At 41.4% G+C, this 71,041-nt stretch overlaps 6 protein-coding genes across 9 annotated transcripts; 4 read left to right on the forward strand and 2 right to left on the reverse strand.

Moving 5' to 3' along the window:
* Positions 1-7,588: 7,588 nt before the first annotated feature.
* Positions 7,589-14,752, forward strand: BZO2H3 (bZIP transcription factor family protein). Its single transcript, XM_011093646.3, has 6 exons — positions 7,589-8,066; positions 8,381-8,465; positions 11,030-11,240; positions 12,955-13,030; positions 13,111-13,236; positions 14,182-14,752. Exons 1-6 carry the CDS (start codon positions 7,674-7,676, stop codon positions 14,560-14,562), a joined length of 1,272 nt encoding a protein of 423 aa, XP_011091948.1. The 5' UTR covers positions 7,589-7,673; the 3' UTR covers positions 14,563-14,752.
* Positions 14,753-15,549: 797 nt separating this feature from the next.
* On the forward strand, positions 15,550-27,678 carry LOC105155297 (17.8 kDa class I heat shock protein-like). 4 transcript variants are annotated; one of them, XM_088885631.1, is made up of 5 exons: positions 15,550-15,895; positions 16,051-16,132; positions 24,311-24,501; positions 24,577-25,351; positions 25,419-27,678. In XM_088885631.1, the coding sequence occupies exon 5, from the start codon at positions 25,446-25,448 to the stop codon at positions 26,028-26,030; it is 585 nt and encodes a 194-aa protein (XP_088741757.1). In that variant the 5' UTR covers positions 15,550-15,895; positions 16,051-16,132; positions 24,311-24,501; positions 24,577-25,351; positions 25,419-25,445; the 3' UTR covers positions 26,031-27,678. The 4 variants fall into 4 exon arrangements, with proteins under 4 accessions (XP_088741757.1, XP_088741755.1, XP_088741756.1 ...); XM_088885629.1 differs by having other exon boundaries at positions 15,550-15,790; XM_088885630.1 differs by having other exon boundaries at positions 15,550-15,790; positions 24,577-27,678.
* A 6,558-nt stretch (positions 27,679-34,236) lies between these two features.
* On the forward strand, positions 34,237-36,432 carry LOC148786585 (uncharacterized). The gene is made up of 3 exons (XM_088886181.1): positions 34,237-34,561; positions 34,654-36,285; positions 36,419-36,432. The coding sequence occupies exons 1-3, from the start codon at positions 34,237-34,239 to the stop codon at positions 36,430-36,432; spliced, it is 1,971 nt and encodes a 656-aa protein (XP_088742307.1).
* Positions 36,433-38,977: 2,545 nt separating this feature from the next.
* On the forward strand, positions 38,978-39,770 carry LOC105172271 (17.8 kDa class I heat shock protein-like). Its single transcript, XM_011093648.3, has one exon. The coding sequence runs from the start codon at positions 39,140-39,142 to the stop codon at positions 39,599-39,601; it is 462 nt and encodes a 153-aa protein (XP_011091950.1). The 5' UTR covers positions 38,978-39,139; the 3' UTR covers positions 39,602-39,770.
* An 8,437-nt stretch (positions 39,771-48,207) lies between these two features.
* On the reverse strand, positions 48,208-49,539 carry LOC105172309 (uncharacterized). Its single transcript, XM_011093693.2, has one exon. The coding sequence runs from the start codon at positions 49,537-49,539 to the stop codon at positions 48,208-48,210; it is 1,332 nt and encodes a 443-aa protein (XP_011091995.2).
* A 12,862-nt stretch (positions 49,540-62,401) lies between these two features.
* LOC110012711 (uncharacterized) lies at positions 62,402-64,012 on the reverse strand. The gene is made up of 3 exons (XM_020697405.2): positions 63,788-64,012; positions 63,184-63,656; positions 62,402-62,954 (listed from the first exon to the last, which is right to left on the reverse strand). Exons 1-3 carry the CDS (start codon positions 64,010-64,012, stop codon positions 62,402-62,404), a joined length of 1,251 nt encoding a protein of 416 aa, XP_020553064.2.
* Positions 64,013-71,041: the final 7,029 nt, after the last annotated feature.

Genomic DNA, 71,041 nt, shown 5'->3' on the forward strand with positions numbered 1-71,041 from the left:
CTTGAGCGCTTGATCGATATGACTTGGATCCCCAACTCCGATAGTACGGGAGTAGCCCTCGAACTTGAGGAATCACAGCAGTCACGTGCATATGATGGTTGTATCTTGGATGTGCGTGAGATGTAATTATGTCACAAATATAATCGTCATAAGCCTCGTCTAGTGCAGTCGGAGTATGTAGTAAGGACGGTGAGTCCAAGAAGCGGATCCATCCCTTATCCGCATATGATGGAGGTATCTCCTATGCATTATGAGACGCAGACATGTTTTATAAACTTGTGACCATAGTAGTTGATCAAATAGGAAAAGAGGTTCCTATGTCGATTAATTGAGCGTAACATGTCTCAAGTATTAAAGCATAGATACCTAATCCAGGATGGGAACAGACACCAAATTCCATGTCCTACACTATGGCCAGGAGGCGATAGACGAAAGCACTGTACCCGTATGCACTCAAGAGCCTAAATGCTCAAATGGTCATTCACGTAGTCTTTAGTGCCACGGACGTTGCTAAACGGCCACCCATGGTAACGGATTTTCTTGATTAAGAGTTTATCAAGAATTATTAATTAAATTAGACTTAATCAAAGTATTAGACACTAGCCCAAATCTAGCTGAAAGGTGAATGTAAAGAGTCACACATAAATCACCGGGAAAAAACAAAGAATTAATTTGGAATTATTTCCACAAGTAATTAGACTGCTTGCAAATGAGAGATCAATTGGATGGAAGGCCCAAGGATAAATTAATGGGATTAATTTATGTTGGGCTTGTCCTCATCATTTAATAAGTTGGACCTTATTAATTAATAAGGACAATGTGGGATTATGTATTTAATTAGATTAAATACATATTGGGCTCAATTGAGTGGATTTTTATTAAATTGAATTTAAGAAAAATTCATTGGGCCTTGCATTTTAACCCATAAAATCAGCCAACACACGTGCATACGATGACTGTATCTTGGATCCGCGCGAGAGGTGATTGCGTTACAAACATGATTATCTTAAGTCTTGACTAGTGTAGTCGGAGTATGTAGTGAGGACGGTGAGTTCCAGGAAGAGGATATGTCCCCTATCAGCATGTGATAAAGGTATCTCCTATGCACTTTGAGATATGTCCACGCTCTATGACCTTACGGTCACAGTCATTGATCGAATAGGAAAAGGAGGTTCCTATGTCGATAAACTTGGCGTAACGCGATATCAAGTATTCAGCATAGACGTCTAATCCAGGATGGAAACTGACAAATAATTTCTTGCTCTAGACTAAGACCAGGAGATGGTAGATAGAAGGACCGTACTTGTATGGACTCGAGAACCTAAATGTTCACACAAAAATTCGCCTAGTCTCTAATGCTATGGACTATTGCTAGACGACCACCCATGGTGACGACTTTCTTGATTAAGGGTTATTAATTAAATTAAATTAAATTAATAATAATGTTAGACACTAGCTCAAGTCTAGCTGAAAGGTGAACCTAAAGAGTCACACACAAATTATCGAAAAGAAACAAGGAATTAATTTGGAATTAATTCCATAAGTAATTAGATTACTTACGAAAGAGAGATCCATTGGATGGTAAAGACCCAAGAACAAATTAAAGGCATTAGTTTATATTGACCTTGTCCTTATTATTTAATAAGTTGGATCTTATTAATTAATAAAAATAATTTGGGCTTATGTATTTAATTACATTAAATACAAGTTGCGCTCAATTAAATGGATTTTTATTAAAATTGAATTTAAATAAAAATTCATTCGGCCTTGTATTTTTTTTAAATAAAAATCGACCAAGCCCCATTTTTGAGCCTATAGAAAATTCTATGGAAGAAAATAAATGACTAGCAAATTGCAATTTCGAAAAGTGCAATTTTAGCCATTGTTGGGGATCTCTTTATTTAGAATAAAAAGAAATATACCTTGTAGATAAAAGAATGTATCTAGACACATTCTTATTTATCAATACAAGATATATATATATAATTATTTGGGAAATAATTATCACAATTATTACACAACAACAAAAAAAATCCCCTCCTTCCTCCAAGCACCTCTCTACCGCCCCCCCCCCCTCTTTCTCTCTTGTTCTTGGAGCATCTTTTCTCTTGACCTCTTCTAGCAAACAAAACATTGAGATTCCGATTCCTGTGTGGTGTAGACAAATTGGAGGGTTCCTGCATTGGAGTCTCAAGTGAACAACATTTCAACCGGACGTTAGAAAACAAGGTATCGTATTTCTACCTCTCTTATTTTTTCGGTCTATGATTTTCACCTCAGCCCTGTTTATGCTTATTTTATTTTTTTTATACATCGAAAGCACCGGAACTTCAAGGGTATACCCCTTGAATTCGTTATTTTTACGCTTTAATTTATATTAGTATGCGTTTTTGCTTACCGTTTTCGCTAGCGCGTTCCCAGGCTATACGATGCGTTCCTTCACAAACAATTTTCCGAAAGTTGGAATACGCATTCCGATGAAGTTATATAAGGGTATGATTTGATCAAAAATGAATTTGATACTTGTATATACAAGAAGATCAGTGAGAGCTTAGTTGCATACCTTGTGCTTTATGTCGACGATATCTTGCTCATTGAAAATAATGTCAAGATGTTGGGAGATATAAAAGCATGGTTGTCCTCTCAATTTTTCATGAAGTATATGGGTGAAGCTTTCTACATCCTTGGTATCAAGATCTATAAGGATAAATAAAAAAGAATGTTAGGATTGACCTAATCCTCTTATATTGAGAAAGTTTTGAAAAGATTCGAGATGGAAAAGTTAAAACGAGAATTTCTTCTGATGAGGCATGGAATTAAGTTGTCCAAGAAGCAGTCTCCCAAGACTGATGAAGAACTTAAAAGGATGTCGGACATCCCCTATGCTTCGGCTGTAGGCAGCATTTAGTATGTTGTTCAGTGCACTAGGCCCAATGTCGCGTACGGTTTGAGCGTAATGAGCAAATACCAAGTGTGTGCCGGGGAGGCACACTGGAGTGCAGTCAAGACCATACTTAAGTACTTGAAAAGGACTAAAGATATGCTCTTGATCTACGATGGTGGGGAATTGATACTGAAAGGCTACAGCGACACTAGCTTCCATCGGACGATGATGATGCCAAGTCTCAATCGGATTTTATATTCAAACTGAATGGTGGTATGGTTACTTGGAAGAGTTCCAAGCAGACTACTACAGTGGACTATATAGTGTTGGAATGGGTGAACCATTCAAGCAATCTTTATTTAAACAATGTTGTCCTGATGAATATGGCAAGTATTTCTATTTGACACAAATATCTATTGTGTTTACCAAATTATGTCGAGCTTTGCTTTGACGTCACGACAGATACCCACTGACCACTTTAACAACTGTGCAACAGTTGGACTGTGCATTGGATGGCGGTTATGAAATCAACTGCCAAGAGTTGGGTCTTAAATATTCCAAGTCGAGGACGTCTAGGATACGCATCGAGTATCCTATGGAGACTTGCATTAAGAGTCGTATTTATTTGATAAGTGTCGTATTTCATCGGCGACAGATGTGGGACGTCTATATGATCTTAGTGGGTCAATTGACTAGGTGTCGAATCGACTGAATTGACTCGCGTGAATCATCATATGGAAGCTTGTTCGGTATGACTCGAATCTCCGGCTCTGGTAGTATGGGAGTAGTCCTCAGACTTGAGGAATCACGACAGTCATGTGCATGTAATGACTACATCTTGAATTTGTGCGAGAGGTGATCGTGTCTCTGACATGGTCATCATAAGCCTTGTCTAGTGCGGTTAAAGCATGTAGCGAGGACGGTGAGTTCCAAGAAGAAGATCCATCCCCTGTCAAAATGTGATAGAGGTATTTCCTATGCACTTGGAGATACGTTTACGCTCTATAAAACTGTGACCACAGTTATTGATCAAATAGGTAAAAGAGGTTCCTATGTCGAGAAACTTGACGTAACGCGATCTCAAGTATTAAGCATAGACATCTAGTCCAGGATGGGAACCGACTCACATTCCAGGCCCCTAGACTAAGACCAGGAGACGGTAGATGAGAAGGACCGTACCCGTATGGACTCGGGAGCCTAAAAGTTCACATGAAAATTCGCCTAGTCTCTAGTGTCATGGACCATTGCTAGACGGCCACCCATGGTGACGGGCTTTCTTGGTCAAAGGTTGATTAAGAATTATTAATTAAATTAGATTTAATTAATAATACTGTTAGACACTAGCCCAAGTCTAGCTGAAATGTGAACCTAAAAAGTCACACACAAATCATCGAGAAGGGACGAGGAATTAATTGAGAATTAATTCCATAAATAATTGGATTACTTATATATGAGAGGGATCCATTGGATGGATAAGCCCAAAGATAAATTAATTGGATTAATTTATATTGAGTTTGCCCTTATTATTTAAAAAGTTGGACTAATTTTCTCTAACAAAGAGAATTGAGGGATCCTGATTTCGGTGTGGTGTGGACGCAACTTTAAAGGGTTTCTACGTTGAAGCTTTGGGTGAACGAATCAAATGAAAGCGTTGCGAAATAAATCACAGAGGTAATTTTGATTTCCAATTTTTGAACCTCTCGTTTTCATTCAACTAATAGCCCCGTTAATTTTATTATTGTCGGTTATTATTATTAACTACATCGAACGTCCGGGAACTCCTAGGGTACACCCTTTGGAATTATTATTTTACTGTGTTTCCATTTTAATTTATGCAATTTATTGTCGCTGCTTTTGCTTGCGCATTCTCGGGCGGATCCATTCGCACGTCGCGGTGCATTTCAAGAATTTCCTACCCCTAATTCTCCAATTCAGCCGCCCCTCTCCAATAAACACTTGGTCTGTTCTTTCTCCCTAATTTTCTTCTAACATAGAGGATTGAGGGATCCCAATTCCAGTGTGGTATGGACGCAACTTTTAAAGGCTTATACGTTGAAGTCTTGAGTGAACGGATCAAACAAAAAAGGTTCGAAGTAAATCAAAGAAAGAGGTAATTCTTGTTACGATTTATGTACCTCTCGTTTTTTATTCAACCATTAGCCCCGTTTATTTTATTATTGTTATGTTTAACTACATCGAACGCTCGGGAACTCCAAGGGCACACCCCTTAAAATTATAACTTTATTACGTTTCATTTTCAATTTATGTATTTTTATATTACCGCTTCCGCTTACGCATTCCCGGACCATCCATTTAGCATTTTTATCCAAGTTGGTAGTAGATAAGCAACAAATTTTCAGTGTGTTGGGGGTTCAGGATGGCTCATTACCAGTTAAATATTTGCGTGTACACTGTCTGCATCAAGGTTCATGCTTGTAGATTGTGCACCCTTGTTGCAAAAGATTGACAATCCAATAGTAGGATGGAGTCATCTTACTCTTTCTCTTGCTGCTCGAACTCAGTTGACAAAGTCGGTTTTTGAGTTCTCTCCATATGTTTTGGGCATCAGTGTTTATTGTTCCGAATGGAGTTAGAAAGGCCATTGAAATGAAGCTTCGGGAACTTCTATGGAAGGTTCTTTGGGTAAAGGCTATTATAAAGTGGCGCCGGAACAAATCTGTCTACCGAAAGCTCAAAAGGGACATGGAATTAAGAGAGTACGTCTTGTCAATCAAGAGCTTATGGTGAAACATCTTCGGCAGATTATTCAAGGAAAAGAGGAGTCTGTATGAGTAGCTTGGATACTAGAATACAGATTAAAACACCATACCATATGGTCTTATCATCGGTCAAACGGTTCTTGGAGTTTAATAACCCTCATGATCACCTCGTCACTGGCCTGCCAATAGACACGATGCTAGATGTTGTCATCAATCAGGCCCTCACAACGTACATTTGATGCTAATCAAATCATGGTTCGTTTGCATATAATCCATGCTGGTACTACTGATCCTATTTTTCGGAGGAACTCTGTTGGAAATTTCACAATATCTCATGCTTTACAACTTTTTCAACCTCAGTCTGCTCATGTGGGATGGGATGCTCTCTATCACACTCCTACACATTGTTTCATATTATGGATTGTTATTCATCAAAGGTTGTCCACTTTGGACAAACCATGGTGTACATATAAGAGGACAAGAGGTGCATTTTATGTGACGATCAGCTTGAAGAAAATCACACCCATCTTTTTTTCAATTGTACTTACACGAGGAGATGCTTGACAATTCTTTGTCGAAAAGTTAGATTCTCATGGCCGTATTCAGATTTGCAGGAGGGGATAGAATGGGGAACTAAAAGGTGGAGAAATTCTCACTTGTTAAATTCTGCTTCACGATCACTTTTAGCTGCTTTGGTTTACTTCATATGAAATGACGAAGCAACAGACACTATAAGGGACTTCAATGAGTGCTGAAGGATTGTCTAGATTCATCATAGAGCATGTTAGGATGCATATACTTAGTGCTGAAAAGCCTAATCTCCAAGCGTTTGTGTTGTATAGAGTTTGGCAAATAGCTTGGTTAATTAAATTAACTTGTGGAGCTCGTATAAGAGCTGGATAGCAACATTGTACACACAATTTATTTATTTATGGGGTGACCCCTATGATATCTAAAATGAGCACATTACTCCCCTATGTTTAAAATTTTAAAAAACATAGGGAGGTAAATTGTTGTATTTTAGAAAATACAGAGAGATAAATCACTATTTATTTTTTCATACGGGATAATTTGCTCATTTGTGATATCATAAGGGGCTTGCATTTTTTCCTTTATTTTTACCCAAAAAATAACTTTTATCGAAATTATAATTTAATCCCCTAATTTCTACATATATAATTTAACTTCAAATAATTTGTAAAGCTCCAATTTAATTTCTCCAAACATTAATATATTCAAATTTAACCTATAATTTATTTACGATTAAAATTATTTTTTTTTAATAATTATAGATAAATCTCTCAGCAATATATAGAATTTTATAAACATCATCACAATGAATGCATACATCTCACCACAATAATATATACACCTTATTATACACTAAAAAGTCTAACTCCATAATAATAATTATTATTTCTAAAATCCAAATTACTATTAATTAATTTGACAATACCCATCTAATATTTAATTCTCTCTATACATAAAATAAAAAATACTTGAAAAGCATGCGCGTGGATGGTGGGTTAATTATTTTTTATTTAAAAAATAAATAAATTATATTAATATAATTTTTTTAAATAGTATAATATTATTTACGAGTCGCAATTTCTAACGACGATTCGAGTAAAAAAATATTTTCTTTTAAAAAAAATCGCCAAGTTCGGATTTTGAATTGCGATTTGGTGATTTTTTTTTTAAAAAAAAACTTTTACTCGAGTCACGGTTAGAAATCACGACTCATAATAATAATATTATACTATTTAAAAAAATTATATTAATATAATTTATTTATTTTTTTTTGTAATAAAAAAGTAATTAACTCTGGGTAATTTTGTGTTTCGTGCTCGAATTACAACCGCACCACAGTGATACAGGTAATGATAATTAACTTTTTTTTTTTTTTTTTTAAATAAGCCATGGGATTCAACAATTGGTCCGAAAAAGAAAAAGGAACAGACGTGCAATTTTTCTTGTCTTTTTCTCCGGCGTCGCTTATAAGGTAAAACAAAACAACAGCGAGCCAACGAGACAGAGAGAGAGAGAGAGAGAGACGGAGACGGAGAGAGATGGATAGAGTGTTTTCAGTGGATGAGATGGCTGACCAATTCTGGTCAGCCCATCAGCCTCCAGTTCGCCTCCATGAGGATGCTGACGTGGAGCAGCCGTCTTCCTTCGCCGCCGCGGAGTCCTCATCGAAGGTGATGCGGATGAATCGCAGCTCATCGGAATGGGCATTTCAGCGGTTCCTGCAGGAGGCCGGCGCCCCCGATCGCAACAGCCTGCAAAGCGACGACGTTGCTGAGACCAAAGGCAACCATCATCATTACAATGATAATGAGAAGCGTGAGACGACGGCGGGGGGAGGCCTGCCGCCGAATATTCCGACAGATTCCGAGGAGTATCAGGCCTTCCTTAAAAGCCGCCTCGAGTTGGCCTGCGCTGCCGTCGCGTTAACCTGGGTAGTTGTTCCTCTGTTTATCACGTTATTTCTTATTTTCTATCTTCTTTTTGGGAAAATAGGGATTTCTTTTTTTTTAAAATTCTCTATGTTGAATTGATTCTGAGCTGATCTTTCACGGATGATAGTTTTTACGCGTTGCTTTACCTGTTGTACTCTTGGCCTTTTCACAAGTATCCCTCTTAGATTGATTTTTATTAGGTTTTAGTTTCTTTTTACTTAGCTTATGCTATGATTAGGAGATTTAAGCCATTAAGAGTTGTCCGAATATGTTGCTGTTTGCTTGTTAATACTAAGAAATGAACTTCAATCTAGGCAACTGATGGCAAGGCTCATGAGTCTGCAGCAGCAGCTACGTCAGACATCGGCTCTCAGGCATCCAATTCATCACAATATAAAGGTTACTGAAAGTTATGATACTACTTCTAATGAATTTGTGTTTTATGCCCGTGAACATGAATGCTCTTTATCAATCATATTTCCAGTAGCATAGTTCACTTTGTATCACTGAATCTCATAGTTGGCTAGTACCAGAAAAGGCCAAATAGATTGGAAAAGGGGGAGGGGATGAAAAGAAAACACATTGCACCCTGCTCTGCAAGCTCTTCAAGAATTTATTCTGAGTATGGTGCATATGTTCTACACTTGAGTACAAAAGCAGAAGGCGCTCTATATTTCATGCCGTTGTGCTTTTCAAGGACTTGTAAACCCCTTCGTTGACCCCTCATGCATTATCAACATAAGTTAAATGCTATTGCTTGATCTTTTAGCATGTCAAAATTTTGTCCATTTTTTAACCTAAGTAGTTAAGCATAAAATTCAAGTATAATGTTCAAGGACTAGAGGGAGAATTACAAAAGGAAAGGGCATCAACATATCCAAATTGGCTAATGGACATAGGTTCAAGCTCCTATTGCTTATGAAGCATATTTAGTCATTTATGTAATTTCTTGTTAAGATGAGTATTCTGAGATCCAACATCAAAATTTCGTATGGCAATTGCTTATATTTGTATTAGTTGGTTGAACAAATTTCTTATTGATTGCGGGGTTCTTGTTTTTAGCTTGGCCCACGATCTTTAAATAAGTAATGGTAAATCATGCAACCTCATAGTTCTTAATGGCGAGCCATGGAAGTGAATGGTGCGAGGCCTGCACCATTCTTCAAGAAATGCTGTGGCCAGGCATGCCTTTCTCTGGGGCACACAAGCCTTTTCAAGGGAGCCCAATCAGTTGTGTTTTCCGGAAACTGGGGCGGTGGGGGGTGGGGAGCAAGAAATCCTAATCTCTCTTAACAGCTACTCTGGTGTTTCTCTTTTAACACATATGCCTTTCTCTTCCTCCTTTCTCTTTTCACGCTCCGGTTTGTTTCTTTTCTTTTATTTTCTTCGTTGTTGGTTAGGTCTGTCCTTCTTTCTTCTTTATCTTTTCTTTTCTTTGCAAGGCTTTCCGTGGTTATTTCTGTTTTTTCCCCTATGTTGTTGGCCAAAATAATAATTGTAATTATTGCCTTTGTGTTAAAATTTCTACATTTGCTTAAATTATTGAAATTTTGGTGAAATATGTGAAGTTATTGCTGAAATATTGCTATTCACTGCATAAAAAAAATCTTACGTTAAAAGAAATAATGCGAATTTGCTGAGATAAATTTTAAAATCAGTAAGTTCTTAGAGTATTGCTCCATTATAGAAATAAGTTGTAATTAAGTAATTGCTGAAATTTGTGTTAACCAAGTTCTCTTCTTTGCTGTCTTTATATTCATTTATTTGTTCATTATTTTTTTCTTTTATTTTAAAATATTTCAGTTTCGTAATTACGTCACGTCTACTTGTGATAAGTAGAAAGGATTTAGTTAATTCTCATGTTTTACCTCTCAATAATTCTTTGGAAATTATTTCCTATCCGGTTACCACCCCTCATTACGTAAAAAATGTTCTCATGAGGTGGTCAATGTTTTGTCTGAATGAAATAATTTATACAGATATAATCAATTTATCAAATTTTTTTATTAGTATTCTCTTTAAAGTATAAAAGTACTACTTTTTCTTTTTTCCGAAGAAGAATCCTTGTAGTTATCACATTGATACCATTTGTCTCAGCACATGAGACTTGCCTATGGTTTATTTGGTGGAGATTTTAAAGAATACATTTTTATCTTGAAACGACAAATTTCATGGGAGTGCGTATGTTTCCATCTCCGATTTCTTTTGAATTATTTGACAAAGTCAATTGTCCGAGTTTAGTCATTTGACCCTGGGAATAAATTTATAATGTCATTTACACTTGGTCTATTTTGTGATGTTCTGGATGCATCGGTTGTTAATTATGTGCATGAAAATATGATTCTGCATGTTGACATAAATAATTGGATTTCATTTATGATAATCAGGAAATATGAAATTCTGATCAAGATTTCGTCATTTTAATGAAAACTTAAAACAATGGTACTTGAATAAGTGCAAGTTAAGATAAAGGCAGCTGTTTCAGGAGATAACTGCTGGCTTGGATATTGCAAGTTTTTGTGCACTGGTCCTTACAAAGATAAAATATACCCATCCCTCTACCTGCGTGTTGCAAAATTTGTAGTGTGTTATTTCATGTCTACAGAATGGCAACTGTTAACTTGTGGACACTATTCAATCTAGTTTTTCTCAGCATAATAAAAGTTGACATGGCAAGGGAGTTGGCGCCAGGATGCATACTTTTTTATGGCAACTATACCCAAGTCATTAAACTTGAGAAGCTTGAAAAAAGAGTATCTTGAGGTATAATATACAGAAACAACTGAATTAAGACCTTACATCCAGCACTGTCAATTCATGCAACTTGGAAATTGTTGTATGGGAGTTAGCCATCAAGGAATTCATGTACTTGATTGACATAAATGGGAATGACATAAGGACATATTTGAAGGTTGAAATTGTTATTAACATGCTCTCTATTGTATTTTACTTTTCCTCTGTAGCAACTGGGCGGGATTCATCTAAGATACAGGACAAGGATGCTGGTGGACCAGTCGGTGTACCTCTGCTTCCTGCAATACCCAGGAGATCTGGGGCTCAGGTGAGGTCAACAACAAGTGGTTCGTCGGCCGAACAGTCTGATGATGAAGAAGCTGAGGGAGAGAATGAGACTACTCAGAATATGGATCCTGCAGATGCAAAACGCATGAGAAGGTAGTCAGCTTAATCTTTCGGTTTTACTCAATAGATAGTTCAACTATTAATGTGAGTAAGTGGTGATCAGAACGTGAAATGAAGAAGCTTCACCTAGTGAGCTGTGAAACCTAATGTTGTGTGAAGGAGATATTGACGCTTTTGTGTTGAGAGTTGTTGTAACGAAAAAATGAAAGCCACTCACTGAACTTCTTCAAGAAATGAATTACAGACCATGTTTATTAATTTCTTTGATATATTTTCTCCAATTGTGTCCTTGCTGGCTGTCTCAGAACAAGTGGAATTGTAATTGTCCATGAAGAAAAATATACTTGTAATATTTCCGTCCTTTTGTTTCGTTGGAATTTTAACATAACGCTGTTAGATGTTACTTGACGTAACTGATTCAATGGAAGGAAATATTCTTCTTTATTGTGAAGTATCCTTCTTCTGAAAATTTTAGTCCCTATTAGGTTGCGTATTCTGAGTCAGCATCATTGTTTTAACATTCAAATATCTAAATAAAAATCATAAATTAATTAAAGAAATATGATACATTAAAATTTGACATTGATCTTTTGTCCTTTCAGAATTTTCATCTGAGAAAAACTTAGTTTGCGAAGTAGATATTATCTGTCTCTAAATATCTCAGGTATAATTTCCGCATAACCAGTGTTTGCTTTTGCTAATTATCCCCTTCTGTTGTCATATCACTTCATTTGTTTATCCGCACTTTGTGCTGAAGCGGATATATTAATTGATGATTTTGTAGGTGATCTTTCATTAATTGTTCGATTCTTTTTCATCTGTTATGAGATTTTTTAAAGGCAGGATTTGAAACTAGGTAATTGACCTTGAGACTGCCAGATTTCCTTTTTGCAGTCCCTAAGCAGAATTCTCTAATCTGAAGTCTGCCAGAATACAGCATCTTATTATATTACCCAGTCCTAGGGCTTAAGCATGATTTGCTAATAAATTTCTGTAAAGGAACATCCCACTAATTATTGAGCACCCAAGGGTTCCTATGCGTTGCAAATGAGAAGTGTATTCTTGTGCAAGTGGCACATTATGGTTTTCAAAATTGTTTAAAATATTTGTACTTGAAACAACTTTACAAGAAGATCCAATCCGAATAAAAGGAGCCACAAGTATGTGTACTCTCATACAACCATACAATGATTGTGGCAGTGGAGAAGTTTAAAATGTAGTTTTGCGACATAAATGATTTGATATCAGAGTGTGATGCTACTAGAATAAATTATTTAGTATTGTACCATCTAGAACTCCTAAATGGCTCTGAGTTTCCTAGGGGATGTTTTATAGATGGACTGGATGCATGTTGTTTTTCCCCTCTCTTCTGAGCTTTAATCTTCTGAAAGATAGAACTTGCTGATTACAGTAAAAGAATGAACTGCCAATGATTTAATTTACTGGTGCATCAGCCACAGCCACCAACTTTGTGAGAGAGAACTTATCTAATTTATAGGCTCTAGTGAGTCTGCATGTGTGCATTAACTATACCATTATTCTGAACCAGGTTTCAATGATTTAGTGGAATGTGAATAAGTTGTTATCTTAGCTGGATATTATATGAGACCAGAGTAACAGCATCTTTTACTCAAATAATTCAAAGTTGCTGTCTTGTGTTAGGTTTTCTGTGTCTAACATGGTTTACCACGTTGTTTAGATTCAAATTAAGTACTTTTATCTAATAGGTTTGTCTACTAATTTTCAGAATGCTCTCCAATAGAGAATCAGCCCGACGCTCAAGAAGAAGAAAGCAAGCCCATTTGACTGAGCTTGAGACACAGGTATATGCTCAATTCTCCTCATTTTTTTTTAGAACTCTCACCAGTATGTCCATTTATATCTTGGCCATTGCTCTTCTTAGGTCTCTCAATTAAGAGTTGAAAACTCTTCTTTGCTTAAGCGCCTTACCGACATAAGCCAGAAGTATAATGAAGCAGCTGTTGATAATAGAGTTCTGAAAGCTGATGTTGAGACCTTGAGAGCAAAGGTAAGTTAAGTCATCATAGTTCTACAAGCTGCATGGTCTGCAATGGAAGATCTAAATGTCAAAAATTGACGTTAAGCTGCTATTACATTATGCCTTCCTGCCATGACGTCTTCTCTTGGTGGTAAAAATTGACACGTGCACTTTGAAGACTACAATCCAGCGTAATCTGGTGCTGGCATCCAATCATGAATTCCTTTGTCCCATGACATAAAGGTCTCCAGTTCGGGATCTCTCCATGGGAATTGATTAAGAGAGTGTTTGACTAAACTAACTTATAAAATCTTATGAGCTCATACATGTTATAAGAATTTTTTAAGCCTCTAATATGCTAGTTTTATTTTAAAATTAAGTTATTGAAATGTTCGAATAAAATAAGATCATGAAGTTATAATATTTTAGTAATGACAAACTTTAATTAATTTGAAGAAATTTTGAACTAGTTAAAATTTTAAAATAAGTTTGGAAGTCCTACTTTATTGAGGGAGTTTATAAGTTCCTAAAATCTTATTTTTGGTTTTTATGAACTCATTTCCTAAGAAATTTACTAAATACTTTACGACATCCTATAAGTTCGAAACATGTTATAAGACATTATAAAGAGAGTATAAGCTCAAAACACCCTTTATTTGGTAGGTAAGACTTTGGTTCTCATATGTAGGAACAGGAGTTGGGCTATGCAGATTATAACCCATTAGCCATGAGCTTCTAGAACCATAAAAGTGATGGATCTCAGAGCGGAACTGATTGTCTTGTGCTTCAGTCTCCCATCCTTTTCTTTGGTTGAACTAAAGCCATTTTTGTTATTGTACGTGGGTTTCCGAATTGACTCATTTGCTTTAGGTGAAGAATCTAATGTGTTCTCTTTCCAAATACCTGACCATTAGTTGAACTGTTCATGTCAAGTGGACTTCTGAACAATCGGTTTAGTCTTTTGTTCTCTGACAGGTGAAAATGGCTGAAGAAACTGTGAAAAGAGTTACTGGGTTGAACCCACTATTCCAAGCCATGTCTGAAATATCCACGATGGGCATGCCGTCTTTTGCTAGCAGCCCTTCTGACACATCAGGGGATGCTGCTGTACCAGTACAAGATGATCCACAGCAGCATTATTATCATGCCCCTTCTAACAATCAGTTAAGTGATATAAGAATCCGTAATGGTTTGGTAGATATTCCTCCAGCAGAGAATGCACAACCAGAGGCAGCAGCAGTGGTTGGGGCAAACAAGATAGGAAGAACTGCTTCCATGCAGAGAGTGGCTAGCTTGGAACATCTGCAAAAACGCATCCGTGAAGGAGCAGCTTCCTCCGCCACTGGAGCGCAGTAATGCTATTTTCAAGATCCTGATGGGGAAAGCCTTGCGACTGTAGTCCTATTTTATGTCAGATGTCCTTTTTTCTCTTAAATGCTTTGTGGGCAAGACTCATTCTTGCCTTCCAACTTTTCATTCTTCTGTCCAAGCAACAAATGTACAATACTGCTACTTATTCAGATTTGATCGTAATGTTTTCCTCTCATCTGATTTAGTTCCTCACATTTATAGATTTCATTATTTTTGGTACCTTGAGTTATCTAATGGTTAGATTTAACGGATTTATTGAAAAAAAAAAAAAAAAACCCTATTTCTGCTGCCAAAAGGACTCGAAACCAAAACCATGTGAAAAAAATACAATGCCTTTACTTTCTAAATGAAATATTACTTAGTAAAATATTACATATTAAAAAAAATGGTGCTACTGCCAAAAGGTTTCGATATTGAGACCTAATTTGAAAATTCAATGCATTTACCAATCTACCAAGTGGAACATCTAATTGTTTTATTAAATAAAATATTATTTATGCATATCTTTAAAATAAAAGACATCTCAAAATCATGCTAAAAACTCTCAAAGTAAACCAATATCAATCATTATCATCTTACATATCCTGATAATAAAAATTAAAATATAACCAACTAAAAGAACATAAGCACCAAATGATGCATAAATAATGCAATTTATTTTGGCTAGTTATATTTTAAGTTAGTCCTTATATTAATTGGATTAATTTTGGACTTGGTCCAATTTATAAATTGGATTTATAAATTAAAAAAGAGAAAGCGCTTGGATCTTTTAATTAGATTAAAAGATATGGAGTTTAATGATGGGCTCATAATTGAATTTGATTTAATTAAAGTCTATAATGACATAGATTTGATTTAATTTTAATTAAATTAAGCCCGATCCATCAAACACAAGCCGCCTTGGAAGACATTGGCTAGGTCATATATATACCATAAAATTAATCTAACCATTCATAATACTTCTCCAAGCTTTCGAGTTTTCTCTCATCCTTCTCTCCAACATTTTCCTTGGTCTTTGAGATAAAAGAAAACAAGAAGATCAAATATGTTAATTTGATAACGAATATTTGATCTTTTGCTCTTCCGTGATTGTTCTTGCTAGCACGAGATAATCACGTTCTCTTAGTGGGAGCATGATATAATTGGAGGATCTACGTTGAGATCTTGGTGCGAAGAAATCATTACTTGTAGCTGGTTCAAGAAATCAACGAGGGTATAATTTTCTTTAGTGCTCTCGTTTCTTTCTTGCTTTATTCTTGGCCTATCGTTATTTTGTACATTGAACGCCGGGAAAGATTAAGGGTAACCCCTTGATCAGGTATTTATGTTTGTATTTCGATTTATTTGATTTTTGCGCTTCCACTGTATTTTTCGGGCCGATTTGCTCCCTTCAGATTTCTCTCTTCCCTTTCTTTGTCTTGCTAGTATGAGAAAAGGAGGATCTCCTGATGATTATAATGAACTTATTTTTAGGGTTCAAGGTTGAAACCCCATGGAGAAAGATCTGGTTGAAAAAGGAGACAACGCTTGCAGGCGATTCAAGAAAGCGACAAGGGTAAGACTTCTTTTAAGATTTTGGTCTCTCGGGTTTTTTCTTGTTCATTCTTGGCCTGTTATTATGCTTATTGTACACTAAACGTTTGAAAAAGATGAAGGTACACCCTTTGATTAGGTATTTTATGCTTTAATTTGATTTTTTTTTATTTTCTGCACTTTGGCTTAACAACTTACCTCAAGTGGTATCAGAGTTTGGCTCCATATCTAGACCTAGATTCATACATGTTTTTACGTGAATTAGCATGTTAACATGTTTAATCTACTTTAGAAGCATGAGATTTACCGTTTGATTGCATATCTAAATATATGAATTTATGTGTTTAATTTTGCTTTTAATTTGAGCAGAAGATTTTTTTTTTTGAAAATTGTATATTTTTTGAATCAATTATTCTTATTATTTCAAAATTTATAGAAAAAAAGGTCTTAGAAAAATCCTAAAAATGTAGTAGCCGTAATTGCGGCCTACCAGTTGGCACTGCCTAGCAGGCAGCACAATAGGGAACAAACGGGTCGGTGAGAGCCTTGTGCGCGTTGTCTAGGTAGTGCGTGTGCTGGCGTGTATTTTTGGTTTGCGTGTTGTGCGGTAGCACGTTGTAGGGGCCTGCTTTTAGAATGAGTGACCAAAAAAGTAATTAAATTTGCTATTTTCTTTTCTATAATTTTTAATAAAATAATATTAAACTAATGAATATGGAAAGCAGTGACTACATCATTAGATATGGTAATCATAAGCCTTATCCAGTGCAGAGTATGTAGCAAGGACGGTGGATTTCAAGAAAGAATATGTTCCCTGTTAGTATTGTGATAGTAAGATCTACTATGCGCTTTAAAATTATTTAAACTCTTTAAGTTTATGGTCATAGCGATTGATTGAGTGAGAAGGGATTTCCTACAATGATCAGTAGAGTAAATGCATCTCGAGTATGAACTATAGATGTCTAGTCAAGGATGGGAACTGACGTCCAATTTCATGCCTTAGATTAATACTAGGAGATGGTTGATAGTATGACTATATCCATATAAAACTCAAAGCCTAAATGTTCACACATAATTCACTTAGTCTCTAGTGCTATGGACTATTGCTAAATGATCACTCATGTGAAAGAGTCGATATGGCTCGGGAATGCGGTGGAAGCATGAAATATAAAAAAACGGTTCAAAGGGGTGTTCCTTTTGAAATTCTCGGGCATTTAGTGTTTGTCCAAATCATAATAACAAATATATAAGCATGTGGCTAGAGGATGAGGCAAAAGGCACATAAATGTAACATGAAACTTTACCTTTTGTTTCTATAGATGAGCAGCAACGTGCGTGTTTCCCTTTTCGTTCTTCTTTCGTTCACTTTAGGATTCAAATTAGAACCCTTCTAATTTTCACACACCACACTATGAAATAGATATAGTTGTTTTTATATTTCTAGATAGAACCAAGAATAAGATGAAAAATAACTCCAAACAAACACTATGTTTAGTGCTTTTGGATTGTTTTATGTTCTAACTTATGGAGTTAATTTTAAATTAATTCCTTGTTCCTTTCCGATGATTTATGTGTGACTCTTTAAGTTCACTTTTCAACTAAACTTAGACTAGTCTCTAACACTATTATTAATTAAATTTAATTTAATTAATAATTCTTGATTAACCATTAAACAAGAAAGCCCGTCACCATGGGTGGCTGTCTAGCAACATTCAATGACACTAGATAGTAGGTGAATTTTCGTGTGAACATTAGGCTCTCGAGTCCATACAGGTACGGTCCTTCCATCTACCGTCTCCCGACCTTAGTCTAGGGTATGAAATTAGGTGTCGGTTCCCATTCTGAACTAGACGTCTATGCTTAATACTTGAGATAGCATTATGCCAAGTTTCTCGACATGGGGACCTCTTTTTTCCTATTCGATCAACGACTATGGCCACAAGTTGATAGAACTTGAACGCTCCGAGTGCGTAGGAGATACCTATGTTACATACTGACAGGGACCCTATCTCGGAAATATCCCTGTCTCACCAACCTCTCTATTTCGTCCTTGAGCTGAAGCATTCTTCCGTGTTGTGCCCCCTCTCATGATGGAATCTGCAATATTTGTTAGAAAATTTTTTAGAGGGGGTATACCTAGTGTGCCTTGGCCATTGCAGAACATCCACATTTTCAACCATCATCAGTGCTTTCTCGCGCGACATGGCCAATAGAGTGTAGTTGTGGTACTTGGGCTGGTACTTAGGCTCTCTCAGCTTTTCTAGTTTTTGCTTGTTCCCGCCTCCTTCTCTACTATCATATGGTCGTCTAGACACCTGTTCGCGCTCTCTTCGCTCAGAATCTTTCATTGCATTCATCTCCTCCTGATCTATGTATTTCTGAGCTAGAGCCATTAATTGTTCGATATCACCCGGCGGGTCGCTGCGAGAGCAGATGTAAAAGGACCTTTTCTCAACCCGTGAATCAGGATGCTTACGATCATATCAATCCTCAATTCTTGCACCTCCAAGGTCTCATTGTTGAACCTTCCCATGAAATTCTTCAAACGCTCATCCTCCCTCTGATGAATGTTGAACAGGTGGGTCGTTGACCTCTTCTGTTTCCTCTTGCTCGCGAAATAAAAATTGAATTGCTGTATGAGTTGCTCGTATGATTCAATACTTCCTCGGGGCAAGTTTGTGAACCACTCTTGTGCCTTCCCTGTGAGCGAGTCGCGAATAACTTAGCCATGATGGGACCCGGCTGTCCATACAAATTCATCACCATCTCGAACGCGGCAACATGTTCCTGCGGGTCCTTCATTCCATTGTACCTTTGTAAGTCGGGTACCCTAAACCCTGATTCGACTATTTGAATCAAGATATCGTTGCCAAAGGGAGAATTTTTGTTATGCGAGACTATCTCTCCTTGCTTCTTAACTCATCGATCTGTTTGTTCAGCAGCTCGATCTGCCTTCCTACGCTGTCCACCTCTGCTCTCGATATAACGGGCTCCCGCATCTTTGCCCGAATATGACTACTGGAACTTGCTTCCAATATTGCTGGTCTCTTACTCTGTTGCTCCGGTTCGCTCTGCTCTCTTGATTCCCCACGAGGTTCGGCAATCTGGAATAATTGTCTCTTAGCAGTTTCTTTGACCATAGGGGTCGCGGTTCTCGTTTCGTATTCTACGATTGCATTCCGACTAGCTTCTTCTATCATTCTTTGCAAGTCATCTTTCGTTATATGTACCATAGGTCCTCCTTTCCTAGGTGTCTCTTCTTCCCCGACGTTTCTTCTCGACGAACCTTCCATGACAATAATTCTCAGATGTTCCCACAGACGGCGCCAACTGATCCGGCTCGAATTCAGCGATCCCGAAACACGAACTCGTCAAAGATGGCTAACTCCTCCGAGATCAGATTTTGGGTTCCCTGAGAATGACAAGAACAGTGAGCTCGTCGGGCATGTCCCCGACAATGACCCTCTGATGCTCAAGTTAGGTTGATCGAGAGAAAAGTGTGCGATCTCAAGGTTCGGTCACAATAAATGCAGAACAGTTACCTCAATTACGGCGTTTTGGGTCTATTTATAGAACACAGCTGGATACTGTTGACTGGGCCACGTGGCTTTATCCTACTGGCTCGCGTCCCGATTGGACGGCTGTGATTGTCCGGGTCTTCAAGGCTGTTGTTCGAACCGGATCGAGTCCTCTGCGACCCGCCCGTTAGAAGAGGCGCGGATCCTCTAGCGAAAGGACCTTAATACCCTTAATGAAGGTTATTTCTGCCATTTCATAGTAGATTGTAGTGGATACCTATCAACTACAGAGATTGAGTTATAAGCCACTCAAACATTTACCGGCGTCTGCCAAAAGAAATCAGCCAAAATGGAGATAGAGATGCCGTGATTATACTCACATCCATGCTCTAATTCACTTCACTATTGCTGTCCATCATAGGATGACACGAATTAGCAAACATCAAGACAGCAAATAATCTCAGAGAAATAGGAAAATGTAGAAAAGGAAAATCAATGGAGAATTTGATTTAGCTGCCATTGTAGAGGCATAACTTTGGCCAATTTTTCATATCACAATTGCTGTACAGTGTTCTCTGTTAAATACTGGGGAAAGAGATGACTGATAACAAAATAACAAACCCAAGACCAATTAACCAACTATCTAATAAAAATGTAAAACTAATAAGGCAAGAGAAATCGTGTTTCCATTCCACAAATGCGCATTTTCGTAAGGGAGCTCTGCTTCTCTGTTTTGTCCCTCTGTTTTGTCTGTGATCAACCAATGCCAGCTTGGATGCAATGTTGACATCTTCTATCCGAGAACTCCCAACACCCCCCCTCCCCCACAAGTGGGACTTGGGGCGACAACAAACAAGCCCTACTTGCCTAGAAGACCAGAAAAGGAGAGCTTCGGAAGAGATTTAGTAAACAAGTCAGCAACTTGATCACGGCTCGAACAAAAACGGACAGAATAAAACCAATCTAATTGTAAATACCAATATGCAAATACTCATTTTATTCACTTAAATAATATTACATAATATCAATTAATTATTAGAATAGAATACACTCAAACCAATCTAATTGGCTTTTTAATCATCTATCCTAACATAATATTGCTTATATAGTGGTTGATTTCCTTACTATACCTGAACCTGCATTAAATTTTAACTAGTACTAAGTACTATGTATAATGACCTTTTATTATTTGTTTATCTGCTACCAGTGCACATTTGAATTCTATTTTTGCGTTTTTGGTTATCTATGAAAGTTACTGTTCTCTAAAAAGAAAACCAAAAAAAAGAAAAAAAGTTTTAAATCCAAAAAAATATCTTCAAATTAATAAATTATAATTTATCGATTTAATTGATACTTTTTTAAATTAATAAAATTACGTAGTTCAGATATTATTAATTTATAAACTATAATTATCCTTTCCTAAAATGCTACTGTCTCATATTCCGTCTCAAAAAATTAAAAAACAAAAATAAAATCCATAAAGAAGGATATAGAGGCTTCTGGAACGAACAATATTTCTCTGGAAGCTGGTGTAAAGTAGAAGTGCTGAAAGCGTGAATATCTTAGAACTTAACTGAAAGCGCGAGAATCGTCTGCGCACGACTATAAATAGTCCACATTCTGCAGGCAGGAAGCATCAGAGTGGTCTTACCTACAGAAAGCTATCAACCAAATTTTCAAAACCATCCATTTCTATTTTCAGTAAGCCAAAATGTCTCTGATTCCAAGCTTCTTTGGCAACCGCCGGAGCAACGTCTTCGATCCAATGTCGTTGGATATCTGGGATCCCTTTGAGGGCTTCCCCTTCTCCACCTCCTCCGCCCGAGAAACCACAGCCATCGCCAACCCCCGCATCGACTGGAAAGAGACGCCGGAAGCCCATGTATTCAAGGTGGATGTTCCTGGGTTGAAGAAAGAAGAAGTTAAGGTGGAGGTTGAGGATGGCACAATTCTGCAGATAAGCGGGGAGAGAAGCAAAGAGCACGAGGAGAAGAACGACAAATGGCACCGTGTGGAGAGGAGCAGCGGCAAGTTCCTCCGCCGCTTTAGGCTGCCGGAAAATGCCAAATTGGATCAGGTGAAGGCGGCAATGGAGAATGGGGTGCTGACAGTCTCGGTGCCCAAGGAGGAGGTGAAGAAGCCAGAGGTGAAGGCCATTGACATCTCTGGTTGACCAAATTATCATTATCAGTGTCGTGTCCTATCTGCATGTAATGAGCTGAGGAAATGTGTATTTCAGTTTGAATGATATGTTGAGTTCGTAATAAGTGTTATAAAAAGCCTATGCTTCAACCCGTTGTGTGCTATTAATTATATGGCTAATTACATTTTGTTATTTAAATTATAATTATTTTTACATTTTTTATATTTAAATTTTTTGTGTATTGATTTATTATTTCAGTTTTATGAAATTTTGTAATTTGTCATTTATAATTATTTTTTTTACCAAGTTTTTTGTCTAAAAACATCAATACAGTGTACATGTGATATTTAAAGGTTATATAATGTAATTTTTATCACATATGCACAGCATGTAATGATTTTTCGGCAAAAAGATCAACAAAAAAATGATAATTATATGACAAAGTATAAATTTTGCAAGATTAAAATAATAAGTTGACACATAAAAAAGATTTAAATGCTAAAATATAAAAATAGATATAATTCGATAATTAACCCTCAATTATGTGCTTTGGAGAATTTAGGAAGAATGTTTGGTAGCAGCGGTGGACTGATGAATTATGCCAGACAATAATTATCAATTACTAATTTGGCACATCTGGTAGTGGTGGATGCAATTAATTTAAATTTTAAATAATATATAGTTATTATTAATTTTAGAATATGTATATTAGTTAAGTAAATAAAAAGTAATAATATCATAAAAATTATGGAAAGTCAATAAAAGAATAATGGAAAAAAAGAGGGAAAGAAAGAGAGAGTTAAAGGTTGAAAGAAGGGAAAAAAAATGTAAATAATTTCAAAAATAAATAAAAGGACATACCAAAAACATTGTGTATAGAACTAATATGACGAGACATCATGAATACATGATAACAAAGCATAAAATTAAAAGATTATGTTGTAAAAAAATGTATTGCTATAAGGGTAATTTTTGTTTTGACTTGGTTCGGTTAAACTTAAACCAATTACATAGCAAGTGCAATACACTTGTTATGTAATTGGTGTTCAGTTCAAAAGAATGATTAATCATAGAGTAAGTGTATCACTTTGTTTTAAATTTGATTCGACCGTATTAAATTTGGGCGAAATTTTTCTTTACTACTGATCCGGCTCGAATTCAGCGATACCGAGACACGAACTCGTCAAAGATGGCTAACTCCTCCGAGATCAAATTTTGGGTTCCCTGAGAATAAGACAAGAACAGTGAGCTCGTCGGGCACGTCCCCTACAATGACCCTCCGACGCTCAAGTTAGGTTGATCGAGAGAAAAGTGTGCGATCTCAAAGTTTGGTCACAATAAATGCAGAACAGTTACCTCAATTACGGCGTTTTGGGTCTATTTGTAGAGCACAGCTGGATACTGTTGACTGGGCCACGTGGCCTTATCCTACTGGCTCGCGTCCAGATCGGACGGCTGTAATTGTTTGGGTCTTCAAGGCTGTTGTTCGAACCGGATCGGGTCCTCTGCGACCCGCCCGTTAGAAGAGGCGCGGATCCTCTGGCGAAAGGACCTTAATACCCTTAATGAAGGTTATTTATGCCATTTCAAGTAGATTGTAGTGGATACCTATCATTACTCCCTCACTTATTCAAAGTGCAATATCTTTTGAAGAAGTCGAACGGTCGCATCCATCGATCCCGCATCCCTGGTTGACACGTGGCATCATCCTGTGGCCTGGTCTGCGACGTGTTTCTCCAGAGAGATGAGTCTATAAATAACTCCCTCGTTCAAATGCTCTTCTCTACCCCACATATAAGCTTTTAGCGACCAGATCTTATAATTCCAAGTTCGCGTTCGACCTGCAGCTTCCAGAGCCATCTTGTTCTTAAGGTACGATGTCTTCTAGCTCTTCTTCGAATTTCGGTTCGAGTTCTGGCTCAGGGTCGTCTGCAACCTCTTCTGGGTCTGTACACGGTTCTTTTTCTCTACTTCCCCTAAGAGAAACAAAAAATTCCAAACGTCCAAAAACCCTTCTGATAAACAAGCTGGGCCTTCTACCCTTGAGAAATTCCAAGATAGGCTCGCTAGGAATCCATGGGAGGGGGTAGTCAGCAGTGTTAGGACCCCCATTCGCAAGATTAGGGAAAAGTATTTCATACCCCCCGAGTACGAGATTATCATTCCTAGGGCTTTCGATCGCATGCATCGTCCTCCTTCTGGTTTTTGTGCCTTTTCTATCAAGCATTTTGATGCTGGGCTGAGGTTCCCTTTAGCTCCTCCTCTAGCCGCAATTTTGAATAAATTGGAGACATGCCCTATGCAGATTTCTCCCAACTCCATAACTCAAAGTTGTTCTTTTCATTGTAATAATGCAATATTTAGACATAGAACCCAGTTTTGACAACTTTTGGAATTTATGCTCTTTCACCACCTCCAAACAATCTGGTGATAGAGGTTTCTTTTACCTTTTTGCCAAGCCCGATTGTAGATATCTGAGCACTTTAAAGTCGAACGTAGGGGCCTGATTAGATCGTTATATTTTTGTTCAACATCGCAGGGGTATCTGGCTCTTTAAAATGGAATGGAGTGAGTATAAACCTGTTCCCAAGACAAGTGAAGGGGGGCTGGAGGGCGATCAAATAAACAGTTTAACAGTGTATAAGTACGACCCCAAGAAGCATTTCTCTGAGAAGGTTTTGCGATTGTCTGGGCTATCTCCAGCGCCCCTCCACATTGAAGAGTATTTAGGTGATCTACTTTTTCTTGTAACATATGCTCCTTGTTGTTCTTGTTCGAGTTCGCTCACCCCCCTCTATTTTGCAGATCGTTTGATCATGAGTTCTCGCAATACCATGCGGCTGAAGGTGGTCGTGAACAAATTGAGGAAGGGGAAGCAGATCGCTCCTCCTGCTGATTGGTCTGAAATCTACCTTTCTACCAGAAAGTCACTCTCTTTTTTTCAGCACTTGATCCCCCTTCGAGCTTGCTTGTTCCTTCCCCTTCGCGGGCCCCTGCGCCTGCGAGCCCCGCTGACCATCATCCCATTCAGGTCGACAGCGAAGAAACTCCTTCTGCCCCTCTACACGGCTATAACTCCTCGGATTTGGAGTTGAACTTAGATGACCTGAGTGGCGATCAGGAGGTCGAGCCGGAGAGATGCTATCCCGACAGCGGGGACAGATCTAAAAAATGAAAACGGGCTTCACACAAGCACGTGCACGGGGATGAGGCAAAGGAGAAAGAGCCAGTAGAACCCTCTGGCTCTTCGAAATCTAAGCCCCACCGTTCGAAATTGTTGAGCAGGAGGCTAAGGAAGCCGCAGAGAAGACCAGTCAGGCCGAGGAACGAGAAAGGCTTTTGAGGTTAGCTCAGCTCGCTTCGTGCTGGGAAGAGAGCAGGGAAGCCTTGAGAGGCGGTCAGTCCCAGGGAGATCGAGCGTCTCTAAGGTGGGACAACTCTCCAGCTCGATGCTCTTTTCTAAAGCGGGGGGTGAATCCTTCGATCTCTATGACTCTTTCACCTCACTTCGCGACCAAAGCTCCTTAGTAGCGAACAACCTCGTTCGAGTCGAGGAATATGGGTCCATGCTCAACTGCAGGTATTCTCTTATTTGCTGATCGTTGCTCCAGCGTTTGGTTTCTAACTGGTTTCATTCGATATCGCAGGCATTAATCTTCTTTCGAAGCTTATCCATGAAATGCACCAACTATCGGAGAAGTTTCATATTATCCGATAGGAAGGTGCAGGATCTTCAGGCCCAGCTGGCAGAGCGGGATAGAATGGATCTGAAACATGCTGACGAAATGCAGATTCTGCTTGAGGAGATCCGAGGCTTGAAGAGCCAACTCGCAGAAGCGGAGAAGGCTAAAGAGGTCGCAATCGCCGATGGGAAGGAAGAAGGATTCGATGCTGGGATGGAGGTCGGCCTGGTAGAAGGCCACAAGCAAGGGTTGGAGGAAGGCCAAGCTGGTCGCATCATTGTAGAAGAACATCATCAAATCTTGCCCAGCTCTCGAATGTCCACAGTTCGCAATTTCTTGAAGACGGACACTTTCGTGACCGCTGTACAGATCAAATCTGCTGACTCTTTCGCCAAGGGTTACAAGACGTGTGAGGCCCAAATCGAAAAACTTGGCAGCTTTCAAGAGTCATTCGACCGCGGTCAGTTGGACATCACGCTTGATGGAGATCTCCAACCCTACCCTGCTGAGCCCGACCTTAAGGATGATGAGTTCGCTGCTTTGAGGGAAGAGCTAGAAGCTGAGGTTGATGCTTGATGTGATCTGGTTTTAAACTTTTTGTAATAGAATCTTGGCTTTGTTTGAACAATTCCTCCCGTTGATCGTTTGCTTGGATTGCAATTTTTTGATATTGAAGGGTCCGTATTTTTGATATGGCCCTGTAAATGATGCCTCATCAATGAAAAAAACAAATCTTTTGGCAGCACGTACATTCGCCCCCTTCTTCCCAGTTTATTTGATCTCTCCTTTTTTAATTGTGGAATGCATCTTTTTCAGATCGCGCAAGTTGAACACGTCTTTTTCAGTTCGCGTGTAGTTGGGTGCCTCTTTTTCAGTTGGCACGAAGAGTGCATCTTCTTCAGATCGCATGAGTTGAACGCGTCTTTTTTAGTTCGCGTGTAGTTGGGTGCCTCTTTTTCAGTTGCCACGAAGAGTGCATCTTTTTCAGATCGCACGAGTTGAGCGCATCTTTTTCAGTTCGCGCATAGTTGGGTGCCTTTTTTTCAGTTGGCACGAAGAGTGCATCTTTTTCAGATCGCACGAGTTGAACGCGTCTTTTTCAGTTCGCGCGTAGTTGGGTGCCTCTTTTTCAGTTGGCACGAAGAGTGCATCTTTTTCAGATCGCACGAGTTGAACGCATCTTTTTCAGTTCGCGCCTAGTTGGGTGCCTCTTTTTCAGTTGGCGTGTCGTGTTTTGAGGAATTTGATAATATTTTAAGGATAAACATAAAATTAACTTTCGAAACAAAGCAATGTCACATGAAAAGGCAGATTGGCATTAACATTGCTCAAGAAGATTTACAGTTTGTACGAGTTCTTTCCGGTGTTAACCTATGCATTAATGACTGTTCTCTAATACAAAGAACGCGACCTTCCTAACCTTGAATGTAGTTTTCGTAATTGGCGGCCTTTCACAGGCTCCATAAATGAGCGATCTCCAGCTAGTTGATGGCCTTTCACAGGCACCCAAAATGCGATCTTGTCGCAGTTGATGGCCTTTCATAGGCACCATAATGCGATCTCTCCATGGTTGATGGCCTTTCACAGGCACCAGAATAAGCATCCTCCAGCTAGTTGACGGCCTTTCACAGGCACCATGATGCGAAGGTGCAGGATTTGGGCATGTGCCGCATCCCTCTTCTCCTCAATCACGGTGAGATCAAAACTTCGCTCGTTTTAGTTACTTCAGGGTCATACAACGCGACTCTTTGGGACTCCTCTCCGATTTCTGCCAGGATAATAGCTTCTGTTCCGTACACCAAGTAGAAGGGGGTCTCGCCCGTGGCGGATCGCGGAGTTGTGCAGTAAACCCACAGAACTCCAGGCAGCTCGTCAAATCCACGATCCTTTGTTCTCGAGGTGCGTCTTCAGGTACTGCAAGATCGTCCTGTTAGTCACCTCTGTTTGTCCGTTCGCTTGTGGGTTCGCGACCGCTGTAAAATGTTGCGCGATCTTGAGTTCCTTGCACCATTCTGTAATCTTCCTTCCCTGAAACTGGGTGCTATTGTCAGATATTAGAACTCTAGGTATTCCAAACCTGCAAATGATGTTCTTCCAAATGAAGTTGATGACTTCCTTTTCGGATATCTTGGCCATGGCCTTCGCTTCGACCCACTTGGAGAAGTATTCTACCGCCACAATGATGAATTTCTTCTGAGCTTGAGCGGAGGGAAAAGGTCCAACAATGTCAATTCTCCATTGGTCGAACGGACACGCTATTCTGATCGGCTCCATCGGGGTCGCAGGTTGGTGTATCAGGGACGCGTATCTTTGGCAACTTTCACATTTTCTTACCAAGTCTCTAGAGTCTTTGACCAGGGTCGGCCAAAAGTATCCTTGCCGCGTGATCTTTTGTGCTAGCGACCTCGCACCAGAATGGTTCCCGCAGCTTCCTTCGTGGATCTCGCGCATCATGTAAAGGGCTCTCTCCTCGTCTAAACATTTCAAGAGGGGCCCATCCACTGTTCGCTTGTAGAGTTGACCTGATAGCATGGTGAACCGAGCAGCTCGAAACTTTACTCTTTTTGCAGCAACGGGATCGGCGGGCAAGGTGCCGTCCTCAAGGTACTTGACAATTTCATCCTTCCACGACTCAACTTCAGAGACCACCTGTACCTCCGCTCTGCTCGAGAGAGCTGATCGCTCACGGACCAAGGCTGTAATCTTGCGATCTCTAATCCCATCCATTGTAGCTCCAAATTTGGATAAGGCGTCCGCCTTGTCATTTTCTGTTCTAGGTACCTGCAAAACAGAACATTTCTCAAATCTGCTCATTAATTGCTGAACAATTTCCTTGTACGATGTCATCGTCCTTTCCCTTGTCTCATACGTTCCCTCAATTTGTAAAGCAATTAACTGGGAATCTGTGAAAACCTCCAGGTCTCTGGCTCCAGCTTCGTAGGCGAGTTCTAATCCCAAGATGAGCGCTTCATATTCCGCCTCATTATTAGTCACGGGAAAAGACAAATGAGCTATTACCTCGATCTAAACTCCCTTAGGCCCTTGGATCAATATGCCCGCTCCTCCATTGTTAGCGTTTGAGGAACCGTCCACGTGCAACATCCATTTCGAAATCTGTTCTTCAGCAGCCAAAGATCACTTGGGATCGCTGGAGAACTCTGTCACAAAGTCCGCCAGCACTTACGCTTTCTGCGCGGTCCTAGGTTGGTAATCTACATCATATTGCCCCAATTCCACGGCCCATTTAATTAGTCTCGCGGAGGCCTTGGGTCGCGACATCACGTGTTTGAGGGGGTGATTCGTCAGCACCACCACTTTATGCGACTTGGAAGTAAGGTTGCAATTTTCGAGCTGTGACAACTAAAGCAAGGGCTAGCTTCTCTATCTCAGAATATCTTGACTCAGAGCCCTAAAGCATCTTGCTAACATAATAGATCGGGTTTTGATTGTTTCCTTCTTCTCTCACCAACACTGAGCTGACCGCATTCTCAGATACTCCCAAATACAAAAACAGCGTCTCCCCTTCCTTCGGATTTGCGAGCAAAAGGGGCTTTGTTAGATACTCTTTCAATTCTTGCAACGCCTTATCACATTCGCCACTCCATTCAAAGTTCTTGGTCCTTCGCAAAACCTTGAAGAAAGGGAGGCTCTTATCCGCAGATCGCGAGATGAATCTACTCAATGAAGCAATCTTTCCCGTCAGTTTCTGTACATCTTTGATCGTGGATGGGGGTTGTAAGTTTAGGATAGCCTGAATCTTCTCGGGATTTGCTTCAATTCCCCGTTCGCTAACCATATACCCCAAGAATTTTCCACCTCCTACTCCAAAAGTGCACTTATCCGGATTCAACTTCATTCCATATGACCTCATCATACTGAATGCTTGCGCGAGGTCCTCTAGATGCTCCTGCGACCTCCTGCTCTTGACTAGCATATCATCGACGTATACTTCCATTGTTTTTCCCAGGAGGTCGCCAAACATCCTGTTTACCAATCGTTGGTATGTTGCGCCCGCATTCTTCAGACCGAAAGGCATCATGTTGTAGCAATAGATCCCCTTATCAGTGATGAACGAGGTCTTATCTCTGTCTTCTTCAGCCATGCGAATCTGATGATACCCCTGATAGGCGTCCATCATCGGAAATATTTCGAACCCCACCGTTGAGTCTACCATGACGTCGATCCTTGGCAAGGGGTAAGGATCCTTCGGGCAAGCTTTATTCAGATTTGTGAAATCGACACACATGCGCCATTTCCCGGAGGATTTGGGGACAAGCACTACATTAGAAAGCCAATTAGTGTATTGGATCTCAGATACATACCCGGCTTTAAGTAGTTTGTCGACCTCCTCCTTGATGACCTCATTCTTATCACTACCAAACGACCTCTTCCTCTGCTGTATCGGTCGGGCCATTGGATCGACGTTCAGTCTGTGCACAATGACCTCAGGGTTGATCCCTGTAAAGTCTGACGGGCTCCAGGCGAACATGTCAACGTTTCTTCTCAAAAACTCAATCATGGCCATCTCCCCTTCCTTCATGTTCGCTCCTATCCTGGTAGTTTTTTCTGGCTCATCTGGTACGAGCTGTACTACCTTGTACTTATCACTGGGTTTTAAATGTTCTGCTTCATAAGGCCAAGGCTCAGCATCTTCCTTGATTCTCCTTTTCTTCTGTTTGGGCTCCCCCTTCAGCGATAGGTTATAACATTTACGAGCATCCCTCAGGTCGCTAGCGACTTCCCCTGTCCCATTCTCTGTTGGGAATTTCATTTTCATGTGATAAGTGGAGATGACGGCTCTGAACAAATTTAAGCCTGGTCTGCCTAAAATCACATTATACGCGAATGGGGTATCAACCACTAAAAACTTCACCATCAACGTCTTTCGCCTAGGCGCTTCACCCATTGATACTGGCAACTCGATCGTGCCTAGCGATGCTACCTCACTTCCTCCAAATCCCACCAAGGGGGTCTTCACTGGTTCGAAGCTGGCATTCTCTAACCCCATTTTATCAACCACACTTTTAAATATGATGTCTGCTGAGCTCCTACTGCCGATCAGCACTTTATGAACAATAAAATTCGCGATGTCTAGCTTGATGACCATCTGGTCGTTCATGTCTCCACTCTCTTTCGGTCTGTCTGAACTATCAAAGGAAATAGCTTCTTCCTCCTCAACTTTTAGGATGAACTCTCTTCCTCTGCTCGAGCTCATAGTTCTAGCGCACCTCTTTCTGGTCCTGCTCGAATCACCCTAGCTCGAGCCCCCTACAATAGTGTAGATCACTCCTTTGGTTGGTGCATTGTTTTCGCTGGGTGGGGCTTTATCCATTCTCGACATACTAGGATTTCGATCCCGACTTCTCGACCTACTCCTCCTTGCCTCCTTATTGACCTTGCAATTTGGGGGACCCTAACTCGGAAATATCCCTGTCTCACCAACCTCTCTATTTCGTCCTTGAGCTGGAAGCATTCTTCCATGTTGTGCCCCCTCTCACGATGGAATCTGCAATATTTGTTAGAAATTTTTTTAGAGGGGGTATACCTAGTGTGCCTTAGCCATTGCAGAACATCCGCATTTTCAACCATCATCAGTGCTTTCTCGCGCGACATGGCCAATGGAGTGTAGTTGTGGTACTTAGGATCTCTCGGCTTTTCTGGTTTTTGCTTGTTCCCGCCGCCTTCTCTACTATCATATGGTCGTCTAGACACCTGTTCGCGCTCTCTTCGCTCAGAGTCTTTCATTGCATTCATCTCCTCCTCATCTATGTATTTCTGAGCTAGAGCCATTAATTGTTCGACATCACCCGGCGGGTCGCTGCAAGAGCAGATGTAAAAGGACCTTTCCTCAACCCGTGAATCAGGATGCTTACGATCATATCAATCCTCAATTCTTGCACCTCCAAGGTCTCATTGTTGAACCTTCCCATGAAGTTCTTCAAAGGCTCATCCTCCCTCTGACGAATGTTGAACAGGTGGGTTGCTGACCTCTTCTATTTCCTCTTGCTCGCGAAATAGAAATTGAATTGCTGTATGAGTTGCTCGTATGATTCAATACTTCCTCGGGGCAAGTTTGTGAACCACTCTTGTGCCTTCCCTGTGAGCGTGGTCGCGAATAAATTAGCCATGATGGGACCCGGCTGTGACGCCCCAAAAATTATAATATCTAATTGGGGGATTAATTGGTAAATTTTTATGAAACTTAGTTAATTAGTAAATAAATTGTGCTCCATAATTGGAATATAATAACACTTGAATGAATTAAATTGGAGTTCGTTATAATATTTTGGGACAATTTCTATTAATTAAGAAAATTAGGAAGGACGTAAATGGTATTTTGAGAAAAGTCTAATTAAATAAATAAAATAATAATAATATCATATATATAACATATATTACTAAATAATATATGTATAAATGATTTATATATATTAGTAAATAATATATCTACTTATATATATATATATGTAAGGGAGAAAGAGACAAAACAAAAAAAAAAAAAAAGAGTAATGAATTGGGGGAGAGGTGGGCCTTACCCACCGCCCTAATCCCCCATAAATATACATACTTATATATATGTTTATATGTACAAAAGCATTAACACAACTGCAATTTCCTTTCTTTCTTCAGTTAACGCGCAGCGAGGTAAGAAATTTCATTTTAATTTATATTAATTTATATAATTATACTATTTAATTAGTCCGTTTATTAAATATTATTTATATTAAGCGATGTACTATTTAATCGGAATATTTTACGGATTTGGCTATTTAAAATAGTATCGAATTAAATATTAAATTGGATATAAAAATGATATCGTTGGTCGATTAGATTGTTAAATTTATTAGATTTGAGTATTGCTATAGATACTTTATATAATTCCATCGAAATTGTTAACTAAATACGCAATTTTACGTATTGTTATTTAATTAAATTATACAATAGCGAGAAATTGATAAGAAATCCGTTGGAATATTCCGAAAACTATACTTAAGAAATAATATATTGTTAAAGAGGAAGAATGAGGTTTTAATGATAATTTAATTTAAGGATGTTATTAAAAATGATAGTTATAAATGTATAAGGGGTTTAGTTAAATAAATTCCTATGAATCACTTGATAAATTATAAATATTTTTATTGAAGCCTATAGTGTCTAGTTATTGAGAAGAACTAGAATGAAAATTTATATTTCGATAGAAGTGGAATATTAAAGAATTATTGGAAATCCGTACGAATAAGATTTAAGATTATATTTAAAAGAAATTACAATATTCTCGATATATTAATTGTATGTGATATAACTCATTATAGGATACGGGGTGAGGTGAAAGGACCGACAATTAGCAATTGAATAAAAAGAAACGTTGTGAGGTTGAGGTAAGTAAATAATTAGTATTATCTATATATGTTCTTTTTATTTGTGGTATTACTATTATATGACTTTGTGGTTCATGCTGACATGGATTTATCTGAAAGTATATGAGTGCTGGATGATTTGATTTAATTGTGTACGTGGAATGAGAAAATACGTTGAATATCATGTTTGTTGTATGTTGTGTTGTGGGTGTCTGAAAATGAGAATGTAATGATATATTGTTTTACGTTACTAGTTGCTTACAAGAATGGTGATATGTGGAAATGAGGGAGTGGTGGAAATTGAATGTAATTGAGGCGTGAATACCCCTTGACGTGTTGAAAAGCCTATAAGGCGAAATGAAATGAAAAGAGCTTTGATGCGATATGAGAAAGAAATGAAATGAAAAGAGCTTTGATGCGATATGAAAAAAGAAAGATGTGATGTGAAAAGAGCTATGATGCGAAATAAAAGAGCTATGATGCGAATTGAAAGAGCTATGATGCGAAATGAGATTGATGAGCCGGCTGTCAAGGGGATTCACTTAAATTTATATGACGGTGAGATTGAGTTGACGGGAAAAACACGATATCACCTTCTGGTAAGCAAACTAGGGAAAAAGAAGTTTAATTGATTATTTTATTGTGAGATAGCTATGTGGTGTACTACAATTGATTATGTTGGAGTTAAATTGACTGTAATCCATGCATGTTGCCTACTTGTCATGTTTGGGCTGTGTTTGATGTACATATATAAATAGGGCTGATTATTTACTTACTGAGTGGCAGGCTCATCCCTCTGTTGACATTTTCTTTCAGGAGTAGACTTTGAGATATCTGACTGTTGAAAAATAGGTCTACGCACTATACTCAGTCAGGTCGGGCCAGTATGCTGTTTCTCCTTTTTGTCAGCTAGAGTACAAATCTTATTTTGTTTGTATAAAGAGAATGTGAGATTAACTGTGGTGGACTACTCGAGGTGTTTGATTTGTATATATGATGTTGTGGGTTGATTATGTTGTTATGACGTTGGGGTTACGTATTCATATAGATTAAATTATTATGTGCATTTATATTTATAAACACAGGGATTGCTATAAGTATGACGTTTAGGGTAGATATAGCCCTTGTAGCGAAGGGGGTGCTACATTAGGTGGTATCAGAGCAGGGATTAGATTTCCTTGGGATAGTAGATGAAATGTTATTTTATACTTAAGGTGTATATGTTAGGAATCTACTCACATGTGTGTAATTTATATAGGATGGAGGCGTCAAGAGAAAACGCTGCTGGCCCAGCTGAGTCAATAGAGTCTGTGCAGGGTCATGATTCAGGATCAGAACATCAGGGGTTAGAATCCCAAAATAGAAATGCTCCACAACCAGAAATAAACCCTTTTATGCAACAGTTTATGGAAATGATACAGAGGATGGCTCCATCGCCACAATCACAACTACATGATGCAGTTATTGACAAAAATTATGAAATAGTAAGGAGACAGGGGGGGAAGGTATTTGCCGGTACAACTGATCCTGCTGAAGCAGAGGAATGGCTGAGAAACACGGAAAGGGTGTTGGACAGGATCGAGTGTACATCTGAGCAAAAGTTGAGGTATGCAGTGTCCTTACTGGAGAAAGATGCCTTAGATTGGTGGGAAACAGTCCCAGGGAGCAGGAACCGACCAACCACTTTGACGTGGAATGACTTTTTGAAAGAATTTGCTAACAAATATACTCCACTAGTCTACAGAAACCGTAAAAAATTGAATTCCTGGAATTAAAGCAGAATGAGTTATCTGTTGCTGAATATGAACTTCAATTTGTGAGATTGTCAAAATATGCCCCAGAAGAAGTGAGTACCGATGATTTGAGAAGAGACAGATTTGAAAGGGGATTGAGACTTGAGATCCGCGAGAAGATAGCAATTAAACCTCCAAGTTATGGTACACTGCTGGAAGCGGCACTGAGGGCAGAAGAGACATCCATTGAAAGGAGCTCAACTGAAGCTAAACGAAAGAAATTGACAGGTAACCTGAATCCTACAGCGGGACAAAGTGGTGCAGTTTACTTTAGGGGTTCTGGTTCGCAAAGGGGTTGGTTTAGAGGCCGAGGAGTAGGTCAGACTAGCAGGTCTTCTTCAATATTTTCGAGTAGAGGAGGGCCTACTTCGGTTAGATCTGGAGCAAGACCAGGTCCAGCCAGATCGTTCAGTGGAAGATCTATTCCCTCTTGTGCTAACTACGGTAGGAGACACACTGGTGAATGTTGGGGAGTTCAACCAATTGTATGTTATCGTTGCCATCAACCAGGACACATTATCAGGGACTGTCCTACATGGAGGGATAATTCCAGAAGACCTCAGGCTTCAGAGTTTAGCAATGTGGGGGAAAACTCACAACGGGCAGGTACGAGCAGAGGACGAGGTAGAGGTGGTCGAGGTAGCGGGAATCTTTCCATGACGTCAATAGGACAAAGTAGTCAGCCTCAACCACAAGCCAGGGTGTATGCAATCACAAAAGAGCAAGCTCCTACGGCACCTGAGGTTATCACTGGTTCCTTCCCTATTTGCGATTTTAGTGCACATGTATTGATTGATCCAGGATCTACTTGTTCATTTATATCACGTGATTTTGCATCTCATGTACATGCTAAAATAGAACCATTTGAACATGATTTACATGTTTCTATGCCTGCTGGTGGGTTTGTATTAGTGAATACGGTGGTGAGATCTTGTCCAATAGTGGTGGAGGGTGTTACTTTATATGCAGATCTGGTTGTAATAGACCTTAGGGAGTTTGATGTCATTCTGGGGATGGACTGGTTAGCTAGTAATCATGCTTTGGTGGATTGTCAAACAAAAGAGGTGATGGTTGAAGTCAATGGGCAGATGAAGACGGTTATAGTGGGGGAAAGAAAAGTGATACCTAACTGCTTAATTTCTGCTGTGACCGCTTTTAATCTAATTAAAGAAGGGTGTGAGGCATACCTAGCTAGTGTGCACGATACCATGAAAGTTAGTTCGGGTGTATTAGACGTTCCAGTGGTGAAGGAATTTCCTGATGTTTTTCCTGATGAATTACCTGGACTACCACCTCATCGAGAAGTAGACTTTGAAATAGATACTATTCCTGGAGCGGCACCTATTTCAATTGCACCGTATAGAATGGCTCCGTCAGAATTGAAAGAGTTGAAGAAGCAGTTAGAAGAGCTATTGGATAAAGGGTTCATCCGACCTAGTATTTCACCGTGGGGAGCACCAGTACTGTTTGTAAAGAAGAAGGATGGGAGTATGAGATTATGTGTTGATTATAGACAGCTAAACCGAATCACAATCAAGAACAAGTATCCTCTGCCACGAATTGACGATCTGCTTGATCAGCTAAAGGGTGCCACTGTGTTCTCTAAAATTGATTTGAGGTCAGGATATTGGCAACTACGGATTGAGGAAGAGTCGATCCCAAAGAAGCTTTCAGGACCAGGTATGGCCACTACGAATTTATAGTTATGCCATTTGGATTGACGAATGCCCCTGCAGCTTTCATGGCTCTGATGAACAAGACGTTACAACCATTCCTATATCAATTTGTGATTGTGTTTATTGATGATATTTAGCTTTCATGGATTGACGAATGCCCCTGCACCTCCAAGGTCTCATCCTCCCTCTGACGAATGTTGAACAGGTGGGTCGCTGACCTCTTCTGTTTCCTCCTGCTCGCGAAATGGAAATTGAATTGTTGTATGAGTTGCTCGTATGATTCAATACTTCCTCGGGGCAAGTTTGTGAATCACTCTTGTGCCTTCCCTGTGAGCGTGGTCGCGAATAAATTTGCCATGATGGGACCCGGCTGTCCATACAAATTCATCACCATCTCGAACGCGGCAACATGTTCCTGCGGGTCCTTCATTCCATCGTACCTTTGTAAGTCGGGTACCCTAAACCCTGGTTCGACTGTTTGAATCAAGATATCGTTGCCAAAGGGAGAACTTTTGTTATGCGAGACTATCTCTCCTTGCTTCTTTAACTCATCGATCTGTTTGTTTAGCAGCTCGATCTGCCTTCCTACGCTGTCCACCTCTGCTCTCGATATAACGGGCTCCTGCTTCTTTGCCTGAATATGACTACTGGAACCTGCTTCCGATATTGCTGGTCTCTTACTCCATTGCTCCGGTTCGCTCTGCTCTCTTGATTCCCCACGAAGTTCGGCGGTCTGGAATAATTGTCTCTTAGCAGTTTCTTTGACCATAGGGGTGGCGGTCCTCGTTTCGTATTCTACGATTGCGTTCCGACTAGCTTTTTCTATCATTCTTTGCAAGTCATCTTTCATTATATATACCATAGGTCCTCCTTTCCTAGGTGTCTCTTCTTCCCCGACGTTTCTTCTCGACGAACCTTCCATGACAATAATTCTCAGATGTTCCCACAGACGGCGCCAACTGATCCGGCTCGAATTCAGCGATCCCGAGACACGAACTCGTCAAAGATGGCTAACTCCTCCGAGATCAGATTTTGGGTTCCCTGAGAATGAGACAAGAACAGTGAGCTCGTCGGGCACGTCCCCGACAATGACCCTCTGACGCTCAAGTTAGGTTGATCGAGAGAAAAGTGTGCGATCTCAAGGTTCGGTCACAATAAATGTAGAACAGTTACCTCAATTATGGCATTTTGGGTCTATTTATAGAGCACAGCTGGATACTGTTGACTAGGCCACGTGGCTTTATCCTACTGGCTCGCGTCCCGATCGGACGGCTGTGATTGTCCGGGTCTTCAAGGCTGTTGTTCGAACCGGATCGGGTCCTCTGCGACCCGCCCATTAGAAGAGGCGCGGATCCTCTAGCGAAAGGACCTTAATACCCTTAATGAAGGTTATTTCTGCCATTTCATAGTAGATTGTAGTGGATACCTATCAACTACAGAGATTGAGATATAAGCCACTCAAACATTTACCGGCGTCTGCCAAAAGAGATCAGCCAAAATGGAGATAGAGATGCCGTGATTATACTCACATCCATGCTCTAATTCACTTCACTATTGTTGTCCATCATAGGATGACACGAATTAGCAAACATCAAGACAGCAAATAATCTCAAAGAAATAGGAAAATGTAGAAAAGGAAAATCAATGGAGAATTTGATTAGCTGCCATTGTAGAGGCATAACTTTGGCCAATTTTTCATATCACAATTGTTGTACAGTGTTCTCTGTTAAATCTGGGGAAAGAGATGACTGATAACAAAATAACAAACCCAAGACCAATTAACCAACTATCTAATAAAAATGTAAAACTAATAAGACAAGAGAAATCGTGTTTCCATTCCACAAATGCGCATTTTCGTAAGGGAGCTCTGCTTCTCTGTTTTGTCCCTCTGTTTTGTCTGTGATCAACCAATGCCAGCCTTGGATGCAATGTTGGCATCTTCCATCCGAGAACTCCCAACACCCCCCCCCCCCACAAGTGGGACTTGGGGCGACCACAAACAAGCCCAACTTGCCTAGAAGACCAGAAAAGGAGAGCTTGGGAAGAGATTTAGTAAACAAGTCAGCAACTTGATCACGGCTCGAACAAGAACGGACAGAATAAAACCAATCTAATTGTAAATACCAATATGCAAATACTCATTTTATTCACTTAAATAATATTACATAATATCAATTAATTATTAGAATAGAATACACTCAAACCAATCTAATTGGCTTTTTAATCATCTATCCTAACATAATATTGCTTATATAGTGGTTGATTTCCTTACTATACCTGAACCTGCATTAAATTTTAACTAGTACTAAGTACTATGTATAATGACCTTTTATTATTTGTTTATCTGCTACCAGTGCACATTTGAATTCTATTTTTGCGTTTTTGGTTATCTATGAAAGTTACTGTTCTCTAAAAAGAAAACCAAAAAAAAGAAAAAAAGTTTTAAATCCAAAAAAATATCTTCAAATTAATAAATTATAATTTATCGATTTAATTGATACTTTTTTAAATTAATAAAATTACGTAGTTCAGATATTATTAATTTATAAACTATAATTATCCTTTCCTAAAATGCTACTGTCTCATATTCCGTCTCAAAAAATTAAAAAACAAAAATAAAATCCATAAAGAAGGATATAGAGGCTTCTGGAACGAACAATATTTCTCTGGAAGCTGGTGTAAAGTAGAAGTGCTGAAAGCGTGAATATCTTAGAACTTAACTGAAAGCGCGAGAATCGTCTGCGCACGACTATAAATAGTCCACATTCTGCAGGCAGGAAGCATCAGAGTGGTCTTACCTACAGAAAGCTATCAACCAAATTTTCAAAACCATCCATTTCTATTTTCAGTAAGCCAAAATGTCTCTGATTCCAAGCTTCTTTGGCAACCGCCGGAGCAACGTCTTCGATCCAATGTCGTTGGATATCTGGGATCCCTTTGAGGGCTTCCCCTTCTCCACCTCCTCCGCCCGAGAAACCACAGCCATCGCCAACCCCCGCATCGACTGGAAAGAGACGCCGGAAGCCCATGTATTCAAGGTGGATGTTCCTGGGTTGAAGAAAGAAGAAGTTAAGGTGGAGGTTGAGGATGGCACAATTCTGCAGATAAGCGGGGAGAGAAGCAAAGAGCACGAGGAGAAGAACGACAAATGGCACCGTGTGGAGAGGAGCAGCGGCAAGTTCCTCCGCCGCTTTAGGCTGCCGGAAAATGCCAAATTGGATCAGGTGAAGGCGGCAATGGAGAATGGGGTGCTGACAGTCTCGGTGCCCAAGGAGGAGGTGAAGAAGCCAGAGGTGAAGGCCATTGACATCTCTGGTTGACCAAATTATCATTTATCAGAGTCGTGTCCTATTTGCATGTAATGAGCTGAGGAAATGTGTATTTCAGTTTGAATGATATGTTGAGTTCGTAATAAGTGTTCTAAAAAGCCTATGCTTCAACCCGTTGTGTGCTATTAATTATATGGCTAATTACATTTTGTTATCTAAATTATAATTATTTTTACATTTTTTATATTTAAATTTTTGTGTATTGATTTATTATTTTAGTTTTACGAAATTTTGTAATTTGTCATTTATAATTATTTTTTTACCAAGTTTTTTGTCTAAAAACATTAATACATTATACATATGATATTTAAAGGTTATACAGTAAAACCTCTATAAATTAATAACCTTGGGACCATGAAATTTTATTAATTTAGAGAGATATTAATTTATCGATAAATTAATATTTTATTAATTAAAAGAGAGACCTTTTAAATTCAGCAAATTTAGTACATATGTATTGAAAATAAATGAATTCATATATGTTTCATTGATTATATTCATGCATCAATCAATTTTTTATAACTAATTAAATATATTCATGTATAATATCAATTTATTGTATACAATTAACTATTATATTCATAGACACATGTATCAATTCATTGAAATTACTTAAATATACATGTTTACAGTAATTCGTTGCACTTAAATAACTATTATAACCAATTAAATATATTCATGCATGATGAATGAAACATATATTACATAAATCTCTATAGGATAATAAAATAATTTATAACACCCAACCATGTCTCATCATCTAAAAGGCATAGCAAAATCATCCATGAATGATCAAATGCGTAAAGCATTATAGACTTCATATTTTAGTAAATTACCTTAATATTTATGAATTATTAATTTATAGTTTTAATGGGACCTAATATTTATAAAGAAATTTTCTAAAAAATTATTATTTTATTATCTTATCGAATTTGATGATTTTTTACAAAGGCCCAAGTCGGGACCGGAAGATTTTATTATTTTAGAGAGTTTATTAATTTATAGAGTATTAATTTATAGAGGCTTTACTGTATAATGTAATTTTTATCACATATGCACAACATGTGATGATTTTTCGGCAAAAAAATCAACAAAAAAAATGATAATCATATGATAAAGTACAAATTTTGCAAGATTAAAATAATAAGTTGACACATAAAAAGGATTTAAATGCTAAAATATAAAAATAGACATAATTCGGTAATTAACCCTCAATTATGTGCTTTGGAGAATTTAGGAAGAATGTTTAGTAGCAGCGGTGGACTGATGAATTATGCCAGAGAATAATTATGAATTACTAATTTGGCACATCTGGTAGTGTTGGATGCAATTAATTTAAATTTTAAATAATATATAGTTATTATTAATTTTAGAATATGTATATTAGTTAAGTAAATAAAAAGTAATAAAATCATAAAAATTATGGAAAGTCAATAAAAGAATAATGGAAAAAAAGAGGGAAAGAAAGAGAGAGTTAAAGGTTGAAAGAACGAAAAAAAAAATGTAAATAATTTCAAAAATAAATAAAACGACATACCAAAAACATTGTGTATATAAATAATATGACGAGACATTATGAATACATGATAAGAAAGCATAAAATTAAAAGATTATGTTGTAAAAAAATGTGTTGCTATAAGGGAAATTTTTGTTTTGATTTGGTTCGGTTAAACTTAAACCGATTACATAGCAAGTGCAATACACTTGTTATGTAATTGGTGTTCAGTTCAAAAGAATGATTAATCATAGAGTAAGTGTATCACTTTTTTTTAAATTTGATTCGACCGTATTAAATTTGGGCGAAATTTTTCTTTACTATTGATCCGGCTCGAATTCAGCGATCCCGAGACACGAACTCGTCAAAGATGGCTAACTCCTCCGAGATCAGATTTTCGGTTCCCTGAGAATAAGACAAGAACAGTGAGCTCGTCGGGCACGTCCCCTACAATGACCCTCCGACGCTCAAGTTTGGTTGATCGAGAGAAAAGTGTGCGATCTCAAAGTTTTGTCACAATAAATGCAGAACAGTTACCTCAATTACGGCATTTTGGGTCTATTTGTAGAGCACAGCTGAATACTGTTGACTGGGCCACGTGGCCTTATCCTACTGGCTCGCGTCCAGATCGGACGGCTGTAATTGTCCGGGTCTTCAAGGCTGTTGTTCGAACCGGGTCGGGTCCTCTGCGATCCGCCCGTTAGAAGAGGCGCGGATCCTCTAGCGAAAGGACCTTAATACCCTTAATGAAGGTTATTTCTGTCATTTCAAGTATATTGTAGTGGATACCTATCATTACTCCCTCACTTATTCAAAGTGCAATATATTGCTTTTGAAGAAGTCGAACAGTCGCATCCATCGATCCCGCATCCCTGGTTGACACGTGGCATCATCTTGTGGCCTGGTCTGCGGTGCGTTTCTCCAGAGGGATGAGTCTATAAATACCTCCCTCGTTCAAATGCTCTTCTCTACCCCACATATAAGCTTTTAGCGACCAGATCTTATAATTCCAAGTTCGCGTTCGACCTGCAGCTTCCAAAGCCATCCTGTTCTTAAGGTACGATGTCTTCTTGCTCTTCTTCGAATTTCGGTTCGAGTTCTGGCTCAGGGTCGTCTGCAACCTCTTCTGGGTCTGCACACGGTTCTTTCTCTACTTCCCCTAAGAGAAACAAAAAATTTCAAACGTCCAAAAACCCTTCTGATAAACAAGCTGGGCCTTCTACCCTTGAGAAATTCCAAGATAGGCTCGCTAGGAATCCATGGGAGGGGGTAGTCAGCATTGTTAGGACCCCCATTCGCAAGATCAGGGAAAAATATTTCATACCCCCCGAGTACGAGATTATCATTCCTAGGGCTTTCGATCGCATGCATCGTCCTCCTTCTGGTTTTTGTGCCTTTTCTATCAAGCATTTTGATGCCGGGCTGAGGTTCCCTAGCCGCAATTTTGAATAAATTGGAGACATGCCCTATGCAGATTTCTCCCAACTCCATAACTCATATTGCTCTTTTCATTGTAATAATGCAATATTTTGACATAGAACCCAGTTTTGACAACTTTTGGAGTTTATACTCTTTCACCACCTCCAAACGATCTGGTGATAGAGGTTTCTTTTACCTTTTTCCCAAGTCCGATTGTAGATATCTGAGCACTTTAAAGTCGAACGTAGGGGCCTGGTTAGATCGTTATATTTTTGTTCAACCTCCCAGGGGTATCTGGCTCTTTAAAACGGAATGGAGTGAGTATAAACCTGTTCCCAAGACAAGTGGAGGGGGGCTGGAGGGCGATCAAATAAACAGTTTAACAGTCTATAAGTACGACCCCAAGAAGCTTCTCTCTGAGAAGGTTTTGCGATTGTCTGGGCTATCTCCAGCGCCCCTCCACATTGAAGAGTCTTTAGGTGATCTACTTTTTCTTGTAACATATGCTCCTTGTTGTTCTTGTTCGAGTTCGCTCACCCCCCTCTATTTTGCAGATAGTTTAATCATGAGTTCTCGCAATGCCATGCGGCTGAAGGCGACCGTGAACAAATTGAGGAAGGGGAAGCAGATCGCTCCTCCTGCTGATCCCCCTTCGAGCTCGCCTGTTCCTTCCCCTTCGCGGGCCCCTGCGCCTGCGAGCCCCGCTGACCATCATCACATTCAGGTCGACAGCGAAGAAACTCCTTCTGCCCCTCTACACGGCTATAACTCCTCGGATTTGGAGTTGAACTTAGATGACCTGAGTGGCGATCAGGAGGCCGAGCCGGAGAGATGCTATCCCGACAGCGGGGACAGATCTAAAAAATGGAAACGGGCTTCGCACAAGCACGTGCACGGGGATGAGGCAAAGGAGAAAGAGCTAGTAGAACCCTCTGGCTCTTCGAAATCTAAGCCCCACCGTTCGAAATTGTTGAGCAGGAGGGTAATTAAGCCGCAGAGAAGACCAGCCAAGCCGAGGAACGAGAAAGGCTCTTGAGGTTAGCTCACCTCGCTTTGTGCTGGGAAGAGAGTAGGGAAGCCTTGAGAGGCGGTCAGTCCCAGGGAGATCGAGCGTCTCCAAGGTGGGACAACTCTTCCAGCTCGATGCTCTTTTCTGAAGCGGGGGGTGAATCCTTCGATCTCTATGACTCATTCACCTCACTTCGCGACCAAAGCTCCTTAGTAGCGAACAACCCCGTTAGAGTCGAGGAATATGGGGTCCATGCTCAACTGCAGGTATTCTCTTATTTGCTGATCGTTGCTCCAGCGTTTGGTTTCTAACTGGTTTCATTCGATATCGCAGGCATTAATCTTCTTTCGAAGCTTATCCATGAAATGCACCAACTATCGGAGAAGTTTCATATTATCCGATAGGAAGGTGTAGGATCTTCAGGCCCAGCTGGCAGAGCGGGATAGAATGGATCTGAAACACGCTGACGAAATGCAGATTCTGCTTGAGGAGATCCGAGGGCTGAAGAGCCAACTCGCAGAAGCGGAGAAGGCTAAAGAGGTCGCACTCGCCGATGGGAAGAAAGAAAGATTCGATGCTGGGAGGGAGGTCGGCCTGGTAGAAGGCCACAAGCGGGGGTTGGAGGAAGGCCAAGCTGGTCGCATCACTGTAGAAGAATATCATCAAATCTTGGCCAGCTCTCGAATGTCCACAGTTCGCGATTTCTTGAAGACGGACACTTTCGTGACCGCTGTAGAGATCAAATCTGCTGACTCTTTCGCCAAAGGTTACAAGACGTGTGAGGCCCAAATCGAAAAATGTGGCAGCTTTCAAGAGTCATTGGACCGCGGTCAGCTGGACATCACGCTTGATGGAGATCTCCAACCCTATCCTGCTGAGCCCGACCTTAAGGATGATGAGTTCGCTGCTTTGAGGGAAGAGCTGGAAGCTGAGGCTGATGCTTGATGTGATCTGGTCTTAAACTTTTTGTAATAGAATCTTGGCTTTGTTTGAACAATTCCTTCCATTGATGGTTTGCTTGGATTGTAATTTTTTGATATTGAAGGGTCCGAATTTTTGATATGGCTCTGTAAATGATGCCTCATCAATGAAAAAAACAAATCTTTTGGCAGCACGTACATTCGCCCCCTTCTATCTCAGTTTATTTGATCTCTCCTTTTTTAATTGTGGAATGCATCTTTTTCAGATCGCGCGAGTTGAACACGTCTTTTTCAGTTCGCGTGTAGTTGGGTGCCTCTTTTTCATTTGGCACGAAGAGTGCATCTTCTTCAGATCGCGCGAGTTGAACACGTCTTTTTCAGCTCGCGTGTAGTTGGGTGCCTCTTTTTCATTTGGCACGAAGAGTGCATCTTCTTCAGATTGCACGAGTTGAACGCGTCTTTTTCAGTTCGCGTGTAGTTGGGTGCCTCTTTTTCAGTTGGCACGAAGAGTGCATCTTTTTCAGATTGCACGAGTTGAGCGCATCTTTTTCAGTTCGCGCGTAGTTGGGTGCCTCTTTTTCAGTTGGCACGAAGAGTGCATCTTTTTCAGATCGCACGAGTTGAACGCATCTTTTACAGTTCGCGCGTAGTTGGGTACCTCTTTTTCAGTTGGCACGAAGAGTGCATCTTTTTCAGATCGCACGAGTTGAACGCGTCCTTTTCAATTCGCGCGTAGTTGGGTGCCTCTTTTTCAGTTGGCGTGTCGCGTTTTGAGGAATTTGGTAATATTTTAAGGATAAACACAAAATTAACATTCGAAACAAAGCAATGTCACATGAAAAGGTAGATTGGCATTAACATTGCTCAAGAAGATTTATAGTTTGTACGAGTACTTTCCGGTGTTAACCTATGCATTAATGACTGTTCTCTAATACAAAGAACGCGACCTTCCTAACCTTGAATGTAGTTTTCGTAATTGTCGGCCTTTCACAGGCTCCATAAATGAGCGATCTCCAGCTAGTTGATGGCCTTTCACAGGCACCCAAAATGCGATCTTGTCGCAGTTGATGGCCTTTCACAAGCACCATAATGCGATCTCTCCACGGTTGATGGCCTTTCGCAGGCACCAGAATAAGCGTCCTCCAGCTAGTTGACGGCCTTTCACAGGCACCATGATGCGAACTCCCATGCTCATGCGCAAAACTTCTTTAGATTCTGTATGTTCCATGGGCGCGGCAGATTTCGTCCCTACATATCTTGCAGCCTATACGTACCTTTTTTCCTGATCTCGATTACCTTGTACGGCCCCTCCCATGGCTTACCCACATGTCTTACCCACATGTTTGGAGGCTTCTACTTTCTTCAGCACGAGATCTCCCACCTGAAGCTATTGTGGTCAAATTTTGCGGTCGTGGCTCTTCATCATCAACCCTTTATGGTGCAGGATTCGGGCATGTGCCGCATCCCTCTTCTCCTTGATCACGGTGAGATCGAAACTTCGCTCGTTTTGGTTGCTTTCAGGGTCATATAATGCGACTCTTTGGGACTCCTCTCCGATTTCTGCCAGGATAATAGCTTCTGTTCCGTACACCAAGCAGAAGGGGGTTTCGCCCGAGGCGGATCGTGGAGTTGTGCGGTAAGCCCACAGAACTCCAGGCAGCTCGTCAACCCACGATCCTTTGTTCTCGAGGCGCGTCTTCAGGTGCTGCAAGATCGTCCTGTTAGTCACTTCTGTTTGTCCGTTCGCTTGTGGGTTCGCGACCGCTGTAAAATGTTGCGCGATCTTGAGTTCCTTGCACCATTCTGTAATCTTCCTTCCCTGAAACTGGGTGCCATTGTCAGATATTAGAACTCTAGGTATTCCAAACCTGCAAATGATGTTCTTCCAAATGAAGTTAATGACTTCCTTTTCGGATATCTTGGCCACGGCCTTCGCTTTGACCCACTTGGAGAAGTATTCTACCGCCACAATGATGAATTTCTTCTGAGCTTGAGTGGGGGGAAAAGGTCCAACAATGTCAATTCCCCACTAGTTGAACGGACACGCTATTCTGATGGCTCAATCGGGGTCGCAGGTTGGTGTATCAGGGACGCGTATCTTTGGCAACTTTCACATTTTCTTACCAAGTCTCTAGAGTCTTTGACCAGGGTCGGCCAAAAGTATCCTTGCCGCGTGATCTTTTGTGCTAGCGACCTCGCACCAGAATGGTTCCCGCAGCTTCCTTCGTGGATCTCGCGCATCACGTAAAGGGCTCTCTCCTTGTCTAAACATTTTAAGAGGGGCTCATCCACTATTCGCTTGTAGAGTTGACCTGATAGCATGGTGAACCGAGCAGCTCGAAACTTTACTCTTTTCGCAGCAACGGGATCGGCGGGCAAGGTGCCGTCCTCAAGGTACTTGACAATTTCATCCTTCCACGACTCAGCTTCAAAGACCACCTGTACCTCCTCTGCTCGAGAGAGCTGATCGCTCACGGACCAAGGCTGTAATCTTGCAATCTCTAATCCCGTCCATTGCAGCTCCAAATTTGGATAAGGTGTCCGCCTTGTCATTTTCTGTTCTAGGTACCTGCAAAACAGAACATTTCTCAAATCTGCTCATTAATTGCTGAACGATTTCCTTGTACGATGTCATCGTCCTTTCCCATGTCTCATACGTTCCCTCAATTTGTAAAGCAATTAACTGGGAATCTGTGAAAACCTCCAGGTCTCTGGTTCCAGCTTCGTAGGCGAGTTCTAACCCCAAGATGAGCGCTTCATATTCCGCCTCAGCTGCTACCTCGATCTCAACTCCCTTGGGCCCTTGGATCAATATGCCCGCTCCTCCATTGTTAGCGTTTGAGGAACCGTCCACGTGCAGCATCCATTTCGAAATTTGTTCTTCAGCAGCCAAAGGTGACTTGGGATCGCTGGAGAACTCTATCACAAAGTCCGCCAGCACTTGCGCTTTCTGCGCGGTCCTGGGTTGGTAATCTACATCATATTGGCCCCATTCCACGGCCCATTCAATTAGTCTCCCGGAGGCCTCGGGTCGCGACATCACGTGTTTGAGGGGGTGATTCGTCAGCACCACCACTTTATGCGATTGGAAGTAAGGTCGCAATTTTCGAGCTGTGACAACTAAAGCAAGGGCTAGCTTCTCCATCTCAGAATATCTTGACTCAGCGCCCTGAAGCATCTTGCTAACATAATAGATCGGGTTTTGATTGTTTCCTTCTTCTCTCACCAACACTGAGCTGACCGCATTCTCAGATACTCCCAAATACAAAAACAGCGTCTCCCCTTCCTTCGGATTTGAGAGCAAAGGGGGCTTTGTTAGATACTCTTTCAATTCTTGCAACGCCTTATCACATTCGCCACTCCATTCAAAGTTCTTGGTCCTTCGCAAAACCTTGAAGAAAGGAGGCTCTTATTCGCAGATCACGAGATGAATCTACTCAGTGAAGCAATCTTCCCCGTCAGTTTTTGTACATCTTTTATCGTGGATGGGGGTCGTAAGTTTAGGATAGCCTGGATCTTCTCGGGATTCGCTTCAATTCCCCGTTCGCTAATCATATACCCCAAGAATTTTCCACCTCCTACTCCAAAAGTGCACTTATCCGGATTCAACTTCATTCCATATGACCTCATCATACTGAATGCTTGCGCGAGGTACTAGATGCTCCTGCGACCTCCTGCTCTTGACCAGCATATCATCAACGTATACTTCCATTGTCTTTCCCAAGAGGTCGCCAAACATCCTGTTTACCAGTCATTAGTATGTTGCGCCCGCATTCTTCAGACCGAATGGCATCATGTTGTAGCAATAGATCCCCTTGTCAGTGATGAACGAGGTCTGATCTCTGTTTTCTTCAGCCATGCGAATCTGATAATGCCCCTGATAGGCGTCCATCATCGAAAATATTTCGAACCCCGCCGTTGAGTCTACCATGACATCGATCCTTGGCAAGGGGTAAGGATCCTTCGGGCAAGCTTTATTCAGATCTGTGAAATCGACACACATGCGCCATTTCCCGGAGGATTTGGGGACAAGCACTACGTTAGAAAGCCAATTAGTGTATTGGATCTCAGATACATACCCGACTTTAAGTAGTTTGTCAACCTCCTGCTTGATGACCTCATTCTTATCACTACCAAATGACCTCTTCCTCTGCTGTATCGGTCGGGCCATTGGATCGACGTTCAGTCTGTGCACAATGACCTCAGGGTTGATCCCCGTAAAGTCTAACGGGCTCCAGGCGAACATGTCAACGTAACTTCTTAAAAACTCAATCATGGCCATCTCCCTTTCCTTCATGTTCGCTCCTATCCTGGTAGTTTTGTCTGGCTCATCTGGTACGAGCTGTACTACCTTGTACTCATCGCTGGGTTTTAAATGTTCTGCTTCATAAGGCCGAGGCTCAGCATCTTCCTTGATTCTCATTTTCTTTTGTTTGGGCTCCCCCTTCAGTGTTAGGTTGTAACATTTACGAGCCTCCCTCAGGTCGCTAGTGACTTCTCCTGTCCCATTCTCTGTTGGGAATTTCATTTTCATGAAATAAGTGGAGATGACGGCTCTGAACAAATTTAAGCCTGATCTTAAAATCACATTGTACGCGAACGGGGTATCAACCACTAAGAACTTCACTATCAACGTCTTTCGCCTAGGCGCTTCACCCATTGATACTGGCAACTCGATCGTGCCTAGCGATGCTACCTCACTTCCTCCAAATCCCACCAAAGGGGTCTTCACTGGTTCGAGGCGGGCATTCTCTAACCCCATTTTATCAACCACACTTTTAAATATGATGTCTGTTGAGCTCCCACTGTCGATCAGCACTTTATGAACAATAAAATTCACGATATCTAGCTTGATGACCATCGGGTCGTTCATGTCTCCACTCTCTTTCGGTCTGTCTGAACTATCAAAGGAAATAGCTTCTTCCTCCTCAACTTTTAGGATGAACTCTCTTCCTCTGCTCCAGCTCATGGTTCTAGCGCACCTCTTTCTGGTCCTGCTCGAATCACCCGAGCTCGAGCCCCCTACAATAGTGTAGATCACTCCTTTGGTTGGTGCATTGTTTCCGCTGGGTGGGGCTTTATCCATTCTCGACAGACCAGGATTTCGATCCCGACTTCTCTACCTACTCCTCCTTGCCTCCTTATTGACCTTGCAATTTGGGGTGACCCTATCTCGGAAATTTCCCTGTCTCACCAACCTCTCTATTTCGTCCTTGAGTTGGAAGCATTCTTCCGTGTTGTGCCCCCTCTCACGATGGAATCTGCAATATTTGTTAGAAATTTTTTTAGAGGGGGTATACCTAGTGTGCCTTGGCCATTGCAGAACATCCGCATTTTCAACCATCATCAGTGCTTTCTCGCGCGACAAGACCAATGGAGTGTAGTTGTGGTACTTGGGCTGGTACTTAGGCTCTCTCGGCTTTTCTGGTTTTTGCTTGTTCCCGCCTCCTTCTCTACTATCATATGATGGTCTAGACACCTGTTCGCACTCTCTTTGCTCAGAGTCTTTCATTGCATTCATCTCCTCCTCATCTATGTATTTCTGAGCTAGAGCCATTAACTGTTCAACATCACCCGGCGGGTCGCGTGCGAGAGCAGATGTAAAAGGACCTTTCCTCAACCCGTGAATCAGGATGCTTACGATCATATCAATCCTTAATTCTTGCACCTCCAAGGTCTCATTGTTGAACCTTCCCATGAAGTTATTCAAAGGCTCATCCTCCCTCTGACGAATGTTGAACAGGTGGGTCGCGAAATGGAAATTGAATTGCTGTATGAGTTGCTCGTATGATTCAATACTTCCTCGGGGCAAGTTTGAGAACCACTCTTGTGCCTTCCCTGTGAGCGTGGTCGCGAATAAATTAGCCATGATGGGACCCGGCTGTCCATACAAATTCATCACCATCTCGAACGCGGCAACATGTTCCTGCGGGTCTTTCATTCCATCGTACCTTTGTAAGTCTGGTACCCTAAACCCTGGTTCGACTGTTTGAATCAAGATATCGTTGCCAAAGGGAGAACTTTTGTTATGCGAGACTATCTCTCCTTGCTTCTTTAACTCATCGATCTGTTTGTTTAGCAGCTCGATCTGCCTTCCTACGCTGTCCACCTCTGCTCTCCATATAACGGGCTCCCGCTTCTTTGCCCGAATATGACTACTGGAACCTGCTTCCGATATTGCTAGTCTCTTACTCCGTTGCTCTGGTTCGCTTTGCTCTCTTGATTCCCTACGAGGTTCGGCAGTCTGGAATAATTGTCTCTTAGCAATTTCTTTGACCATAGGGGTCGCGGTCCTCGTTTCGTATTCTACGATTGCGTTCCGACTAGCTTCTTCTATCATTCTTTGCAAGTCATCTTTCGTTATATGTACCATAGGTCCTCCTTTCCTAGGTGTCTCTTCTTCCCCGACGTTTCTTCTCGACGAACCTTCCATGACAATAATTCTCTGATGTTCCCACAGACGGCGCCAACTGATCCGGCTCGAATTCAGCGATCCCGAGACACGAACTCGTCAAAGATGGCTAACTCCTCCGAGATCAGATTTTGGGTTCCCTGAGAATAAATCAAGAAAAGTGAGCTCGTCGGGCACGTCCCCGACAATGACCCTCTGACGCTCTTGTTAGGTTGATCGAGAGAAAAGTGTGCGATCTCAGGGTTCGATCACAATAAATGCAGAACAGTTACCTCAATTACGGCATTTTGGGTCTATTTATAGAACACAGCTGGATACTGTTGACTGGGCCACGTGGCTTTATCCTACTGGCTCGCGTCCCGATCGGACGGTTGTGATTGTCCGGGTCTTCGAGGCTGTTGTTCGAACCGAATCGGGTCCTCTGCGACCCGCCTGTTAGAAGAGGCGCGGATCCTCTAGCGAAAGGACCTTAATACCCTTAATGAAGGTTATTTCTGCCATTTCATAGTAGATTGTAGTGGATACCTATCAACTATAGAGATTGAGTTATAAGGCACTCAAACATTTACTGGCGTCTGCCAAAAGAGATCAGCCAAAATGGAGACAGAGATGCCGTGATTATACTCACATCCATGCTCTAATTCACTTCACTATTGCTGTCTATCATAGGATGACAGGAATTAGCAAACATTAAGACAACAAATAATGTCAGAGAAATAGGAAAATGTAGAAAAGAAAAATCAATGGAGCGACCTTCACAAGGATGGCTGTGATACCATGTAGCAAAGGAAAATCAATGGAGAATTTGATTTAGCTGCCATTGTAGAGGCATAACTTTGGCCAATTTTTCATATCACAATTGTTGTACAGTGTTCTCTGTTAAATACTGGGGAAAGAGATGACTGATAACAAAATAACAAACCCAAGACCAACTAACCAAGTATCTAATAAAAATGTAAAACTAATAAGACAGGAGAAATCGTGTTTCCATTCCACAAATGCGCGTTTTTGTAAGGGAGCTCTGCATCTCTATTTTGTCCCTCTGTTTTGTCTGTGATCAACCAATGCCAGCCTTGGATGCAATGTTGACATCTTCCATCCGAGAAATCCCAACACCCCCCCTCCCCCACAAGTGGGACTTGGGGTGACAGCAAACAAGACCAACTTGCCTAGAAGACCAGAAGAGGAGAGCTTGGGCAGAGATTTAGTAAACAAGTCAGCAACTTGATCACGGCTCGAACAAAAATGGACAGAATAAAACCTGACTTGTAGCAATTTTACACGACATGGCAATCAATGTCGAGGTGTTTCGTGTGCTCATGAAACACCGGATTAGCCATGATGTGAATGGCAGCTTGATTGTCACAGTGAAATGGAATAGGAAGGGAAATGGAAACACCAAAATCCTTCAGCAAATAAGCTATCCATTGAAGTTTGCAAGAGGTGGTTGCCATACTATGGTATTCAGCCTCGACAGAGGAGCGTGAGACGGTGCTTTGCTTCTTCGTTTTCCAAGAGATCAAGGCCGGCCCAAGGAAGATGGCAAAGCCAGTGAGAGAGCAACGTGAGTCGAGACAGGCACCCCAATCAGCATCGCAAAAGGCTTGCAGTTGAAGCGAATTTAAGGAAGGAAAAAATAGTCCAAGGTCTGCAGCTGCTTAAGTAACAAACTAAGTGCCGCACAGCACGCCAATGAGACTGGCAAGGAGTCTGAATGAACTGACTAAGTTGTTGTACGCTATGTGATGTATCCGATCAAGTGAAACATAAGTACAATAAACGCCCAACTAAACGTCTGTAACGTTCTGGATCAGCAAGAGGAGCAACAGAAGCAGAATGGAGTTTAATTCCAGAGGGCAAGCGAGTAGCCACAGGCTTGGCCGATTGGAGACCACAGTCACGAATAATGTCAGCTGCAGAGCGTGCAATTTGTAAGCCAAGAAAATAGCGTGCACAACCTAAGTCCTTGATACTGAATAGGCCATCAAGATACACCTTGACTTGAGAAATGAGGTCAAGTGAAGGAGCCATAAGAAGAACGTCATCAACGTAAACGAGAAGACCAATAAATCCAGAGGCCAACGCCTTAAAGAAAAGCTAGTGATCATGCCCAGACTGCCGGAATCCAAATTTTTCAAGACCTTGTGTAAATTCGGCATTCCATTGTCGCGACACCTGCTTCAAACCATACAAGGAATGCTTGAGTAAACAAACATGGCCAGGGGGAACAGAGTATCCTTCAGGAGCTGTCATGAAGATTTCCTCATCGAGATACCCGTGGAGGAAAGCGTTGTTGATATCGACTTGGTGAAGGGGCCATTGAAAAGCTGTAGTCAAAGCCAGAAACAAATATACCGTTACAGATTTGGCCACAGGTGAAAATCTCTCTGTGTAATCCACACCCTCTATCTGCGATATCCCTTTGCCACAAGCCTCACCTTATGCCGTTCAACAGTTCCATCTTCCCGAAGCTTAGTCTTATAAACTCATTTGCATCTAATGGGTGATTTATCAGGTGGTAAGGGAACTACCTCCCAAGTATGATTTTGTTCCAAGGCTGCAATTTCCCATCGCATGGCCTCAGTCCAATGGGGGATGGAAGCTGCTGCCCTGTATGTTCTAGGCTCTTGCAAGATAGAAAGTGAAGACACAAATCCCATATATGCAGGATCATAAGAAGTGATGACAGGAGATTGATCAAGTGAAGGAAGATGACAGATGAAGTCATTAAGCCACGCAGGCTTATTGTGGCTTCGCATGGACCTGAGAATTGCAGGGGAAGGACTAAATGAATACTGATCAGGAGGGATTGAAAACGAGGGAGAAGAAGATGTCCTAGGAATGGAAGTACTATCCTCAAGATCATCATCAGTTAAGGGGATAACTGCCAGTGGTATACGTTGAGTGGATGCCTGGACCGAAGCAAAAGGGAAACAATTTTCACGAAACTGAACATTTCTGGAAACAAAGGTGGATTTAGTTTCAAGATCATAACGTCTATATGCCTTTTCTCCACTAGGATAACCGAAGAATACACATCTAGATGCCCTCTTATCAAATTTCGAAACATGAGGTTCAGGTTTAATGGCAAAACACAAATAGCCAATTGTACGGAGATGAGAATATGTGGGAGGCTTGTCATATAACACCTCATATGGAGTTTTCCAGTTTAAAACTGCTATTGGAACCTATTGATTAAGTATGTAGCTCCCAAGATAGCATCACCCCAAAAATGACGAGGAAAAGAGGCTTGAAACATGATGGAGCGGGCTATTTCAAGCAACGACCTGTGCTTACGCTCCACGACTCCATTTTGTTCTGGAGTATAAGCACAGCTAAGTTGATGAACAATCCCAGAATTTCGAAGAAAATGCTGGAAAGAAGAACTAAGAAATTCACTCTCGTTATCTGTTCGAATGGACTGCACTTGCTTATTGAATTGAGTAGTGATTAACTTGCAAAAGTTTTGAAATATTTCCAAAGTTTGTGTTTTGAATTTCATGAGGAATGTCCAATTTGAACGACTGAAATCATCGATGATACTTAAAAAATATTGGCACCCAGATGTAGTAGGCTCCCTATATGGCCCCCAAATGTCAAGATGAATAAGAGAGAACACATATTTTGTTCGCATTTTGCTGGATTCAAAAGGCAGTTTACACATTTTAGCAAGTGGACATATATCACAAGGTTTTAGAGTGTGATTCAGCTGCGACAAATCACCAATATGTTTTATAGAATTATGGGACAAATGTCCTAGTCTCTGATGCCAAAGGTCAGATTGATTCAAATCAGCAATGCAAGAGTAAGGAGTATAGGTAGGAGACCCAGATTTCGTAGGTATAGAAACTGATTCTAAAATGTAAAGATTTCTAATCAAGTGTGCCGTAGCAAGAACTCTATTAGTCTTCTGGTCCTGCAGAGTGCAAGTAAAGGTTAGAAAACTAAATTGGATAGATAACGAAGCACAAAGTTGTCTGACAGAGAGTAAATTTACTGAGAATGAAGGAATATGAAGGACTTGGGTCAGTTCGATTCTGGAACAAAGATGCAATGAACCAATGTGTGAAACTGATTGTGAGTGTCCATGAGGCAGGTGTATGATCATTGGGTTAGTGAGTTTAGTGTAAGAATGGAACAGTTTAAAATCTGCACATATGTGATGTGTTGCACCACTGTCTATTATCCAAGAATTAGAAAGACCAAAGGCAGAAATTGCACTGCTACCTGCAAAATTGTCGAGCTGTGCATAGTTGATCTTTAAAGGATGAAGTGGTATTTCCTCCTTCATGTATTTCTTCATCTCCATACGCACTAAATCAGCTAGGTTAGAGTGCTTGCTTTTAGCCATCGTCGAACTAGGCTCATCAGACATTTGAGCACCGAAACCTTTCCCCCTACCTCCAGCTTTCTTTCTCTGTTCAGCCATGTCTCTCTACCAATCTGGTACTCCAAGCAGCTTAAAACATGAGTCTCTTGTATGCCCTGCCTTCTGGCAATGATCACACACGATGGTTTTCTTATCTACAAAGGTTTTCTTCTTATAATTCTTCCCCCTAGCCTGGAATGCAACACCATTGTCCATATTACATATGTTTACTTGCATCTGCTTCTCCATTCTGAGCAAACATAGAGTATGCTTTAGTCACTATAGGTAATGGTTCTAGAAGTAAAATCTGACTGCGAGTTTACCCATAAATTGGATTTAACCCAACCAGAAACTGCATCAAATGATTAGAAGCATTCAAGTCGTCCATTGCTTTGTCAACATTACAGGTGCATCCTGTGCAAATGCATCGAGGTGTAGGTTATAGGCAAAGGAACTCATCCCACAACCTTTTCAATTTTGTAAAATATTCAGTAATAGATAAATTTCCTTGTGTAACTTGCCCAATATCCCTTTGTAATTGATAAATCAGAGGACTATTACTTTCTCCATGCCGCGCTTCTAGCTCAATCCAAAGTTCACGTGAAGATCCCACATACATGAAAGACTCTCCCAATTCCTTTGTTATGCAGTTCAAAACCCAGGTAGTGACCATGGAATCAATGCGATTCCAGCATTTGAACTCATCACTGTTAACTAGAGGTCGTATAGCAATCCCCTCGATGAAATCGAGCTTCATTTTCGCTGTAAGGGCTCTCTTAATAGCCTTGCTCCAAGCAAAGTAATTGTTCCCGGTGAATAACGCTGATACCATCACCATTCCAGGATGGTCAGACGATTGCAGTTGCATAAACTTAGGTTTTGAAACGCCACTTGAAGTGGCCTCATGTCCGATAGAGGTGTTGTACTCCATGGCAAAGAGAATGGGAAAAAAAATGTAACAATGGATATCGAGAGACCTTCACAAGGATGGCTGTGATACCATGTAGCAAAGGAAAATCAATGGCGAATTTGATTTAGCTGCCATTGTAGAGGCATAACTTTGGCCAATTTTTCATATCACAATTGTTGTACAGTGTTCTCTGTTAAATACTGGGGAAAGAGATGACTGATAACAAAATAACAAACCCAAAACCAATTAACCAACTATCTAACAAAAACGTAAAACTAATAAGACAGGAGAAATCGTGTTTCCATTCCACAAATGCGCGTCTTTGTAAGGGAGCTCTGCTTCTCTATTTTGTCCTTCTGTTTTTTCTGTGATCAACCAATGCCAGCCTTGGATGCAATGTTGACATCTTCCATCCGAGAACTCCCAACAGAAAACACCCACTTCAGTTCTTACCATCTAACACACATTCTACTCCAAAATCATATTTGATAGTCGAGTAAAACAAAATTTGGACGAATATTCAAACATTTAACTGCAAAGTTGCCATTTCCAAGCAAACTACTACAACATATCACTCATACACCCATTGCAATACCCTTTGTTTCCCCCTATGATAATCCCAGAAACCACATTACAAAATTACTTATAGGAATATTGCATTTTTTATCCTCAAATATAGTCACTAATGTGATTTTGGTATTCAAACAATTTAAAGATGTAATTTTAGTTTTCAAACTTTATTTTTGGTACTTTTGACCCTGTCATTAACTTTTTTGTTAAATTTAACGAAAATTTCATTTAAACTGAAAAAAATTGTGTGGTGTTAAGAGGACTTAAGGCGACCTATGGCATTGGGTCCAGAGGTCCCTGTTGGTTTAGAAAAAATGTGGTTGTCACAAGAGGATCTCCATTTGTTCCAAAAAGTTTAGCAGAAATTCTGGAACTTAATGTAAAGATCCTGGACTGCTAGTAGAATTCATCTACCTCCTTTCAATGTCGAACTCTTCTTGTTGCTGATTTTGAAGCGAGCTTACGGTTGCCCTTGCACCCTTTGATTGAAGAAATTCTAAGAAGATTAGGCGTTTGTATCTCCCAACTTACCCCCAGCACTTTTGGAGCATCGCTGCTTTCATAATTCTGATGATCCATTTATGCATCGTTCCTTCTAACGATAATTTTTGTGCTCTCCACAAGTTGAACTTCAGTATTGGCGAGAAAGGTCTTTTCTATCTTACTAGTAAGAGGGGAATTATGCTGGTAACTTGCAATAAGATTTCATATACTAACTAGAAGGACTATTTTTTATTTGTTAGTTCTCCTCTTGATGCCCGCTGGAATATACTCTTAATTATGAGTACGACTATCGAGTGTTTATGACAAGAAGAAACTTTTTAACTTGTTGGCTTGTCGCCCGTGTTATTTGACCTTGATCTTTCTCATTTTGGTATACTATTCTTCTATAATTTGTGGCACTTATAAGGCTTAGTGTCCCAGTTACTGACCTCTTGATTATATTATTTCAGCGCGTACTATCATGGCTTCTAAAAGTGTAAGAATGGGCAATCTCATTCCCCAGAGGAGGTCCGCTGCTCAGGGTGTGATCCAGGTCGAATTATTCGATCTCCTGAGACGATCTCACTACAGATGGTCTAACTCTTCCGAACCAGATTTTGGATTCCCTGAGAATAAAACACAAACCGTGAGCTCATCGGGCACGTCCCCGACAATGACCCTCCGACGCTCAAGTTAGGTTGATCGAGAGAAATGTGTCCGATCTAAAAGTTCGAGCTCAATTAATGCATAACAGTTCCCTCAATAACGGTGTTTCTGGGTCTATTTATAGAACACAGTTGGACACTGTTGACTGGGCCACGTGGCCTTATCCTGCTGGCTCATGTTCTGATCGAACGGTCGTCATTGTCCGGGTCTTCGGTCAGTCTGTGCGGTCCGGGTCGGGTCCTCTAGGACCCACCCGCTATAGAATACGCGGATCCTGATCGCGAAATGACTGTAATGCCCTTAATGAAGCGTAATATGGTCGTTTCGCAGGGGTGATATATGTATACCCATCATTACTCCCCCACTTTTTCAAAGTGCAAGTTCGTTGCCTTTGAGGAAGTCGAACAGTTGCATCCGTCGATCGGTTGCCTCAATGACACGTGGCGATATCTCGTCGGTTGATCCCCGGCGCGCATCTCTAGAGGGATTGTCTTATAAATATACCGCCCATTTGAACTTTCATTCCTACCTCACGCATAGACTCCAAGCGACCAGGACTTGCAACTTCAAGCTCGCATTCGATCTGCAGCTTCCAGAGCCATCCTACTTTAAGGTACGATGTCTTCCAACTCTAGCTCGAATTCTGAGTCGCGGTCTAGCTCTAAACCGCGATCTGGGTCTTCTGGGTCTGCTGAGTCTTCTGGGTCTAGTTCGGCATGAGGGTCCGTGTGTAGGTCTGTGTCCGAGTCTTCACACGGGTCGTTCTCTACCTCTCCCAAGAGGAATACAAAGTTTCCCATAGCAAAACTTACAGATGAACACGCCGACCCTTCGGCCCTCACCAAATTCCAGGATAGACTCGCCAAAAATCCTTGGAAAGCTGTAGTCAGCAAGGTTAGAACGCCCGTCGATAAGATTAGGGAAAAATACCATATACCCTCCGATTATATCATCATTCCCGCTACCTTTGATCGCATGCACCGTCCTCCCGAGGGGTTTTGCGCTTTTTCTATCAAACACCTCGATGCCGGGCTGCGATTTCCTTTCGCTCCTCCGGTGGCCGCAATTTTGAATAAATTAAGACTATGCCCCATGCAACTCTCTCCCAACTCTGTCACTCATATCATCCTTTTTGTGGTATTGATGCAATTTCTAGACTTAGAACGCAGTTTTGACAATTTTTGGAGTTTGTACTCTTTCACCACATCTAAGCGATCCGGTAGTCGAGGTTTTTTCTATCTTTCGGCCAAGCCCGAATGTGGGTAATTGAGCGCCCTAAAGTCGAATGTAGGAGCCTGGTTAGACCGCTACATTTTCATTCGACCTCCTAGAGGTGTCTGGCCTTTTAAAAATGAGTGGACCAAATATAAGCCTGTCCCAGAAACAAGTAGAGGGGGGCTGGAGGGCGATCAGATAAGGAGTTTAACATTCTATAAGTACGTTCCCAAGAAGCTTCTCACTGAGAAGGTTTTGCAATTATCTGGGCTCTCTCCAGCGTCCCTCCATATCGAAGAGTCCTTAGGTGATTTTCTTCTTTTGGTCTCCCTTGCTTTCGTTGCAGTGCTCGCAATTGCTCACTTCTCTTTTTTTTTTTTTTTTGTTTTTGCAGATAGTATAATCATGAGCACGCGTACTGCTATGCGGAGGATTGCGGCCCAAAATAAAGCGAAGAAGGGGGGTGAGGTCGCGGGTCCTTCAGATCCGAAGGGGAAGGGAGGCGAGATCGCTGGTTGTTCAGACCTGCCTTCGAGCTCGCCTGCCCCGGTCCCTTCCAAGGCACTCGCAATTGCGCCCCCCGCCGGACAACAACCCATTCTGGTCGATAGTGAGGAGACGCCTTCGGCCCATGGTTATCTCGGCTATAACTCTTCGGAGTTAGAATTGAACTTGGACGAAGCCAGTGGCGACCATGGGGTCGACCAAGGACGCCAAGATCCTCCACCCGAGGAGCGATCTAAGAAAAGGAAGCGATCTCCGAAGAAGGGTCACGGGCCCAAGTCCAAGTTGGGGCCCGGCGATAAAGGCAAGGGGAAGGAGCCTGCGGAAACCTCTCACCCACCTCCTCCTAAATCGCATAGCCCAAGCGTGCTGAGCAGGATGGCTAAGGAAGCGACAGATAAGACCAGCGTAGACGAAGATCGGGACAAGTTTTTTAGAGTGGCACAGCTAGCCACATGCTGGGAAGAGAGTCGGGCGGCTCTTCGAGGTAATGTGCCGCCCCCCGAATGGCAGGATATGTCGAGTTTGTCCCTTTATGGCGAAGCAGGAGACGAAACTTTCGCTATCTACAACTCCTTCGTCTCCGTTCGCGATCAAGGGGCGCTGGTGACGAACAGCTCCATTCGGCTTGAGGAGTTCGTGGCTCACTCCATGGTCCAGGTATTCTATCAGTTGGCCGCTTTCGATCTTCTTTCTGTTTTCCTATTCACTGTATTCGATCTTGCAGGCCATGACCTTCCTCCGAAGTCTGAGTCTTAAATGCACCCATTACCGAATGAGTTATATTCAAACTGATCAGAAGGTGCAACATCTTAGGACTCAGCTGGCAGAGCAAGACGAGACAGAACGCAAACAGGAGGATAATCTGCTGGCACTGGGTGACGAGGTCCTAAAGCTGCGAGCCGAGCTCGATGCTGCCAAGAAGGAGAGAAAGATCCTCCGCTCCAAACAGGAAGTGGCTCTGGCGGAGGCCAAGAGGGAGGCATTCGATGCCGGGCGTGAGGCCAGCCTCGTAGAGGGCCACAAGCGCGGAGTGGAGGAAGGCCAAGCCGGTCGCATTCCGATCAAAGAATATCAGCGAGCCTTGGCCGGCTCCAGGATGTCCGCGGTTCATGATTTTTTGAAGACTGACACCTTCACGACCACTCTTGAGATCAAATCTGCGGACTCGTTCTCCAAGGGCTACGAGACCTGCCGGTCTCAGATCGAAAAGCTCGGTGGGTTTCACGATTCTTTTGACCCCAGCAAATTGGACATCTCCCTTGATGGCGATCTCTAGCCCTTGCCTCCGGACCCCGAGCTGAAAGATGAGTTTATGGTCCTGAGAGACGAGCTAGAGGCTGAAGCTGATGCCTGACCGATCCCGATCTTCTGATTTTGTAATAGGATTTGAGATAACCGATCTTAAATTGTAAATCCTAGGGATTCTTCAACTTGTAACTTTTTGCTGATAGAACATTGGGGTGTAGGTTTTTGATTGCCCCTGTACACAACATTTGATCAATGAAAAAAGTTTTTGATCTCTGAAACGTTGCGTATTTCATTTCTTTCTATCCATATAACATGTTTCTTTCTGTTCGAAGAATGCATGCCTTCTAACTGCATCTGCGATGTCTTTTTCTATCTCTGAAACGTTGCGTATTTCATTTCTTTCTATCCAGAATGCATGTCTTTTTCAGATCGCGACCTTCCTGGAAGTCTTTCAGATCGCACTTTTAGTTGGACGCGTCTTTTTCAGTTCGCGTTTTGTGTTGGATGTTTCTTTTTCAGATCGTGACCTTCCTGGAAGTCTTTCAGATTGCACTTTTAGTTGGACGCGTCTTTTTCAGTTCGCGTTTTGTGTTGGATGCGTCTTTTTCAGATCGCACTTTTAGTCGGATGCGTCTTTTTCAGATCGCATTACTGGACGCGTCTTTTTCACTTCGCGCTTTTAGTTGGATGCGTCTTTTCAGATCGCATTATTGGACGCGTCTTTTTCAGTTCGCGTTTTTGGTTGGATGCGTCTTTTCAGATCGCATTATTGGACGCGTCTTTTCAGATCGCATTATTGGACGCGTCTTTTTCAGTTTGCGTTTTTGGTTGGATGCATCTTTTTCAGATCGCATTGTTGGACGCGTCTTTTTCAGTTCGCATTTTTGGTTGGATGCATCTTTTTCAGATCGCATTGTTGGACGCGTCTTTTTCAGTTCGCGTTTTGTGCTTAGAGGGTTTGTATAGTCAGTGATAAGAGAAAAGTTGGGAGATAAACACACGAAGGTAAGCATAAAAAGGTATATACAGTTTTATAAATCATGTTGGACGAATTACAGCGGGTACAAATGCTTCAATCTTTGATATGCGTAACAATGACAATGTCTAATGTAGGACACGATTCTCCTAACCTTTAAAATATACAATTGGTAGCTCTCTAGATGCCCTCGAGTGCGATCTCTTTGTTGATGGGTCCTTCAGTTTCAGTGTTCGATCCCTTTTGTCGATGGCCTTTCACAGGCTCCTCGTTCGATCTGTTCGTTGGCCTTTCACTGGCTCCTTGTTCGATCTGTTCGTTGATGGCCTTTCACAGGCTCCTTGTTCGATCTGTTCGTTGATGGCCTTTCACAGGCTCCTTGTTCGATCTGTCCGTTGATGGCCTTTCACAGGCTCCTTGTTTGATCTGTCCGTTGATGGCCTTTCACAGGCTCCTTGTTCGCACTTCTTGTTCAAGCATAAAACTTCTTCAAATTCTGTATATTCCAAGGACGCGGTAGATCTCGACCTTGCATGTATTGCAGTCGGTAAGTGCCCTTCTTTCTGATCTCGATCACTTTGTAGGTTCCCTCCTAGGGTGGTTCCAGTTTTCCCACGTGTTTGGAGGCCTCTACCTTCTTCAACACGAGATCTCCTACCTGCAATTGGCGTGGTCGAATTCTGCGACTGTGGCTCTTCATCATCAATCCCTTATGATGCAAAATTCGAGCATATGCGGCCTCCCTCTTTTCTTCAATAACTATGAGGTCGAAGCTTCGCTCATTTCGGTTCGTCTCGGGTTCGTACTGCATGACTCTTTGCGATTCCTCCCCGATTTCTGCCGGAATGATGGCCTCGGTCCCGTATACTAGGCAGAAAGGGGTCTCGCCCGTGGTAGTTCGTGGAGTCGTGCGATAAGCCCACAAGACTCCAGGCAGCTCGTCAACCCACGATCTTTTGCTCTCAAGGCGCGTCTTCAAGTGTTGCAAGATCGTCCGGTTCGTCACCTTGGTCTGTCCGTTCGCCTGAGGGTTCGCGACTGCTGTGAAGTGCTGCGCGATCTTCAGTTCTTTGCACCATTCTGTGATCTTTCTGCCCTGAAACTGGGTGCCACTGTCAGATATCAATATTCTAGGTATACCGAACCTGCATATAATGTTTTCTAGATGAAGTTGATGACTTCCTTCTCGGATATCTTGGCCACTGCTTCTGCTTCTACCCACTTGGAAAAATATTCGACCGCCACAATGATGAATTTCTTCTGAGCTTGCGCGGGTGGGAAAGGTCCGACGATATCGATCCCCCATTGATCGAACGGGCACGCTATTTTGATTGGCACCATTGGGGTTGCAGGTGGTGTATCAGTGAGGCGTACTTCTGGCAGCTCTCACATTTCCTCACAAAGTTCTTAGAGTCTTCGACCAAGGTCGGCCAGAAATACCCTTGTTGCATGATTTTCTGTGCCAGCGATCTCACCCCTGAGTGATTGCCACAACTTCCTTCGTGTATCTCCCGCATTACGTAAAGGCCTCTCTCCTCGTCTAGGCATTTCAAGAGGGGTCCGTCAGCTGTCCTTTTATAGAGTTGACCGGCCAGCAGAGTAAATTGGGTAGCTCGAAATTTGACCCTCTTCGCGGCAATGGGATTGCTGGGTAAGGTACCGTCCCCGAGACACTTCACAATTTCGTTCTTCCAGGACCCCGTTTCTGCGACCACCTGGACCTCCGTTCCTTTCCATAGTGTCGATCTCTCGCGCACTAGTGCGGTGATTTTTCGACCTCGAATTTCATCCATTGCAGCTCCAAATTTTGATAAGGCATCTGCCTTGTCGTTCTCGGCCCTAGGTACCTGCGAGATGGAGCATTTCTCAAATTTACCCATTAGTTTTTGAACAATCTCTTTGTACTGGGTCATTGTTCTCTCCCGTGTTTCGTATGTTCTTTGAATCTGCAAGCGATCAGTTGGGAGTCTGTAAAAACCTCCAAGTCACGGGCACCAGTTTCATGAGCGAGCTCTAGGCCCAGCACCAGAGCCTCGTATTCTGCCTCGTTGTTAGTCACTGGGAATGAAAGGCGAGCCGCGACTTCAATCTCAATTCCTCTTGGTCCTTGGATTAATATGCCTGCTCTGCCATTGTTCGCGTTTGAAGACCCATCGACATGCAGCATCCATTTTAAACAGGACCGGTCGCCAGCCAGCTCCATGACGAAATCTACTAGCACCTGCGCCTTCTGGACTGTTCTGGGTTGGTATTCAATGTCGTATTGCCCCAATTCAACCGCCCACTTGATCAACCTCCCGGAGGCTTCGGGTCACGACATCACATGCTTGAGGGGGTGGTTGGTCAACACCACCACTTTGTGCGACTGAAAATATGGTCGTAGTTTTCGAGCAGTCACGACCAAGGCAAAGGCGAGTTTTTCCATCTCTGAATATCGTGATTCAGCCCCTTGGAGCATTTTGCTGACATAGTAGACTGGATTCTAGTTGCTACCTTCTTCCCTCACCAATACTGAGCTGACCGCATTCTCGGACACCCCTAGGTACAAAAATAATATCTCCCCTTCTTTCGGGTTCGCGAGCAGGGGGAGCCTTATGAGATATTCCTTCAACTCCTGTAAGGCCTGGTCGCATTCCGCGGTCCATGTGAAATTTTTTGCCTTCCTCAAAATTTTGAAGAACGGTAAGCTTCTGTCTGCCGATCGAGATATGAATCTGCTTAACGATGCGATCTTGCCCGTGAGCTTCTGCACTTCTTTGATCGATGTGGGCGACCTCAGACTCATTATGGCTTGGATCTTTTCAGGGTTCGCTTCTATCCCGCGTTCGCTAATCATGTACCCTAAAAACTTTCCACCTGTCACTCCAAACGTACACTTTTCTGGGTTGAGCTTCATTCCGTGCGACCTCATTATGTTGAATGCCTAGGAGAGGTCTTCCAAGTGATCCCGCGACTTCCTGCTTTTCACGAGCATGTCGTCCACGTATACTTCCCATAGTTTTTCCCAAGAGATTCCCAAACATTTGGTTTACGAGTCGCTGATACGTGGCTCCCGCATTTTTCAATCCGAATGGCATCATGTTGTAGCAGTAGATCCCCTTTTCCGTGATGAATGAGGTCTTATCCCGGTCTTCCTTTGCCATATGGATTTGATGATATCCTTGGTAAGCATCCATCATTGAAAACCTTTCAAACCCGGCGGTGGAGTCGACCATCAAGTCAATTCTTGGTAAGGGGTACGGATCCTTCGGGCAGGCTTTGTTCAGATCCGTGAAATCAACACACATGCGCCATTTTCCTGAAGATTTGGGGACTAGCACGGCGTTAGAAAGCCAGTTAGTGTATTGAATCTCGGATACGTACCCTGCTTTCAACAGTTTTTCGACCTCTTGTCTGATTATCTCGTTCTTGTCGCTTTCGAACGATCTTTTTTTCTGTTGCACCGGTCGAGCTTTGGGGTCGACGTTTAAGTGATGGACTATAACTCCTGGGTCGATCCCCGTGAAGTCCGAGGGGCTCTAGGCAAATATATCAACATTCTTTTTCAGAAATTCTATCATGGCCAATTCCTCCTCCATATTTACCTCTATCCGTGTGGTTTACCGGGCTCGTCCGGTACGAGCTGCACCTCCTTGTACTCTCCACTGGGCTTCATGTGCTCTGTTTCGTACGGTCGCGGCTCAGCATCTTCTTCGACCTTCTTTTTCTTTTGGCTAGGTTCTCCCTTAAGTGATAGATTGTAACATTTGCGCACCTCCTTCTGGTCGCTGACTAGTTCCCCCGTTCCGTTCTCGGTCGGAAATTTCATCTTCATATGATAGGTGGAGATCACAACTCTGAAAAGGTTTAATCCGGGTCTCCCTAGAATTACATTGTATGCGAAGGGTGTATCGACCACTAAAAATTTGACCATCAATGTTTTTCGTCTGGGAACTTCCCCCATTGATACTGGCAATTCGATCGTTCCCAGCAAGGCGACTTTGCTACCTCCAAATCCTACCAGAGGGGTCCTTACTGGCTCGAGAAAGGCATTCTCCAACCCCATTTTGTCGATCACGCTCTTGAAGATGATGTCAGTCAAACTGCCGCTGTTAATCAACACCTTATGGACCGTAAAATTCGCGATGTCTAGTCTGACTACCATGGGGTCGTTCATATTTTCGCTCTCCTTCGATCTGTCTGAGCTATCGAAAGAGATGGCCTCCTCCTCTTCTACCTTTAGCACGAACTCTCTCTCTCGGCTCGATTCCACTGTCCAAGCACGTCTTTTCCGCGTTCGGCCTGAGTCTCCGGAACTAGGCCCTCCAGCAATGGTGTATATTACCCCTTTCGTGGGTGCGTTGTTCCCGCCGGCCATGGTCCTGCCAGTTTTTGTGGGACCGGGGTTCTGATCCCGGTCCTGACTCCTCGACCTGCTTCTCCTTCCCTCATTGATCCTGCAATTTGGTGGAACACGGTCTCGGAAGTATCCCTGCCTGACCAGTCTTTCAATTTCGTCTTTCAACTGAAAACACTCCTCCATGTTGTGACCCTTCTCGCGGTGAAATTTGCAATACTTGTCCGAAAACATCTTGGATGGGGTGTATCTTGTGTGCCTCGGCCACTTCAAGACATCGGCGTTTTCCACCATCATTAAAGCCTTCTCCCGCGACATCGCCAGTGGAGTGTAGTTATGATATTTTGGAATATACTTTGGCTCCTTTTTCTTCTCTTGTTTCGGTTTGCTGCTACTGCCCTCTTGATTCTCTGTAGGTCGCCTGTGCGCGTGGTCGCGTTCTCTCCGTTCGAAGTCCTTCATCGCGTTCATCTCTTCCTCATCTATGTATTTTTGTGCTAACGCCATCAACTGTTCCACGTCGCTGGGCGGGTCGCTTGCGAGAGCGGACGTGAAGGGACCTTTTCGCAGTCCGTGGATGAGGATGCTCACAAGCATATCAACCCTCGATTCTCTCAGTGGTTCGACGTTCTCGAACAATTGTCTCCTCGCCGTTTCTTTTACCAACGGAGTTGTAGTTCTTCTTTCGTATTTCACGATTGCTTTCCGGCTAGCTTCTTCCATCATTCTCTATAGCTCCTCTTGGGTTAGGTGAATGGTTGTTCCTGTTCCCTTTCTAGGTGTTTCATCCTCCCCGGTGTTTCACCTCAATGAACCTTCCATTATGATAAGGAATTCTCAGACGTTCCCACAGATGGCGCCAACTGATCCGGGTCGAATTATTCGATCTCCTGAGACGATCTCACTGCAGATGGTCTAACTCTTCCTAACCAGATTTTGGGTTCCCTGAGAATAAAACACGAACCGTGAGCTCGTCGGGCACGTCCCCGACAATGACCCTCCGACGTTCAAGTTAGGTTGATCGAGAGAAATGTGTGCGATCTAAAAGTTCAAGCTCAATTAATGCATAACAGTTCCCTCAATAACGGCGTTTCTGGGTCTATTTATAGAACACAGCTAGACACTGTTGACTGGGCCACGTGGCCTTATCCTGCTGGCTCATGTTCTGATCGAACGGTCGTCATTGTCCGGGTCTTCGGTCAGTCTGTGCGGTCCGGATCGGGTCCTCTGCGACCTCCCCGCTACAGAACACGCGGATCTTGATCGCGAAATGACTGTAATGCCCTTAATGAAGGGTAATTTGGTCGTTTTGCAGGGGTGACACATGTATACCCATCAGGGTGCTTCCTCTTCTCGTCCCTCCCTTGCTTCTACTGGAGCTCTGTCTCCTCCTGAAGGTCTCTTTTAAGAGCCTAGAAGCGGTTCACTTGATGTTATTATCATTTCTGATTCTACACGCTTGCCGAAGAATGTCCAGAAACCTCTATTGTCCTGGTTGAGGCTGCTGGGCTTCCTTCTCGATGATAGAGGAAATTGATAAGGATGGATGATTCTGAAGATGAAGGTTATAAAAGCATCGACGACCTTCCTCTTCGTTGCTACCCTGCTCTCTCCTCTTGACTTACTGGATGAAGATGTTAAAGCTTAGATTTTGATTGAGTCTACTCAGGAGAAAGTTGTCGGTCCTCCTTGCAACTTAACAGAATTCAGTCAAGAAGATGCCCCACTTGTGGATACAAGCGTAGAAGCTCCAACTCAAGGTACAAAGGTAAGCCATGTGATAGAATCTGATGCTTCCTTGGGCTGCTTACCCTCTACTAGTGGTACTGATATTGAGGAAAGTGTTCCTCCTTCTGATGCTTAATTTCGTTTATGATGGCCTTGTGTGCCCTTAAATACTTTAAATCATGACTTCTATTATTGTGGAATTTGTGAGCAATTTTTGAACATGTTGCAATGTTGCAGCTACATACCCGTGTCAGAACATTTCTTGTGGAAATGTCATCCTATAATTGATGTGTTTAATGCAGATCTTATTCTAAGTGATAGGGTTTTTTGACATGTTAGAGTAAGTGCTCATAAGCCAATTAAATTGGCCTAAAATGTATTTTATTTGATAATTCAATTATATCATGTAATATTATTTTGAGTGAATAAAATGAGTATTCGCTTATTTTGGCATCCACTTTGTTGTGCTCATTTGTATGTTTACATTTTCTTACTTAAAAATCACAACAAAGCTTATAGACCAATTGACAACGGTGTAGTTGGGCCGTACATTAGATGGCTGTCATGAAACCAACTACCAAAAGGTTAAATTTGAAATGTTACAAGTCGAGGACCTCGAGAATGAAATCAAGAAGTGCTATGGAGACTTGCACTAAGAGTCGCATTCGAATTGGAGAGTACCGTGTTTCATCGGTGACAGACGTGGAGCGTCTATGATATCTTGGTGGATTGATTGACTAGGTGTCAAATCAATTGAACTGACTCACGAAGATCGTCGTATGGAAGCCTTGGAGGCTATGTCGGTATGACTCGAATCCCCAACTTCGGTAGTACGGGAGTAGTCCTCAAAATTGAGAAATCACGACAGTCACGTGCATACGATGACTGTATCTTGGGTTTGCGCGAGAGGTGGTTATGTCACAGACACGATCATCATAAGCCTCATCCATTGTAGTCGGGGTATATAGCAAAGACGGTGAGTTCCAATAATAAGATCCATCACTTGTCAGTATATGACAGAGCTATCTCCTATGCACTTGGAGATGCGTTAACGTTCTGTAAATCTGTGGCCACAATCGTTGATCGAATAGGAAACGGAGGTTCTTATGTCGAGATATTTGGCGTAACGCGATCTCAAGTATTAAGCATAGACGCCTAGTCCAGGATGGGAATCGACACCTAATTCCATGCCCTAGACTATGCAACTCAAGAGCCTAAATGTTCGCACAATAATTCACCTAGTCTCTAGTGTCATGGAACGTTGCTAGACGGCCATCCATGCTAACGGACTTTCTTGATTAAAGGTTAATCAAGATTTATTAATCAAATAGGGATTTAATCAATAATAATGTGACACTAGCCCAAGTCTAGCTGAAATGTAAACTTAAAGAGTCACACACAAATCACCAGATAGGAACAAGGAATTAATTTTGAATTAATTCCACAAGTAATTGGAGTACTTAAAAAGAAAGAGACATTAATTTATATTGGGCTTATCCTTATAATTTAATAAGTTGGATCTTATTAAATAATAATGATAATTTTGGGCTTATGTATTTAATTAGATTAAATACAAGTTGAGCTCGATTAAATAAATTTTTATGAAATTGGATTTAAATAAAAATTCATAGGGCTTGTGATTTTAAAGGTAAAAATCGACCAAGGCCACTAATTTTCAGTCCATGAAAAATTTCATGTAAGGAAATAAATGGTTAGCAAATTGTATTTTTGGAAAGTGCAATTCTAACCATTTTTGGGGATTTCTTTATTTGGAATAAAGAGAAATTTGCCTTGTAGATAATAGAATGTATTTAGAAACATTCTTAATTATCAAACAATGTGTATATATATATATACAATATAATTATTTGGGAAATAATTATAATCTTAATCACACAACATAAAAAAAAACCCCCCTCCCTTCTTACGTCTCGACCGCCCCCTCTCTTGTGCACTTATCTCGTTCTCTTCTAGCAAAGAATTAGAGGACTGCTGTGTTGGAGCCTCAAGTGGAGAGCATTTCAAGCAACCGTGAAAACGAAGGTATCGTTTTTCACCCTCTTAATCTCGATTTTATGGTTCATACATCAGCCCTGTATTTGTGTTTTATTTTAGTGCATCAAACGTTCGGAACTCCAAAGGTAAACCCCTTGAATTTGTTTAATTTTGCATTTAATTTTCATTATTACACATTTCCGCCTTATCGTTTCCGCTTGCGTGGTCGTACCACACGATCCTTCAAGTGGTATCAGAGCTCGGTTCAATGTAGGGGCTGATGATTATATGATTAACATGATTTTTACAGCTTTTTGAAGCATGTTTTATCGCTTTCGTTTATTGGTTATATTATGAAAATGGCTCATTTGATTTTTGCAATTTATGGATGATTAAATCGTATAACAAAATAGAGAATTTCTCTGGGTTTATGCTTTATTTTTGTTATTTTATAATTGAACCCAAAAGAAAAGAAAGAAAATCGTTGCAAAACTGCTGCTGCCGGCACACAGTGCACGCACGGCCAAGCGCGCGCAGGTAGGAGCCTGCCTATAGCCTGGGCCCATATGCACAGCAGGCAGGGCATGCGCGCAGGCAATGCGCGTGCCCCTGCGCACGAGCAAAGCTTTCATGTGCGCATGCTGGAAGGAGGGCTAGCTCGCGTGCGCCCCCTATAGCGCAGGAAGCGACAACAACGCGCGTGCTGCAAGGGCCGACGGCTGACAGTCGATTTTCACCATTTTTGAAAATTTGATTTTTTGGATAAAATTGAATTTTTCATTAGAATTAAATTGCATAATTAATTAGATTTATTACGTGCATTGGATGAACATATTTATGATATTCCTTTAATTGCAAATGACGAACCTGTGTTTTTTTCGTATAACGTCTTTTGTGATATTGGATATTATGGATTGTTGTATTACATGCAATGTATGTTACATGGAATATATGATGGATGATCACGAATCCCACAACCTCTTATGTTTATGGTTGGTATGTTAACTTCTCCCTCCCTCTCGTTTTTAGCATTTGAATAATAAAGCTTGCTATCTCACTCCTAATGTACTCCCCTCGACTCTGATCGGGATTTTTTTTTTTAATTGTAATGAGGGTAGTATAGGAATTTTGGTGAGGTTTTTAATTTTTTGAAGCAAGCCCATAGAGAAGAAG

This window comes from Sesamum indicum, linkage group LG10, assembly GCF_026168435.1.
Source record: "Sesamum indicum cultivar Baizhima isolate 11 linkage group LG10, ASM2616843v1, whole genome shotgun sequence".
Taxonomy (NCBI): Eukaryota; Viridiplantae; Streptophyta; class Magnoliopsida; order Lamiales; family Pedaliaceae; genus Sesamum; species Sesamum indicum.

What these genes read in the sequence shown, in the direction of transcription:
- BZO2H3 (XM_011093646.3), top strand. Translation starts at nt 7,674, where the DNA reads ATGGATAGAGTGTTTTCAGTGGATGAGATGGCTGACCAATTCTGGTCA. An exon ending in GATGCAAAACGCATGAGAAG is followed by an intron (nt 11,241 to 12,954) that starts GTAGTCAGCTTA and finishes ACTAATTTTCAG; the next exon opens with AATGCTCTCCAATAGAGAAT. An exon ending in TTGAGACCTTGAGAGCAAAG is followed by an intron (nt 13,237 to 14,181) that starts GTAAGTTAAGTC and finishes GTTCTCTGACAG; the next exon opens with GTGAAAATGGCTGAAGAAAC.
- LOC110012711 (XM_020697405.2), bottom strand. Translation starts at nt 64,012, where the DNA reads ATGGAGCTGGCTGGCGACCGGTCCTGTTTAAAATGGATGCTGCATGTC. An exon ending in CTGGTGCCCGTGACTTGGAG is followed by an intron (nt 63,657 to 63,787) that starts GTTTTTACAGAC and finishes TCCATCTCGCAG; the next exon opens with GTACCTAGGGCCGAGAACGA. An exon ending in AAATGTGAGAGCTGCCAGAA is followed by an intron (nt 62,955 to 63,183) that starts GTACGCCTCACT and finishes CATTATATGCAG; the next exon opens with GTTCGGTATACCTAGAATAT.
- LOC105172309 (XM_011093693.2), bottom strand. Translation starts at nt 49,539, where the DNA reads ATGGATAAAGCCCCACCCAGCGGAAACAATGCACCAACCAAAGGAGTG.
- LOC148786585 (XM_088886181.1), top strand. Translation starts at nt 34,237, where the DNA reads ATGGCTCCATCGCCACAATCACAACTACATGATGCAGTTATTGACAAA. An exon ending in TCCACTAGTCTACAGAAACC is followed by an intron (nt 34,562 to 34,653) that starts GTAAAAAATTGA and finishes AATATGCCCCAG; the next exon opens with AAGAAGTGAGTACCGATGAT.
- LOC105172271 (XM_011093648.3), top strand. Translation starts at nt 39,140, where the DNA reads ATGTCTCTGATTCCAAGCTTCTTTGGCAACCGCCGGAGCAACGTCTTC.
- LOC105155297 (XM_088885631.1), top strand. Translation starts at nt 25,446, where the DNA reads ATGAAATGCACCAACTATCGGAGAAGTTTCATATTATCCGATAGGAAG.